Source organism: Pogoniulus pusillus, chromosome 33, assembly GCF_015220805.1.
Source record: "Pogoniulus pusillus isolate bPogPus1 chromosome 33, bPogPus1.pri, whole genome shotgun sequence".
NCBI classification, from domain to species: domain Eukaryota; kingdom Metazoa; phylum Chordata; class Aves; order Piciformes; family Lybiidae; genus Pogoniulus; species Pogoniulus pusillus.
Genome location: NC_087296.1, coordinates 9619362 through 9690940, shown reverse-complemented (window position 1 = coordinate 9690940; position 71579 = coordinate 9619362). Strand labels below are relative to the sequence as shown.

The 71579-nt window shown below is 46.8% G+C and overlaps 1 protein-coding gene across 6 annotated transcripts; it reads right to left on the bottom strand.

Moving 5' to 3' along the window:
• Positions 1-11212: 11212 nt before the first annotated feature.
• PKIB (cAMP-dependent protein kinase inhibitor beta) lies at positions 11213-70859 on the bottom strand. Of its 6 annotated transcripts, none has more exons than XM_064170264.1 (4): positions 70765-70859; positions 16922-17094; positions 12208-12294; positions 11213-12042 (listed from the first exon to the last, which is right to left on the bottom strand). In XM_064170264.1, exons 2-4 carry the CDS (start codon positions 17067-17069, stop codon positions 11960-11962), a joined length of 318 nt encoding a protein of 105 aa, XP_064026334.1. In that variant the 5' UTR covers positions 17070-17094; positions 70765-70859; the 3' UTR covers positions 11213-11959. The 6 variants fall into 6 exon arrangements, with proteins under 6 accessions (XP_064026334.1, XP_064026336.1, XP_064026332.1 ...); XM_064170266.1 differs by lacking the exon at positions 70765-70859 and adding an exon at positions 70609-70695; XM_064170262.1 differs by lacking the exon at positions 70765-70859 and adding an exon at positions 70317-70454.
• Positions 70860-71579: the final 720 nt, after the last annotated feature.

Below are 71579 nucleotides of genomic sequence, written 5' to 3'. Positions count from 1 at the left end.
AATCTTGATAAGTGATTTCATTAAGTTATCAATTTATGTGCCTGTTGTTGATGAAAAAGAATGCCTGACACAGATCAAGCAGAGGTGCTTTTGAAATGAAGTCTCCTGCTGAGTGACCCAGATAGAACTACACGTCCACCTGGATTCAGTCAAGACTGCATCTATGCCCCTGCTTTATTTACTAGGTTGTGAGCAAGCATTGAGTCATATCTGAGCTTTCCTGAGTCTGAATATGTAAACTTCCTGGAACATACAATTCTAGAGCAACCTGAAGCATTGCAGGGTTAAGATAGCTTATTGGTGGCTTTGAACAGGGACCAGTACCAAGACAAACCTGAGGAGAACCTCAGTGATCCCAGAAAAGCAGCAATAAGAGTGGGCTCTTCAGTCTGGAATACAGAACTTCACTCACTGGAAGCTGAGAAGAAGGAAGCCTTAAGAAATTTCTATTAAACTAAAGGCTTGAGAGAAATTCATATTAAAAATTAATTAAGAAGACCTCTCGACCAACTTTCAAACCCCCTTGCTAGACTTCTCTACCTTGCAAGTTGAGTACTATGCTAACAACCACAGCTATTAGACATGATGCATGAAGCAGTTCAGAGGCATCTCATATGCTGGATTATGCAAGAAATCACATGAGGTGGTCACAATGAGCACCTCTAAACCAGGAAACTTAAAAACACATCCCACTTGCCAAGTGTGGGTTCCTACTTTGCCAAATCCTGAGTCTACTATTGGAAAGGATACAGATATGGACAGAAAAGAATGCGTGGAGTCTGGGCATGGAATCCTTGCCAGGACAGTCACAGGACTCTCTCAGGACTGTACTGCAGCAGGTTCCTGTGGGGGAGCTCAGATACATCCACTGTTCCATTCATGGATCTATAGATCCATGCAGGCATGTCCCAGATGATTTGCCTCTTAGTGTGGTGGTGGTAAACACAACTCAGGCCCTCTGGTTATCACAAAATCCTTAACTACTCATGTAATAGTTAAACAAGGCTTCTAATAGCATCTTCCTCAGACCTTTGAAACTTTCTTAAGCTGCTGATCAGTGCTGCAGGCAGAGCTCAGAACATCCAGAGTCCAGAGCCAGTGGAGGGTGCAGGCTGACTTGCTCACACCACGACTGGCATGAGCCTGCCTGCTAAAGCTGCAGCCTGCTAAAAGAAGGGTTACAGAGAGGAAGCATGGCACAACATAAAACCCCTTAACCCCATCTCAATGTCCTTTGTATCTCCTACCCTTAAATAGATGATGCTCAGAGGGCTGGAGCACCTCTCCTATGAGGACAGACTGAAAGAGTTGGGGCTATTCGGTCTGGAGAAGAGGAGGCTCCCAGGTGACCTTCTTGTGGCCTTCCAGTATCTGAAGTGGGCTACAAAAGAGCTGGGGAGGGACTTTTTAGGCTGCCAGGGAGTGACAGGATGGGGGCAGTGGAGCAAAGCTGGAGGTGGGGAGATTGGGCCTGGATGTGAGGAGGAAGTTGTTGAGCATGAGAGTGGTGAGAGGCTGGAATGGGTTGCCCAGGGAGGTGGTTGAGGCCCCATGGCTGGAGGTGTTTAAGACCAGGCTGGATGAGGCTCTGTCCAGCCTGATCTAGGGTAGGGGGATTGGCACTAAATGATCCTTGTGGTCCCTTCCAACCCTAACTGATTCTATGATTCTATTCTATGATTCTATGCTCCTTACATGTCAGCATTTGATTTTGTCATTCACAAATGTACTTCAAAGTTTCCACTCACAACAGTCCCCATTAAAAACAGAAAAGAAAGATGCCAAGTCAAGAGTTCAAAGGCTGTCTGAAATAACATACCTTAAAGAAACTTATTTCAGCACTTTGTGATATTGCAACACCATCCCTATTTGCATAATCACATGCCTTTTTTTTTCTCCTAGGGAAGATTTACTTCTCTCAATGCTCACAACAAAGACTTTTCAGGCACTGGCTCAAGGCTCTTTAAAGGGACTGCCTGATATAGAAGATCTGTACCCAGTACTTGTTGGGAGGAATAGTAATGAGTTGTCTTTCTGCCATCTCATTTTGCCAAGTGTGGAGGCAAACCCCCAGTTTAGTTTCTTATATTGGATGTTTGAAGCAGTAACAATTCATACTGGGCATAAGGAGGTATAAGTAAGTAAAGCAAGGGGTGAGCACTGAAGAAAGAAGTAAATAGATGGATGTGAGCTTTGAATGGAGTTAGGTGAAAAATGCAGACAGATAGAAGGAATGGGGTGGGACTGGTGAGTAGTTAAAGTAGAAGATGGGCCTTGAGCAACCTGGCCTAGTTGAGAGGAGCCCCCACCATGGCAGTGAGGTTAGATTAAATGATATCTAAGGTTTCTCCCAGCCTAAGCTGTTCTGTGGTTCTATGATTCTGTGAAGATGGACATAAAACTAGTGGGAGGAACAAGCAGGTTGAAAACCTGCAGCTCTCCCATGAATGTCTGTGTGGTGATCTTTCTGATTGTCACTTGAAGGGTGCTTTTTTTTCCCCACGGTGCATGGAAATTGCTCAGCCCCTGCTGTTTGCTGCAAGCTAGAGTTGACTGCCAGGGAAAGCCTGGCTCCCTGACGTGCTGGGCAGCTGTGTGTGGGTGACTACTGCAGAATGATGGGGGGCATGCAGAAGTGACAGCTATGTTGAAGAGCAACATGTAACATTCTTGTGAATAAAGTGCATAGCTTACTGACCAGGTGGGTACTGGTGTAGTCTATGTAGAAGGTGCCTCTGGGGGGGGGAGATCACTGGTCCTCCACTGGCTGCTGCAGCTCAGCCCAAGAGGGTGTGCTGAAGGGAAGAGGCAGCACATTTCAAGCCTACTTACACCACCCTTTTGAAGACACAGGGACCTCTGTCACCAACAAGTTGTTTGGAGTAGGAGCCGTCGGGACAGCTCAAGCGGCAGCAGCAGAACAGGAGTGCTGATGTGCCTGAGGTAAGGAAGGCACTGCAGAGGGACCGGGATGGGCTGGATCGATGAGCTGAGGCCAGCTGTACGAGGTTCAAGGACGTCAAGTGTCAGGTTCTGCACTGGGGTCACAGCAACCCCATGAATGTGCTTGAGGCAGGGGGTGTGTGGAAGTCTGCCCAGCAGAGAAAACCCTAGGGGCATTGGTAGACAGCTGGCTGGATATGAGCCAGCCTGTGGCCAGGTAGCCAAGAAGGCAGTCAGCATCTTGGCCTGGATCGCTGTGACCACCTGGACCAGGGAAATGATTGTCCCCCTCTACTAATGAGAGCACATCTCAAACACTGTGCTCAGTTTTGGGGCCCCCACTCCAAGGAAGACACTGAGCTGCTGGAGCACAAAGCTGGTGAAGGGTCTGGAGAACAGGACTGGTGAGAAGCAGCTGAGGGACCTGTGGGTGTTTAGCCTGGAGAAGAGGATGCTGAAGGGAGACCTTCTGGCTCTCGGCAGCTCCCTGAAGAGGTGCTTGCATCGAGGTGGAAGTCAGTCTTTTCTCCCTATCATCTCCTGTCAGGACAAGAGGAAACTGCCACAAGTTGCACCAGGGGAGGTTTAGGTTGGATACTAGAAGACAACTCACTGAAAGGGCTCTCAACCAGTGGCACAGGCTGCCCAGGAGGTGGCTGAATCCCCATCCCTGGAGGTGTTTGAAAGCCGCAAGATGTGGTTCAGCACCAGCCCAGCAGAGTTGGAGGATGCTTGGATCTCAGAGTTCTTTTCCAGCCCGGACTGTTCTCGGGCTCCGAGTCCGTGCCAGCCGCAGCGCTGAGCCCGAGGCGTGCCCAGGGACAGAGCGCCCTCTGCTGGCCCCGCCTGGAGTGCCCGGGGAGCGGGAGCTCCGTCCCCCGTCCCATCGGAGCCGGGAGGCCGGGGCGTTGCTACAGCTCCCGCTGCTCTTTTTCACGTTATCATTTATACCGTTATCATTTATGCCCCCCAAACCCAGCCGTTTCCGAGGCGCAGCAAGCCGGGGTGCAGAGAAGGGCGAGGCTGGGAACCGGGCTCGGGCTCAGCCGTGTGCCTGGCACGGGCTCTGGCGCCACCTTGTGGCCGCCGAGAGGAAGCTGCCTGGTTGCCGCCTGCTGCCGGCCCGCTCGGGAGCAACCCTGCCCTGTCCGTCAGCCTGGAGGATGCGGAGCCCTCCGCTAAAGCTGCCCCTGCCCCTTTGCGTAATAGGTGCGCTATTAAAATACTGCTGGGGCTAACAGCAGTGTCCATACTGCTGCTTTTTGTCTTACTGATGTGCAATTCACAAACACTCCCAAGGGTTCTGGAAAAAAAACCAACAGAGAAGCTGAAGCCACACAGAGTAGGTTTTCCATACGTTGTATGACAAGCACTGGATTTACAGCATCAGTCACTGCACAGCAGTGTCCCGGGAACAAACCACTGTCTAAACCCTCCCATCAGGGCCGTTTTTGCGTGGCAGGCAAATGCAGAATATGTGTTTAACCCAGAAAAGCCCATGGTGCCCAGGCTTTGTATCAACAGTGAAAACCAAACCCCCACGTTTTCCTTTAGACATAAGTCTTGCGTTAACATCTGGAGATCTGGCACTAGAACGTGGCACTGGACAGGGTGGAGCGGCAGCCTTCAATCCTCCTGTTGCTCCTGACCATCTGGGAATATAAATGATCCCCCCTGGGTTGAACAGGAAAATAAACTAAAAATAATAAATAAAATCTCCCAGCATTTATTGCTAATTCATATCCAAAGCAGAAAAGCTTCAGGTGGGGAAGATGAAACTAAGTTCTGCCTAAGAAAGTTCAAATCCAGTCATGTCTGGTGGTATCGGCACCATAGCCTGAGTTGCAGGCTGCAGGTCAGAGCCAGTCACCTGTCTGATGGCAGTCAGATGGCTAGAAATTCTTCTGGCTACTTCATCCCTCAGTGACCAAGTCCATCATCATTCCTTTGCCCAGTGTAAGTAAGTTTCCACTAAGAGGTCAGAGGTGATGTGCTCCTGCTGAGGGGAAAAGGAAGCAGAGCCCCTTGGAGGGGCAGAGGGAAAAAGCACCACACGTCTGAGTGGCAGCCCACTCGGGTGGGGAATCTATCTTCAGCTGCCAGTCTTTGCCCAAGTCATGGGAGCCACTGGAGTTTTAAGCAATGCAAGACATCCTATTTGTGATCACCCAACTTTCTGAATACACAGAGGCACCAAGGTACTGGACTCTTTGCAGAACCCTTGAAGTGCACATCTCAGATTAGCTGCAGACAACCTACATCTTCCTAAAACAGCTCACACCCTCTTTGCACTTTCCTCTCAAGCAGCTCCCTCCCAGCTCTTTTAGAATCATGGAATCAGTCAGGGTTGGAAGGGATCATCTAGTTCCAATCCTCTGCCATGGGCAGGGACACCTCACACTAGATCTGGATGTTTGGAGCCTCATCCAATCTGGCCTTAAACACCTCCAGGGATGGGGCTTCCACCACCTCCCTGGCCAACCTGTTCCAGGCTCTCACCACTCTCACGGTAAAGAACTCCTTCCTAACATCCAGTCTGAATCTCTCCATTTCTAGCTTTGTTCCATTCCCCCCAGTCCTGTCACTACCTGACATCCTAAAAAAATCCCTCCCCATCTTTCTTGTAGGTCCCCTTAAGATACTGAAAGGCCACAATAAGGTCACCTGGGAGCCTCTTCTTCTGCAGACTGAACAGCCCCAACTCTATCAGCCTCCTCTCATAGCAGAGCACCTCCAGCCCTCTGATCATCCTGGTGGCCCTTCTCTGGACAGCTTTCAGCACATCCATATCCCTCTTGTTATAGGGAGGCCTCTTAAACTGTCTCACTCTATGTATTTGCACAACCTACCTGGGCAGTTTAAGCCTTTGCTATTTTTACCCAAACCATTTCAAAGCAAGTGTCCTGGAACCCCAATGGGATCAATCCCACTGGCCTGTGTCACACAGACACTGGAGAACCCACACACATCACAATAGGTTAGGGGCTTATGCTTGCTGAGAGCAGCAAACATAGCCTGTGCCAAACCAGTGGAGAAATCCATGCAGAAATCTCTGTTCAATCCCTTTTCATGGCATACACAGAGCAGACAAGATGAGAGAAACACAAATCAGTCCTAAGTAACTTGCTAAATTTTGAAGTATTCCTCATTATATGTAATGCATGAAGGATATTTGGCATGCTGATGGCAAAGTGCAGTTTAAATGTCTTCCAGCCACTGCTCTGTTGTCATCTTTAACTAATGCAAGTGCAGTTATTTTGTCATGAGCGCTGTTGTATGAAAGCTGCACAGCAGAGACACAGCCACGTTGTCAGATCATAGGTCCATACAGTTAGCTACAACATCTTGGACAGTGCAAACATACATGATGTTTCACTGACTACCCTCCTTGTCCCCAAGCATTTGTCTTCATGGACTAATGCAAGTGCAGTTACTTTGTCATGAGCGCTGTTGCATGAAAGCTGCACAGCAGAGACACAGCCACGTTGTCAGATCATAGGTCCATACAGTTAGCTACAACATCTTGGACAGTGCAAACATACATGATGTTTCCACTGACTACCCTCCTTGCCCCCAAGCATTTGTCTTCATGGACTTTCTGAACTGGGAGGAATGTTCTGTATAAGAAGTCATGACTTAAAACTAAACTTAGGCATAATTCACCCTGTTACTGGTATAAAGCCAGTCTTTGTCTTCAATGACAACTAGATGTGGCCTGCACATTGCTTTACTCTCAATGGTTTGGAAATTCATTTGAAATTACACCACTTGGTGAACTGCTTTGCCACTTGGTTCACCCATCCAAGCTTAGCCTATGCAGTGTTATCCCAGAATGATGGTAGTTGGCACAGGTGGAGAGTAAGGGATCAGCAAAAAAGAAAGCTTAATTACTTCTCTTAATCTCTTTAAATGAGAACATTCTAATAATCAGACCCCTACCTCCAAACCTATTTAGTCCTTTATTGCCTTCCAAGCAACAAATTGAACTTTCCTGGTTTATTGCAACAAAAGCTGTGCCTCAGCATGTTCACCCAGCTTTTACATAAAGCTTCTGATGAAGGGCTGACCCAAAGAAAATTACCTTGTTAATGACATCTGCAAAAGACTGAGGCCAATTTTCAGTGTGTTAAGGGTACCTAAATTGTTTTACATGTGGACAATGAAGTTACAAGGGTATTTCCTGCTCGCCTCTTTTCTTTTCCTTTTAAGTACACCAAGTGGCTGAAAATGAATAATTGCTTCATTAAGTTCTAAAATTTGAAGACAACACAGTTACCTCTTTTTTTTTTTTGCTTGGCACTAAACCTCATTTTTTTGCTCTGTAAAAGCCCAGCACAAGCCCTATGAGGAGAGGCTGAGAGAGCTGGGATTGTTTAGCCTGGAGAAGAGGAGGCTCAGGGGAGACCTTATTGCTGTCTACAACTACCTGAGGGGTGGCTGTGGCCAGGAGGTTGCTCTCTTCTCTCAGGTGGCCAGTGCCAGAACGAGAGGACACAGCCTCAGGCTGTGCCAGGGGAGATTTAGGCTGGAGGTGAGGAGAAAGTTCTTCCCTGAGAGAGTCATTGGACACTGGAATGGGCTGCCCGGGGAGGTGGTGGAGTCGCCGTCCCTGGAGCTGTTCAAGGCAGGATTGGACGTGGCACTTGGTGCCATGGTCTGGCCTTGAGCTCTGTGGTAAAGGGTTGGACTTGATGATCTGTGAGGTCTCTTCCAACCCTGATGATACTGTGTGATACTGTGATAGTGCTGTAAACTGGTGAAAAAGATGTTATTACCTGTGCCACACTTGCTGGAATGGAAACTGGGAAGAAAGCATTGTAATATCAGATTAGCCTTAATAAAGTTTATCACCACAATTCATCAAGGTAATTAAGTATGTACCTAATTTTAGGCATGAAGCAGTACTATTGACTTCTGTGAGGCTAGTCTGCATTTATAGTTAGGCATGGTTTGAAGTAATCTGCTAATTCAGGACCATAACTGCTACCCTGTGGATGAAGAGAATGCAGCCACCAGTTACTCATTAGCTGAGCTAGTGGGAGGGTGGCGTAGCCTGGATAATCATAGAATCAACCAGGTTGGAAGAGACCTCTAAGATCATCCAGTCCAACCTAGCACCCAGCCCTGTCCAATCAACCAGACCATGGCACTAAGTGCCTCATGCAGGCTTTTCACAGGATCACAGCATATTAGGGGTTGGAAGGGACCCAAGGAGACCATTGTGTCCAACCCTCCCTGTGACTCCACGTTTGAAACTTGGTGAGAAACCTATTAGAAGCACTTAATTTGTTCTTTACAGACCAGCCAAAGTTTAGTAGGACTATTGCCAACCTTCAAGATCCCAACAAGAAATGAACCAGAGCTTTTCCAGCTGCCCAGGAGTTGTAGAATCTCCCTCTCTGGAGGTATTCAAAACCCACCTGGATACGTTCCTATGTGATCTGGTTCCTGTGTGACTCTGCTCTGGCAGAGGGGTTGGACTGGATGAGCTTTTGAGGTCCCTTCCAGCCCCTGACGTGTTGTGATTCTGTGATTTAGCTGTGCTTAAGCTAGCAACCCTGCCTAAACCCCAAACTACTGACAGCATGGCACAGAGACCCCCAGGGTGTGTCTAAAGAGGCTGAGTCAAGCACAACACACAACTAATGAATCCTCCTGGACCAAAGTCACTACAGCACAATGTCTGCCACACCAGCCAGTGTTCGTGGTTCTGTTTGTACTGGTGAGAAATATGCAGCTGGCTCAGAACTGGAAAGGTTTATTTGTGAACATTCAGGACATAATATATGAACTAAGAGCTCTCCCCACAGCCTAGGCTAATAATTGTTTAGACACAAGCATGTGCCAAAGTATTTCTGCATCTGTAACTTGGTTAATCTGCAGCTAGGTAATACAAGGGCAAATGAAGCCTGATTGACCCAGAAATTATGGATCAAAAGCCTTCCCCTTGCCTTCAGTTGAGTTGCATTTTAAGCCTTTGCTGCTTAGGCAGGTTTCTTTCTAGCTTTATGTTGAAATTCATCTTTCTATGCAGTGTTTTCCCAGTGCCAGGTTCAAACAGCTCAAGCACAAAGTAAGCACTGATTTTCCAGTGCTGAGCACTTTGCTTCTAAACTCTATGTCTGTGAGCAGTTAACTCCACCTATGTATGTAGCTGTGGAATGGGTTTTGTGTAGAGTTCAGCACATGAAAAAATTGGCTAAATTCAGGTGGTTCACAATTGGTGCTTTAATAGTGAAAAAACCCTTCAGGCACAATACTTACTTTATGTATCTGCTCCTGTAACCTCAATTTCAGTGTCTGTAACCTGTAAGAGAAGCTAAATATATCCAGTGCTGCAACTGTGAAAGGAATTCAGTATAGGCTATGACCCAGAAGAGCACTTCAGCACATGCTCTACTTAAAACATGCAAGGAATTCTGTTTCAGCAATACTTAGCTACTTGATCTCCAGGGGATCATTTTAACTTTTTCAAATGGAGCACTTCTGTAAAGGAGGCTGCTGTATGAGAATGGGACTGCAACCCAGCAGCTGAGCCTGCACCACAAATACAGTTAGCCCAGGATCTCTCTCCACTGCATTTTCCAACTCTGGCCCTCCAGCACAAGCTAGTCCAGCCTCTCAGACTTTCTTAAGTCACCTGTTTTGCCCCAGTGCTAAATTATTTTGTCTTTCCCAAGCTGAAAGTAATTCTGGGATGCTGCATTCCATTTTGGAACGGGCTGCCCGGGGAGATGGTGGAGTCGCCGTCCCTGGGGCTGTTCAAGGCAGGATTGGACGTGGCACTTGGTGCCATGGTCTGGCCTTGAGCTCTGTGGTAAAGGGTTGGACTTGATGATCTGTGAGGTCTCTTCCAACCCTGATGATACTGTGATACTGTGATTAAAGGAATACAGGTAGAGGGAACTGCCAGTTCAGTTGGATGAAATGGAATCCTTTACTGAATGGTCCCCAAAAGACAGTGTGTGAGAAAATGCACAGTAGGAATGGTAGGTGTGCAGAGAGGCCTCTTACAAGCTCTCTGCCAGCTAGTAAATACACAAGTATTTTCCAGATGAATACCAACCAAACGTGGAATGGACCTATCAGAGGTGCTTCCTTCATCTGGCTACAGTCCAGCAGACACTGCATAGGCAAGCAGAAAGATTTGAATGCCCATGTTGGTCTAGGTTTCACAAAGTATCTAACTGGCAGCTGCCCTAGGCTGCAGTAAAGGTGCACATCTGTACCTGAATCTTAGGTCTCCTTCAATGAGGGAATGAATGCTAAGTATTTTCAAGTGCATGACCTCCATAGCAAAATTCCTTTCAGCAGGGAAAAAAATTTAGCTTGGAAAGATCTCAATGAGAAGACATCTTAGAATCATAGAATCAGTCAGGGTTGGAAGGGACCACAAGGATCATCTAGTTCCAGCCCCCCTGCCATGGACAGGGACACCCTACCCTAGAGCAGGCTGCCAACAGCTTCACCCAGCCTGGCCTTAAACACTTCCAGGGACAGGGCTTCAACCACCTCCCTGAGCAACCCATTCCAGCCTCTCACCACTCTCATGCTCAACAACTTCCTCCTCACAGCCAGGCTGAACCTCCCCACCTCCAGCTTTGCTCCATTCCCCCCAGTCCTGTCACTCCCTGACAGCCTGAAAGTCCCTCCCCAGCTTTTTTGTAGGCCCCTTCAGATACTGAACAGGCACAAAAAGGCCACCTGGGAGCCTCCTCTTCTCCACACTGCACAACCCCAACTCTTTCAGTCTGTGCTCACAGCAGAGCTGCTGCAGCCCTCTAAGCATCCTCCTGGCCCTTCTCTGGACATGCTCCAGCATCTCCACATCCTTCTTGTCCCAGGGGCTCCAGAACTGGATGCAGTACTCCAGGTGGGGTCTCAGCAGAGCACAGCAGAGGGAGAATCACCTCCCTGGCCCTGCTGGCCACACTTCTCTTGATGCAACCCAGGCTCTGGTTGGCTTTCTGGGCTGCAAGTGCACACTGCTGGCTCCTGTTGAGCTTCTCCTCCACCAGCACCCCCAAGTCCCTCTCCTCAGGGCTGCTCTCCAGCCACTCACTGCCCAGCCTGGATTTGTGTTTGGCATTGCCTCGACCCAGCTGCAGAACCTTGCACTTGCTTTTGTTGAACCTCATAGTCATTTTCATTGTCAGCAAACAATACAGCAAAAAACAGATGAAATAAAATATGCATCGTGGGGTTGTAAATCTTGGTCTACAGGAAAAGCATCAAGGAATCAACAGAAGGCAGAAAAAGATGACAGCTATTTAGTTATCACAGTGACCTTAAACGACTTTAATCACTTACAAACATGGCTACTTTATTTTAGATACACAAGAACAGCTACAATGTTCAGCCTGGAAATGACAGAAGTGGCAAGAGTGGGAGAAGGGAGATGATCTGCCATAAGCAAACAGCATTTAAACAGAGTCTGAAAACAAACATAGGGGGTTTGGTAGTTTGCAAAGCCTTTTGGAGACAGGAGGAGAGAAAAAAAAAGAGAAAGGTTTCTTTCTCTCACACACATCAGCATATGCCTAACAAGAACAAAAATCTCAGGAGCTAAATTACTGACCATGTCTGCAAGCTGATATTTACTTAACATCACCTTCAGGTGGGGAGAGAGACTACAGCTCTGTGTCAGCAAGAAAGAAGCTGAATTGGGAAATTAAGAAACAGGGATTTTATTTTGAAGCTCTCATGAGCTGATGGTACATCTGCTAGGTTTATTGATTGAAACTGTCAAAAGAGATTAGTCAGGGTGAATACTCAGAACTACAACAAAACCCAAACCAAGAGATAAATTCTTTAGAGCTCTTCCCATTTGGATGTGTAGAACATTGAAGTATGGCAGTGGGAAAAAAAAACCCAGTAGTTGTGTGTCATCTAGGTACAAATGTGCTGCAGAATCTTGTCTGTGCTGCTAAAGTTGCTACCAACACTTCAGAAGGGGCGACACAAGGAAACTGGAAAGTCTGACGATGGGTTTCATTAATCCAGCAGTCCTCAGGTGTTAGGAGTCACTGCTTTTCCCTTCTGTCTCTTTGCTTTCCAGTAAGGCTTGGGATGATGGCACTTCACCCTCTGCTCCTTCATCTAAAAAGAGACAGAATGAAACACTTATGTGACACACGTTCTCAGGGCTTTTTAAAGCAGCCAAAGAGTTGGCGTCACTGATCGTCGCCGTTTGGGTTGGCTCCCCATTACCACACCCCTGGCTGCCTCATGGACAGAGATTAACTCAAAAGATCAAGAACTTACAAAGCAAGTTGCAACTTGCAGTGTCCCCAAAGGAATTGCTTATTGATGCTGATTTTCCTGCTCCTTGTGCCTGCTGATCAATGTCAGCTGTAAGAAACAGATTGGAAGCAACTTTTTATTATTGTTAGTCTATTTTTCTGAGTCATTTCCAAAGTCAGGTTTCATGGAATCATGGAATCAGCCAGGTTGGAAGAGACCTCCAAGATCCAACCTATCAACCAGCCCTAGCCAATCAACCAGACCATGGCACTAAGTGCCTCAGCCAGGCTTTTCCTGAACACCTCCAGAGACAGCGACTTCAGCACCTCCCTGGGCAGCCCATTCCAATGCCAATCACTTTCTCTGCCAACAACCTCCTCCTAACATCCAGCCTAGACCTTCCCTGGCACAACTTGAGACTGTGTCCCCTTGTTCTGTTGCTGCTTGCCTGGCAGAAGAGTCCAACCCCACCTGGCTACAGCCTCCCCTTCAGGTAGCTGCAGACAGCAATGAGCTCTGCCCTGAGCCTCCTCTGCTGCAGGCTGCACACCCCCAGCTCCCTCAGCCTCTCCTCACAGGGCTGTGCTCCAGGCCCCTCACAGCTTTGTCGCCCTCCTGTGGACATCTTCCAGTACTGCAACCTCTCTCTTGAATTGAGGAGCCCAGAACTGGACACAGCACTCAAAGTGTGACCTGAGCAGTGCTGAGCACAGGGGCAGAATAACCTCCCTTGTCCTGCTGGCCACACTGTTCCTGATGCAGGCCAGGATGCCATTGGCTCTCCTGCCCACCTGGGCACACTGCTGCTTCATCTTCAGCTACTATCTACCAGCACCCTCAGGTCCCTCTCTGCCTGGCTGCTCTCAGCCACTCTGTCCCCAGCTGGTAGCACTGCTTGGGGTTGTTGTAGCTGAAGTGTAGAACCCTGCACTTGGCCTTGTTAAATCTCATCCCACTGGTCTCTGCCCAACCATCCAGCCTGGCCAGGTCCCTTTGCAGGACTCTCCTACCCTTCAACAGATCCACACCTGCCCCAAGCTTGGTGTCATCTGCAAACTTGCTGATGCTGGACTCAGTCCTCTGGTCCAGATCATCAGTAATGATATTGAACAGGACTGGGCCCAGCACTGATCCCTGGGGCACACCACTAGTGCCAGCTGCCAGCTGGATGTGGCACCATTCACCACCACTCCCTGGGCCCAGCCCCACAGCCAGTTTTTGACCCATTTCAGAGTGAATCTGTCCAAACCACAAGCTGCCAGCTTTGCCAGGAGCTTGTTGTGGCAGATGGTATCAAAGGCTTTGCTCAAGTCCAGGTAGACTACATCCACAGCCTGCCCCATGTTCACCAGGCAGGTAACCTGATTGTAAAAGGAGATGAGGTTGGGCAGGCAGGACCTGCCCTTCCTAAACCCGTGCTGGCTGGGCCTGATCTCATGGTGATCCTGTAGGTGCTGTGTGATTGCACTCAAGATGACCTGTTCCATAACCTTGCCTGGCACTGAGGTCAGGCTGACAGGTCTGGAATTTCCCAGTCCCTCCTTCTGGCTCTTCTTGTGCATGGCATCACATTGGCAGCTTCCAGTCATTTGAATATCACATTCCTCTGAGCATTGCTTGGTTTCAGGTAGGTAACACTACAGTTCATGAGCATGTCAGTTACCTGGCTTGACCCTCTTTGCCAAGGAGAATTCCTCCACAAGCTGAGGGGATTTTTTTGTCACTCTGATGTGGAAATTCACTCTTCCTTAGGCTAGAGCTGAATGCTTGCATGACTAATACAGGTAAAAGCTTCCCAGTGTGTGTGAGTATTAGATGAAGGCTTCCACACAGAAAGGCAAATGTGGGAGACCAATACAGCCTCTTTGGTCTCAAACTTCTCTTTAATCTTAACATCACCAATGACTCCAATCAACAGATTAACATGGTTCCAGGATGGCCTCTCACCTGATCACCTGTGGAAAAGTCTCAACCTTCCAAAACTTAGGCAGCACCAGAGCATGATCAGACAGGAGAGAAGAGAGATGGTCTTCATTTGAGAGCTGGGCTCTGAGACAAATAGCTGGTGCCAAAATCTCTCCTATCCATCTCCTGAGAACAGGAATTTGGTGCAGCTTGTGGCGTACATGGACATTTGTATTGCACAGCTATGATCCTTGTATATCCATAAAGCAATTTCTCTTGCAAGTCAGACAAAAGGTATTAGCACATCCTGCTCCTGACCTGTCACTGTGGCAGCAGGTGACAGCATTTTAGAAAGAGAGGAAATGATCCAAGGAGCATCAGTTAAACCTGAAGCAAGGCAGAGAGAGTCTTCCTCACCTTTCCCCATAATTTTCACTAAGCCTTTCAGAGTAAAAAAAGAAAAAGAAGACATATTTTATATAGCCACATGTTCTATCTTCTCCACTTTTCTCCTTTATCCACCTTCTTTGCTCTGAGCTGGGAATGGCTTACTGTTAAATCCAGAAACAGGAGAAAAGAGATGCCTGTTGGAGCCCCAAACTGTTTTCCTGCCATAGCATTTGAATTTCCAAGCTTCCTTTCCATTTTGATGGATTCTCCTTGGTCTGCTTGCTCTCTCTTCATGAGCTTAACCTACAACAGGTTATAACTCAGTGAGGCTGTCATTCCCATCTGGTACTTGTGGAGCTCCCAATCCTAAGAAGCATCCAAGCAGTTAGAATGGACCTAACTGAATCCTGTGTTCATGTCCTATTACTGCTGCTGCAAACTGCTGATAACAGAAACTGCTCCTTCCAGGCATGCTCTGGCACAGCTCTGTGTCAGTGACAAAAGCAAAGGGTAATTCCATGCTCTTAATTGTTCTTCAAGTCCTGACAGTGCTGCTCCTTGTCTTTGCAAGGAAGCAGCAGTACATTTTGCTAGAACTGATGTAGTGTTTCATTTCTTCTTGCTCATACATTGGAGGGGCACTAGGAGAGGAGGATTATTCTCTCTGGAGGGCCAAATACTTATTTCATGCTGTGCTGCAACATTTCACTTTCATTCTTTCATTTTTATTTTTATGCAGATGAAAGAAAAAAAAGACAAAAGAAAAAAGATTGAAGAGAAAACTGTGGCATACTTCAGAAAGTGTTTTCACTTTCCAGAGGCCACGGTGAAACAAACAGGAGGAACTTACCTATAGCTGCTGTATGCCTCTGTGCTGTTTAACCTGGGAGCTGGGGTTGTTTAGCCTGGAGAACAGGAGGCTCACAGGTGACCACATTGCTGCCTACAACTACCTGAAGGGAGGCTGAAGCCAGGTGGGGGTTGGTCTCTTCTCCCAGGCAACCAGCAACAGAAGAAGGGGACACAGTCTCAAGTTGTGCCAGGGAAAGTATAGGCTGGATGTTAGGAGGAAGTTCTTCACAGAGAGAGTGATTGGCATTGGAATGGGCTGCCCAGGGAGGTGGTGGAGGCACCGTCCCCGGAGGTGTTCAAGAAAAGACTGGATGAGGCACTTAGTGCCATGGTCTGATTGCGTGGCTATTGCTGGGTGCTAGGTTGGACTGGCTGAGCTTGGAGGTCTCTTCCAACCTGGCTGATTCTATGATTCTCAAGGTTCACTGCTCTAAACAATACAAATGCAAGACACACAGAACGTGTGGGTTAGGCTGACCACTTCACTTCCACAGCTCCTGACATTAACAAAAACATAAATTCCCATCTACCTCCTCCTGGAAATGTTCTTTCTACCTGCCCAGAATCCCTTCAGTGAGCACACATTTGGTTTAGGCTACAGAACTCTGGATGCAAACCTATAAATTAAACCACCAAAGCCAGAACAGCTTGCAGTCAAACCCTGACCCTGCCTTTGTGGTGCTTTAGCAGGCTGTAAGAACACACTGTAGCTGCTCTGAGCAATGCACAAGCAATAAATGCATCCTTTGAGCCTGGGAATTCTCCTATAATCTACTTCAGATTCATGGACCCTCCACTGCCTCCTGCTCTGCTGCACCCAGACCATCCTTGCTCCTCGATGCCATCAGCTCTGGTGGCATTTGTCACAGCAGTAACAGTGATGGTCACAGGAAGAAAAAAGTTACTTCCAAATCAGAGGCTAAGAATGTAGGAGCAACCCATGCCCAGGGCTAAACTGTGATTCTCACTTCCCAGGAATTAGAAACCAGATCTTCTTGAACCTGAGAATCCTCCTGAAAGTAAAAAGAAGTGAAATGCAAAACTGGTGTTGTGCTAAATCAACAGAGCACCCTAGCAAATCAAAGGATGTGGCAAAACATGACACTACTCTGAGACAGCAATGTCAAAAGCCTACTAGCAGGAGTAAATCACTGTAAACCCTACTCAGCATATATGCCTGAGTCAGGACAGCTGTAATTTGATCAATAGCACAGCTTGCTGCCTTGTGCTAAGTTATCTCAGTGCAGCAGCAGGCCCTAAGTCAGAGCTGGAGTGATGGCTTTGCAAGCTTTCCAAGCTTCCCCAGGAAACTCTGCTTGCTTTCCTCAGGGGGAAGTGGAATTCAGTTCACAGCACCTTGCCACAGACTGCTGCACACTTAACCTATGGGCAGCTATGGCAGACTTAGTCTGGGTTAAAACTGACTTGTCTCTGGGGAGGTGAAACTTCTTTGGAAGGGTAAACGTACTCCTAAATGAAGAGAGAAATATTAGTATTGACACCAGCAGTGTACAATAGCACAAGCTCTAAGGGGAAAGCAAAGGGCCACTGCATAGAAATGTCCATCTCTTGAAAGTGCAGCTGTTACCTTCTGAAAGAGAGAGCTCAGCCAGTTTGTGTGGCAGGTCTGAAGTCCCAGCTCCAGCAGGAGAACCCAGGATGTCTGGTAAGGCGTTCCGGCGGCCTGACCGTCCCGACGCGGCGAAATCTGTCACCACAGGCTCCACATCAGTCATTGCTGACTGCTCCTCATAGCAACATCTGCTCGTGGAACAAACAGAAGAAGGAAACAGCTATAGCTGGGATGGATGCTAATCACCTCCTCAACAGTACAATAGCCAAAGCCTTTGTCCAGTGGGTCCTTTGCTATTAAAAGCCAAGTATTTCCATACCGTGTGCTTAAGCTTCAGTGATGCTCCAGAAGAAGGTAAGAGAATCTCTGAGTTGTTTGCTTAGGTTGCCATTTGCACATCAGGCCAGCAAAATTAACAGCTCTGCCCCTACAAGAAGCCTGTGAACAGGGTCAGCAACAGCCCTTTCTGCCAGCCACTTGTATGTCTCTATATAACCTGGTCCCTCTTTTTAAGTAGTCCTGTCACACAAGAGCTCAGAAGGGAACTGAAACTCTGTTTGGTCATCCTGTCTGTGTGAAGTAAAGCATGTCTGCCTTCATACTGAATCTTGGTTTGATTCTTAGAACAGGATAGAATCAGCCAGGCTGGAAGAGATCTCCAGGATCCAACCTATCAACTAGCCCTAGCCAATCAACCAGACCATGGCACTAAGTGCCTCATTTTCTTGAACACCTCCAGGCACAGTGACTCCACCACCTCCCTGGGCAGCCCATTCCAATGCCAATCACTCTCTCTGCCAACAACTTCCTCCTAACATCCAGCCTAGACCTGCCCTGGCACAACTTGAGACTGTGTCCCCTTGTTCTATTGTTCATTGCATGGGAGAAGAGACCAACCCCACCTGGCTACAGCCTCCCTTCAGGTAGTTGCAGACAGCAATGAGCTTTGCCCTGAGCCTCCTCTTCTGCAGGCTGCACACCCCCAGCTCCCTCAGCCTCTCCTCACAGGGCTGTGCTCCAGGCCCCTCACCAGCTTTGTCGCCCTCCTGTGGACACATTCCAGTACTGCAACCTCTCTCTTGAATTGAGGAGCCCAGAACTGGACACAGCACTTATGGTGTGGCCTGAGCAGTGCTGAGTACAGGGGCAGAATAACCTCCCTTGTCCTGCTGGCTACACTGCTCCTGATCCAGGCCAGGATGCCATTGGCTCTCCTGGCCACCTGGGCACACTGCTGGCTCATGTTCAGCTACTTCTAGTAGGTTTTGAATATCTCCAGAGAGGGAGACTCCACAACCTCCCTGGGCAGCCTGTTCCAGTGTTCTGTCACCCTCAAAGTGAAAAAATTCTTCCTCAGGTTCACATGGAACCTCCTATGACTTGACTTCCACCCATTGCCCCTTGTCCTGTCACTGCCCATCACCAAGAATGATGCTCCATCCTCCTGGCACTCATCCCTTACATATTTATAAACATTAATGAGGTCATAAATAAACAAATAACTGAACCCTGGAAATAAGAGAACCAACAATGCTCTGCTCCCTCTATCCCTATCTCAAAACTTAATGAACTGAATGGGAAAACTCCTGCTGGCCAAAATGGACTTTGGATCAGGCACAGAGGTGTTTGCAGGATCACAACTCAAAACACCAGCCCTAGTGAGACCACCTGGAGCAGAAGTAGGAGGTGATGCTGGGTTGCAAGTAGCACGCTGGGACAGGGTGTTCCAGCTGCCATGAGCAGCTGTGTTACTATACAAAAGGCTACTGTATCACAACTGTCTGCAGTAACTCTTGATAGTAAACAGTTAAGTTGAATAATTAGGCATTAATTGTTCAATTAACAATATTGACTTGCTTCATATGAATGCAGTCCTGTGTGCCATGAGGGAAGAGGAATGCTGTCTCTCAGCACGTATGGTCAGTGCTTCGTGTGGCACAGGACACAGACAGGGCTGGAGACCACTCCGATGGAAGCCTGTCAGCTTCCAGTTGACAACTGGCTGTATTGAGAACAAGGATCAGCTGAGGAAAGCCTCAGCTGTGCTGGTGGTGTGCATAGAAGGAGCCAAGCATCTCCATCTCTTCCCTAGAAGTCTGCTAAGGCTGGGAAGCAGCAGTGCTCTCATTTCACGGGTGGAAAAGCCACGGCACGCAGAAATCAAACGTGACTTGCTCTGATGTGCAGGAAAGGAGGGGCAGGAATTCAATTACTGATGCTGACCTGGGCTTTCCACCACACAGAACATGCACCTTTTCTCCCTCAAAGTGCCTTTCAGCTGTGTTACTCCAACAAGAGGAATAAATATTCTGAGTTTCTTTGTATCTCTAAATACTTTGCAATAAAAGAAATGAATCCTTCTTGGGGAGGCACAAAGCCATGAGTAAAACCTGCAAGTCTGAAAGATGACTTGAACATGCAGGTAAAGGGGTTACTTTCCTTAGCTGAAGGAGTAACTCTTGAGTTTCAACTCAGAGATTTAGCAGAAGGTTCCTGTCTTGTGGTAAAGCAGTCAAGGACAAAGGAGCCTTTTCCTTAGGCAGCAAAAATAGAAACTATAGATGGACATTGAAGAATGCAGCTTGGAGAAAATATGTGCAACTGTACATGTATCTACATTCTTGGTTAGACACAGCATTTCATTCTGTGCCCCTTACAATGGGTGAGGCCAGCACAGGAGAAGAAATATCAAAATAAGGTTGAATCCATATCACAGGCTCACAGGATGTCAGGGGTTGGAAGGGACCCAAGAAGATCATGGAGTCCAACTCCCCTGCCACAGCAGGACCATACAATCTAGCCCAGGACACACAGGAACACATCCAGACAGGCCTTGAGAGCCTTCATAGAAGGAGACCCCACAGCCTCTTTGGGGAGCCTGTGCCAGTGCTCTGTGACCCTTACAGTAAAGAAATTTCCCCTTGTGTTGAGCTGGAACCTCCTATGCTGCAGCTTCCATCCATTGCTCCTTGTCCTATCCCAGGGAGCAGTGAGCAGAGCCTGTCCCCCCCTCCTGACCCCCAGCCCTCAGATAGTTATAAACGTTTATTAAATCCCCTCTCAGTCTTCTTCAGGCTAAGCAGCCCCAGGTCCCTCAGCGTCTCCTCATCAGGCAGTGTTCCAGTCCCCTAATCATCTTCATAGCCCTCCCTTGGATGCTGAAGCAGATCCCTGTCCCTCTTAAACTGGGGCATTTACATAGATCATACCCTGAGGATATTTACATATTTACAGACACAGTCTCCTGGCTGTTCACAACTGCCTCCTGTGAGCTGACCACTGCTCATTTAAAGATCTGCAGAATGACATCAACATTAAAACACACCAAAGTCTACATCAAAACACACCCAAGCCTTTCTCAAACCTCTCTCACAGGCTTGTTTTGCTTGTGTCTCTTTTCTCTCCAGCATGGATGTTTTGGTCCCTAAATGGTTACGTTTCAAATGGAGGACTTCTTCTCTGTGACTCATGCTATACAAAACTAATCTCTTTCTGCAGCACAACTTCCTCTTATCCATCTTGTGCACTTGTTTCAAATCTCTTCCCTTCTCTCCAGCCCTCTCTTTTCTCCCCTGATGTAATCTCTCTTCACTGCATACTAGCAGACAGCCCAGGAAGATGATGAAGGACACAGCCTGACACGCTTCCATGTACATGAATTTTGATGTATGGCTTTGATTAAAATGTGTGCAGAGACACATCTAGAACATCTATCAGAGAGAAAACCAGATCATCATTATCCATCAGTCTGGTGGCCATGACTGAAATGTAGCTATCTAAAAATAACAAAAGTACATCATCTCATATATATTTTCCCCCCCCTTTTTTTGTTTTCCCTTTTGTTTTTTTTCTCTACTACACTTAAGGTATTAGAGGTTGAGAAAACTGAGCTTCAAAGCTAAAGGTAAGCCATTGCCCTAGCATGGGATGTTCTCCAAGTCTATTTGAAAGAAAAGGGGATACCTCAGCAGGCTTAGAACTAACATTACCTCCAAGCATGTGACAGACCATCCCCCAAAGTTTGGTGCTGCTCATTAAATAGCATTTCTTCTTTAATCTTCCAAGGAATTTCTTCTGTTTCTTTCTGCTGCTCTCTTATAACAGTACCTTCTAAGGCCTCCTGCCAAGTATGGATGTAGAGTTTCTCTTTCATCTGATCTCTCTTCATCTGTTTCTACCTTTAATTTTCTTACACAGGAAATAACTATCTTTTTGGGCATCTTTTTGCATCTGTTACATGTAGTGTTTGTCATGCTTCCTCACTCACAGAGTAAATAATAATGACAGTGTGCACAGCAGCTAGCTTCCCAGTTCCTCCTCCCGCTGGCAACATCTCCTTCAGCTTCACTGCACTCATTTTGCTGTAACCTTATCCAAGCTAAAGATACATCTTGCCAATGCCTGCATGCAGTTGCTTCTCTCAGCTTCTGTTGTCATTTTTCTCCCATGTCATTGCTCACCAGACTAATGGTGTGCAGCTGTAAAAGAATAGTGACAGATTTCCAGAACAGAAGGTTCTGTACTTCCCTGGCTCTTTTTTTTCCATAGCAAAAAACCAGGACACCCAAAAGCAGAAGGAGACTAGGTGGAAAACAGAGTTGAGCAGGGATGAAGGCTGTTTGAAAAGAGTCAACAGCAGCAAGGCAGGTAGACCTCCCAGAAAAGCTCACCTACTAAAAGGTTTGGAGTAGCATCCCATCTAGGACCTTGCAGAACTCCATGGCACTATACCACATGGGGCCTGGATCACAGTCCTGTGGGGAGAGGCTGAGTGAGCTGGGGGAGGGCAGCCTGCAGAAGAGGAGGCTCAGGGCAGAGCTCATTGCCGTCTACAACTACCTGAAGGGAGGCTGTAGCCAGGTGGGGTTGGTCTCTTCTCCCAGGTAACCAGCAACAGAACAAGGGGACACAGTCTCAAGTTGTGCCAGGGGAGATCTAGGCTGGATTTTAGGAGGAAGTTGTTGGCAGAGAGAGTGATTGGCATTGGAATGGGCTGCCCAGGGAGGTGGTGGAGTCTCTGTGTCTGGAGGTGTTGAAGCAAAGCCTGGATGGGGCACTCAGTGCCATGGTCTGGTTGACTGGCTAGGGCTGGGTGCTAGGTTGGACTGGATGATCTTGGAGGTCTCTTCCAACCTGATGGATTCTATGATTCTAAATTCAGCACATTACTGACCATAACTGGGCACTAAGGGGTTTTGTGGAGTACTAGGTTAATCTTCCCATATATACCTCTGAAATCCCAAGAAGACCACCTAAAATGCAAACCAGACCACTTGGGTGTGCAATGTGGAAAGGAAATCCTCTATTTGTGAAAACCAGCTACAACCAAAAGTGATACTCAGCTCCTGCATCCTTTGAGTGTCCTCAGACAAAACAACATCAGATGAACTACCAGTGGGATTTTCTCTAAGCAAGACAGTTAGTTTGTTCCTCTTTGAATCTTCTTCTGGTGGCAGCATAGCCCAGCCTCTTGGGGGCAAATGAGTCAGGGAAGCCAGTGAGAATTCATTTAAATAAATGACCAAGGAAAAGAACAATAAGTCTCCTGAAACAATCTGTGTTCATGGTGTCCAGCTGGAGCAGGTGCAACAGTCTACATTAAATGTCAGCCCCATCTCCTCCTCTCCCTGCCCGTTAGGAAGTAGATAAATCACCACCAAAAGTATTTGTGAAAGCTCTTTTGTCTTCTGATCTCTTTGCTGTCTTACAACAGAGACAAAATATGGGGTTTGTTCTGCTTGGAAGGACAAACTAGTCCCCAGGAAATGTCAGAAGGTTCTTGACAATGGTATTGTGGCAACTCCACACAGCAGACAAAGACCAAACACATCACTCCTCACTACTCAGCCCCTCCTGTCCTCTCACAAGCTTCTCTCTTAGATCTTATGAATAATCTGCCTGCACTACCTGAAAAACTACACTACCTAAACACCTTCCCTTAGTAGGAACAAACTGGAAAGCATCAAATCCTCTCACAAACACTTGAGAAAGGCAATAACCAAGCAGGAGTTTTAGGGCTGATTTTGTGTCTTGATGGTCTCTTACTGCAAGATGTATTTCAGCATCTTACTTTCTTCAGCCCTTTTGAAGGTGCTTAGCTGTGTGTTAGTTACCTGCAAGCCAGGATTGTACTCCAAGCACCTTTTCCTCTTTCAAAAGCCTGCACGTTCAGAAGTTTCTAAGTAACGAGAACAGAAAAGTCATTGAATGAAGTGCTTCCCTCTTTGCAGCTGAGCTGGAAACCACATCTCCTTGCTATGCTGTTGCCATGCTTTCACATCCTCTTCTGCTTTATATTTAAGGAGTAAAAAATAAAGTTAAAAAGGCTCTGACCCACCACCAAACCAAACCGATGGAAACTGAAGTGAAACTTGATGAGTAATTGCTGCTTTCTCACAGAGGGCTGCACATGGCACTTAAAGCAAAGTCACCTTAACCTTCAGCTCCTTCCTGAGCAATCAAGGTACTAACACAGCACTAAAAGCTAGTTTTCTTTTCCTTAAAACAGCAAGCTGTGATTGAAGCCTGCTTGTCTTTGTCACCAATGAGCTTGGAAATCTAACACACCAAGCTCCTGATTAGCTGCCTTCAGCACCAGCCTGAAAGGTAAAGCAGCTGACAACCTCAGCTGGCTCACCAGTGCTTATTGTTGATGCAAGCATCTCTTCCACCCTGTTGCTAAAGAGCAAATACCACCCTGAGAGCTGCTAAGATACTTTGTAGACATCATTCCAACCTGGTTCTTGGGGTCTCAGCGTTCTTTGCTTTCATCACCAAGCACAACTAATTCCCCCACAGTTAAGTTATTCAGCTGCTGCTTCTGCTCCACGACTAACCTGGGTTCCCTAAACTATTCTTCTGGCTCATTCATTAACTCTTCTGACCATTCAACCCAAAATACTTTATTTGGCATTCTCCACTGGATGGGATGTTGGAAAGAAAATTGTGTTTGCTCAACTCAATAAATGTTTAGTTAGTTACTAAAATATTGCTGTATTAACTCAGCTCAAGGGGAGTAAAAGGTCTTTTATTTTGCAGCTACAAGAGAACTATTGTAGGGTAATTCTATACAGCCAACTTGGCTAGAATGAGAGCTGGTCTACCCAAGAGGGTTTTTATTTCCAGTGACATTTTTCTAACTAACAGAAGTCATTTTTTACCTCCCTAGAATCTTTGTCTCCACCATGTCCTTAAACAGCCACAGGCACTGGAAAGTTCTACAAAACCATTTTGTAAAGAGCACTGTGCCCTCCATGCTCATCTGCTGACTCGAGGGGAGCCCCAGAAAGCAGCCATTTGGCTCAGGAAGTCTAAAGCCAACAAATTGGAGCTAACTCCTGAGCTGCAGGTCACCCTGGTGCACTGAAGGGGCCCTTTAATGAGTCACTGAAGTTTCCTCCTGCTGTGCTCACCATCTCGGTGGCTTTGACATTCATAAAGATGAGAAATCAATAGGACATGCAGCTACGTTTTGGGCAGTTGTGTCAGAGGGCTTTTCTGTACTGCCTTCTGAAATTGCATTTTAACTTTGGAGCCTCAGCTCCCTGCTGTGCATATCTTCAGGTATTGTATTTATGTATTACATTTCGGATTAATATATGTTTATTTTACATTTCTATTGTAGTCCAGCTGCAGCCTCAGTTCCTTGCAGATATATTTGCTTATGTTATTAGAAGAGTGTGTCCAGATCAAAGGAGGTTCTCCTTTCCCTCTACTCTGCCCTGCTGAGGCCTCACCTTGAGTACTGCATTTGGTTTTGGGCTCCCCAGTTTAAGAGGGACATGGATCTGCTGGAGAGGGTCCAATGGAGGCCCACAAGGATGATTGGAGCACTGCCTGATGAGGAGAGTCCAAGGGACCTGGGGCTGCTTAGCCTGGAGAAAAGAAGACTGAGAGGGGATTTAATAAATGTTTATAAATATCTGAGGGCTGGGGGTCAGGAGGGGGGGGACAGGCTCTGCTCACTGCTCCCTGGGATAGGACAAGGAGCAATGGGTGTAAGTTGCAGCACAGGAGGTTCCAGCTCAACACAAGGGGGAACTTCTTTACTGTAAGGGTCACAAAGCACTGGCACAGGCTGCCCAGAGAGGTTGAGGAGTCTCCTTCTCTGGAGCCTTTCAAGGCCTGTCTGGATGTGTTCCTGTGTGATCTGTGTAGATTGTGTGGTCCTGCTCTGGCAGGGGGATTGGACTCGATGATCTCTTTAAGTGCCTTCTAACCCTAACATCCTGTGATCTGTGATCTTGTGATATGATATTTAATATGAATGCATTTTTATTTTTTACATCTATATTTTACACAAGCTGGATCCTCAGTTCCTTACAGATATATTTGCATATGTTATATTGAAAAAAGGAGCATAGAATTGACCAGGTTGGAAGAGACTTCCAAGATCATCCAGTCCAAGCTGTCACCCAGCTCTATCCAGTCAACTAGACCATGTCACTATGTGCCCCAGCCAGGCTTGGCTTCAACACCTCCAGAGATGGCAACTCCAGCACCTCCCTGGGCAGCCCATTCCAATGCCAATCACTTTCTCTGCCAACAACTTCCTCCTAACATCCAGCCTAGACCTTCCCTGGCACAACTTGAGACTGTGTCTCCTTGTTCTGTTGCTGGCTGCCTGGCAGAAGAGACCAACCCCACCTGGCTACAATCTCCATGAATGTATTTTTATTTTGCACTTATGTTTTACACAAGCTGGACCTTCAGTTCCTTGCAGCAGGTATATTTGTGTATGTTATATATGATCACAGAATCAGCCAGGTTGGAAGAGACCTCCAAGCTCATCCAGTCCAACCTAGCACCCAGCCCTGTCAAATGAACCAGACCATGGCACTAAGTGCCCCATCCAGGCTTTGCTTCAACACCTCCAGGGATGGCAACTCCACCACCTCCCTGGGCAGCCCATTCCAATGCCAATCACTCTCTCTGCCAACAACTTCCTCCTCACATCTAGCCTAGACCTGCTCTGGCACAACTTGAGACTGTGTCCCCTTGTTCTGTTGCTGCTTGCCTGGCTTTAACACCTTTCTTTTATCTTGCTTCAGATACACTGTTTCTTCAATATGAAATGAATATATTTTCATTTTAATTTCATTCTCCAACATACATCAGGCTTATTCTAATACAATTCCACCCAAGCCATATCCTCTAGAGCATACCTGATGAATCTTGGTAGCAGCCCTGTTTACTGATTTCAATTAAATTAGAGGTAGAAAAAAATCTGCCCCATCTCATGATGACTCACCATGAAAACAGAGAGAGGTTGGACAAGTTGTCAACCTTTCAGCTTATAATTCAAGTTAAATAATGACCTTGATTCACAAGGATTCCCAGATATATTTGTTAGACATTGCCTTTCAAATAAGAAAAGAAAAATCAATCCCTTTTCAATTCACTGAAACATGTCCTGATAGTTCAGGTTTACAGTTTGATCTGCACATGCTTAACTTTATTTGCAAGGCTTCTGTTGCATCCATTGAAATCTGATCACACAGACAGCAGGCAGCACTGGCAAAGTGCTCTTTTAACCTCCAGGAGCAGATCACTGGGGCAGATTTGTCCCACTCAGATGTGGAATTATGTCCAGTGGATCAGACAATTGCTGCTACAGTCCCTGGTTATTTGTCTGCACTGAAAGGTCGGCACTTGGTGCCATGGTCTAGCCTTGAGCTCTGTAGTAAAGGGTTGGACTTGATGATCTGTGAGGTCTCTTCCAACCCTGATGATACTGTGATACTGTGTGTGATACTGTCTGTAACTGCACTTTGGTAGTCAGAGGCTGCAAAGTATTCATATGTTTGTGGAAGTCTGGAGCTGAGCTTTTTAAAACAGAAACCTGGAAATGACAGTGACTGCTGAGTACAGATCTTTGGCAGGGTTATGCTGCTCTTGCTGTAGAACTCAAAACAGGTGGTGTTGGTTGTATGCACTGGCATTTCCTACTGCACTAAGACCTGTATAGAATGGTTTAGGTTGGAAGGGACCTCAAAGATCATCTGCTTCCAACCCCTGGCCATAGGCAGGGACACCTCCCACTGGAACAAGTCACTCAAGGCCTCATCTAACCTGGCCTTGAACAGTTCCAGGGAGGGAGCAGCCACAACTTCCCTGGGCAACCTGTTCCAGCGTAAAGAACTTCTTCCTAACATCTAATTTATATCTCCCCTCTTTCAGTTTAAAAAGGTATCTTCAAAAGGTGAAAACCAAGAAGGATGCTTGCCATGCTTTCCTGATGAACATACACCCTTAGAGGTGGTGGATTCCCACCTCAACATGAGGACAGACTTCTTTACTGTGAGTGTGACAGGGCACTGGAACAGGCTGCTCAGATAGGTTGTAGAGTCTCCTTTTCTGGAGACTTTCAAACCCCACCTGGATGTGCTCCTGTGTGAGCTGTCTGAGGGGATCCTGCTTTGTCAGGGAGATTGGACTGGATGATCTCTGGATGTCCCTTCCAACACTTAATGTTCTGCAATTAGGCACTGGCACAGGCTGCCCAGGGAGGTGGTGGAGTCACCATCCCTGGAGGTGTTTAAAAGGAGAGTAGATGTGGTGCTTGAGGCTATGGTCTGGTGATGAAGGATGCTGGGATGAAGGTTAGACTGGATGCTCCTGGTGGTCCTTTCCAACCATAGTGGTTCACAGTGATTAGATGTTGTGCTGAGGGATTTGGTTTAGTCAAGGACTTGTCAGTGTGAAACTAATGATAGGACTCGAAGATCTTGAAGGTCTTTTCCAATCTAAGAAATTCTGTGACTCTGTGAAGCACACAGACAGAAGGGAGCAGAACAAGACAAGTCTCAAATTTACTCCTCTGCCAGGAAATGTTGAGACTTGGGCAAAACCACCAAACTTTTCCACAGAACAGGGAATATGAGGGCACAAATATTTGAGAGCATCTTGTCCTCCAATTTTCCAGGAATAAGCCAGTTCCATCCTGTTCCACTGAATAGCCCCAATGAAGCAGAATCTCAAACAAATGAAGAAAGATGAGGCACTTAGTGCCATGGTCTAGTTGACTGGTTAGGGCTGGGTGCTAGGTTGGACTGGATGATCTTGGAGGTCTCTTCCAACCTGGCTGATTCTGTGATTCTGTGATTCTAAGAAGGAAAAAATGTGACTCTGAACCCAATCTCTGGAGCCCTAAAGATGGGAACAAACAGGCTATATGATTAGCTACAGTACACACTGACAACTTTTCCTTTGCAACTTACTTTGGATTAATTTTACACTTCAGGTGAAGGGTTTATCTGCAGCACTAGACTTGCTCTTGCCTTCCTATTTTTAGATGGCTCCATTTGTTTCCTCTGTGTCTCTGCTGAAAGGATACCATCGATCACAGCAATTTATAAACCTCCCTGACTTCCATGCTATTTCAGAGTGTCTCACTTTGTCCTATGAGAATAGGTCTAATAGGTGAAATTCATAGTAATTACAAGCCTAAACAAGTCAGTAGAATTACACCTGGGATTCATTTGGTTCCATTTCTTTAGCCTTTCAATATACTTCTATTTTATGAAAGTATGAATCATCTCTATTACCTTCCAGTGCCCTTAGCCTGGGACATTAAAACAACTTTCCTGTCTTAGTGCTTCATGGTTACAGACTAGTTTAGTGAAACAGACACATTTTGATCAAAATTCTAGTAAAATACAGTAAGGAAATTATTTGATGTTCTCCCTGAGCTTACTTGGCAATGGAGGAAAGATATCACTTCAAAAAAGGGAAGCCTTAAAATCAAATGCCTGCCTCCAAATACTGTAGCCTATCCCTTGCCCAGGTGCAACCACCAAACAATCGATTCCAAGGCATGGACTGGGCTGGCAGTGAGAGGAGATAACTTCCACATAGCTGCATTAATGCATTTAAAGTAAATTCAGTCTAAATTCTCTCTGATTAAGGCAGATGGCTTTCAAAGAATCTCTCCCTCTTTGCTAAATGCCCCTTCAGTAAACATGCCCCTCTACCAAAACAGCTAGATAAAGATGATGATGATGATGATTATAGCCTGACACCTAGCACTGAAAGTGAACCCCTTGTTTTTTTCCTCCCATGCAAGTTCTTCATAAGTGGATTTGTTTCCATTTTGTCTTATTAAGCACAGAAATGGAAAGAAGGACAAAAACACAGGCTCTATCAGAGAATCACAGACTAGATCTGCTCGGAAGAGATCTCAAAGATCAGCCAGTCCAACCTTTAACCCAGCCCTGAGGGGTCAATACTAAACCACGTCCCTAAGCGCCAGGTCCAGAGGCTGCTTGAACACCTCCAGGGATGGTGACTCCAGCACTGCCCTGGGCAGACCATTCCAAGGTCTGAGAACCCTTCCAGTGATCAAATATTTCCTAACATCCAGCCTAAACCTCCCCCAGTGCAGCTCGAAACCATTTCCTCTAATCCTGTTGCTTGACACCAAGGAGAGAGCCTGCCCCCTCTTCACTCCAACCTGCCTTCAGGTTTCTATCAAGGAGTGACAATGGAAGGTCTTTCACTGCTGGTGAATTCACTGACCAGCTCAGGCAGAGCTTGTCACGTTCTGCCATAGGCTCTGCTATAAAAACTATGGCTACAGAGATGAAAGAGATAAAGAATGACATCAAAGATAGCATTAAGGATGGTATTAAAGATAGCATGAGAGAAGTGAAGGAGGATCTTAAAACCTCCATTTCCAATCTGGTACAGGATACCATCCCTGCATCACCTGAATGGGTGCACATTTCTGCCATCAGGAACAGAATCATAGAATCATAGAATCAAGCAGGTTGGAAGAGACCTCCAAGATCATCCAGTCCAACCTAGCACCCAGCCCTAGCCAGACAACTAGACCATGGCACTAAGTGCCTCATCCACTCTTTTCTTGAACACCTCCAGGGACGGTGCCTCCACCACCTCCCTGGGCAAATGATGCCCACCTCCTGCAAGGCGATTTGGATTCTTGTTCTACACCTCTCAGCAAGCCTATGAGTGAAGTAGACATCATCACTGTTTCTCTTTCACAGCCTGTGATCTAATCCTTCTCACCAAAACGCTCCAGCTAGGCTCAAACTAGCACAGCTGTAGAGAGCAATGAGGTCTCCCCTCAGCCTCCTTTTCTCATCAGTGAATTTCTTTACAAACTGATGCTTCTGCTTCTAGACAAACTGCAAACAACAGCAAGTCCCTTTGGATGACCCCTTCTGCACAGACACATCTTTCCCAGAAGCACACAGCTCCAGGTGTATTGTTCAGTGGAAGCAGCACAAGAGTTTTGTTTTTGGAAGTCTGGAGTTGAGCTTTTCAAAAGAAGAACCTGGAAGTGATACTGACTGACAAGCACAGATCTTTGCTGGGGTGGGGGTTGTGCTGCTCTTGTGGGAGTCAAAACTTCCTGGCATTTACTGCTGCATTAAGACCTAAAGGTGAAAAATAAGGATGCTTGCCATGCTTCCCTGATGGGCACACATCCTTATAGATGGTGGATTCCCTCTTTCTAAACTCCACTTGGCACTAGAGATGAGCAGAGCAGAGCAGAGTCACCATCTCCTCCCTAGAGTGGAGAACTGCAGATGGTGTGATTTCAGGGGACTCTCCTGTCTGCTGATGACTTCTTGCTCTTTAAGAGCGACAGAAGACTGCAGGCACCATGGGAAACCTTGTTCTCTGGTCTCCTCTGCTACATTTTTATGGCTTTTCCTTTAAAACAAGCAGCTGAAAGGTTTGTTTTATTTAGATTTTGCTCTTGACTCAAAAAAAAAAAGCAGAAGTAATTCAGAATTTTCTTGACTGCAGCTGAAGAGGCACAACCTTTTGCCAACCAGACCATGCTATATTCACTCAGAATCTGTACAGGTTGTATTCTGATCACACAGGCTCACAGGATGTCAGGGGTTGGAAAGGACCCAAGGAGATCATCGAGTCCAACCCCCCTGCCAGAGCAGGACAATCCTATCTAACACAGATCACAGAGGAACACATCCAGACAGGCCTTGAAAGTCTCCAGAGAAGGAGACTCCACAATCTCTCTGGGCAGCCTGTACCAGTGCTCTGGGACCCTTACAGCAAAGAAGTTCCCCCTTGTGTTGAGGTGGAGCCTCTTCTGCTGCAACTTACACCCATTGCTCCTTGTCCTATCCCAGGGAGCAGTGAGCAGAGTCTGTCCCCCCCTCCTGACCCCCAGCCTTCAGATGTTTATAAACATTTCCTTCTCAACAAAACCACCACAGATTTGTCCAATGAAACAGAGGTTTAGGAGAGAGCTGACAGAAAATAAACCTCTGCAGACATCCCTCCATAAAATCCCTGCTCATTTATGCTGACAGGAAGGGGCAAAAGAGCGAGCAAGATTCGTTCAAAGGGCAAGGTTTGTCCTGTCTTAGAAGTTGTGGCACTACTCCCTAGAGAGTGCCTCAAATTTGTGGGGACTATGTGAAGGTCACGTCCAAGCACAAGCAGCCACCTGTGCTCATTTCAGAGCTGTTCACCTGTGCTCGTTTCAGAGCTGTTCATGTCCAGCACTCCATCTCAGACTCTTTCTGCTCACAGCTTCAGAAACCTCCCTGTGATACAGACTGACCTGAGCAGCTGAGGGAGTTATTCAGCCTGGAGAAGAGGAGGCTCAGGGGAGGTGCTATCTACAACTACCTGAAAGGAGGTTGTAGCCAGGTGGGGTTGGTCTCTTCTCCCAGGCACCCAGTGACAGAAGAAGAGGACACAATCTCAAGCTGCACCAGGGCAGCTTTAGGCTGGATGTTAGGAAGAAATTCTTCACAGAAAGAGTGATTGCCATTGGAATGGGCTGCCTGGGGAGGTGATGGAGTTGCCATCCCTGCAGGGGTTTAGAAAGAGGCTGGATGAGGCATTTAGTGCCACAGTTTAGTTAATTAGAAGGTCTTAGGTGATAGGTTGGACAGATGATCTGAAAGGTCTTTGCCAAGCTGGTTAATTCTGTGATTCTGTGACAATCTGTGTTCGGAGTGCCACAGGAATGGTTTTACCTGCTGAATCCCTCTTCCCCTCTGAAGAAGGAAAAGAGAGACCCACAGAGAAGCTAAACCACTTCTTTACTTCTCAGCACAGGGAACTCCCTAAAGCACTGACAGTTGCTGACAAAGAACATAATTTGAACACAATCTACAGTCACAGAAGCACAGAATGTTAGGGGCTGGAAGGGACCTCAAAAGATGGTCCAGTCCAACCCCCTGCCAGAGCAAGATCTTCTAGAGCAGGTCACGCAGGAACACAGCCAGGTGGGTTTTGAACGTCTCCAGAGGAGTCTCCACAGCCTTTCTGGGCAGCCTGTTCCAGAGCTCTGTCCCCCTCACACTGAAGAAGTGTTTCTGTATGTTCACATGGAAAGTCCTCTGCTCCAGCTTGCACCTGTTGCCCCTTGTCCTATCACTGCATATCGCTGAGCAGAGCCTGGCTCTGTCCTCCCTACACTCACCCTTCACATCTTTATAAACATGAATAATTGCTGCTTTCTCACAGAGGGCTGCACATGGCACTTAAAGCAAAGTCACCTTAACCTTCAGCTCCTTCCAGAGCAATCAAGGTACTAACACAGCACTAAAAGCTAGTTTTCTTTTCCTTAAAACAGCAAGCTGTGATTGAAGCCTGCTGATCTTTGTCACCAATGAGCCTGGAAATCTAACACACCAAGTTCCTGACTAGCTGCCTTCACCACCAGCCTGAAAGCTAAAGCAGCTGACAACCTCAGCTGGCTCACCAGTGCTTATTGTTGATGCAAGCATCTCTTCCACCCTCTTGCTAAAGAGCAAATACCACCCTGAGAGCTGCTAAGATAACTTTGTAGACATCATTCCAACCTGCTCCAGCTTGCACCTGTTGCCCCTTGCCCTATCACTGCACATCGCTGAGCAGAGCCTGGCTCTGTCCTCCCTACACTCACCCTTCACATCTTTATAAACATGAATGAGGTCAGCCCTCGGTCTCCTATTCTCCAAGCCAAAGAGCCCCAGCTCCCTCAGCCTGTCCCCAGCAATGAGGTGTTCCACTCCCCTCAACACCTTCGTGGGGCTTTTTGGGTTTTAATGTAACCACCCTTACTACACCAAACAAGATGCCTACCCCAGTGTTTCAGAGGAGAGCCTGGAAAGACAAAGACAACTACCAGAGTGTAAAGCCCAGCAAGCAAGAGAACACCAGCCAGGTTACAAACGTTTAAGCAAAGGGGAGCTTCTCTGGTAGCTCAATCTGCTCAAGGCAGCACAGAGACAAAGCACAGCTCTTTAACCAAAGCTCATTAGGAAGGGGAGATGCCTGTGAAACCCTGTTAAAATACTTTTAACAGCCTAAACGAGGGAGAGAACACAAACGGCTGAATGCAGCAAATGAGGAGGTAAGGAAAGAGCTACTTACAGGACAGCAGAAAGGGGCTGACCAATACCAGAGACACCCAGAAACAACTGGGAACATGATCTCAGTGTCTGGCTTTCAGCTGGCAACCACAAAACGCCAGGGGAAAGCTGAACTGTGGCAAAGAGGGAAACAAAACCTGAATGCATTTCAAATAAGCAAAGAGGCTGCAAACTGACACACAGGAGCCTTACAGGTAAGGCTTCTGGACTTCAGCCTTTCCATTCAGGGCATTTCTGCTACAAAGTGAGTCCTTAACGATCATGTAATAGAACAACTTCTCCATCCTCCCATAAAGGAAAGTGAATCTCTGCACCAGCACTGCTGCTACACTCACCCCAAAACATATCTGGGCACCATGGGAGCCAGCAAGCCAAGGCTGTTCAATAGCATTCTGCTATCTGAAGTGCTAACATCTAACTATGGCATCACATCTGCTTTCAAAATGTCTGCAACAGTTAACATTTCAGTATCTACGGAGTTCCACACTGCACAAGAAAGCTACCTGGAAAATAATCATGCTGCTGACTTCTGTGATAGCTGATTTGCATGGAGAGCGGACCAGCCTGCAAGGCAAAAGGGTCACCCAGTATAGCTTCTTGGCACTATGCCCAGTTCTGGCCTCCTAAATGCTAAGTACATTATGGTTCAGGTATGCTTCCAGTTCTGCATCCAGTTCTAGAGTCCCCATTTCAAGAAGGATGTGGAGATGCTGGAGCATGTCCAGAGAAGGGCCACGAGGATGCTCAGAGGGCTGCAGCAGCTCTGCTGTGAGGACAGACTGAAAGAGTTGGAGCTGCGCAGTCTGCAGAAGAGGAGGCTCCTAGGTGACCTTCTTGTGGCCTTCCAGGATCTGAAGGGGGCTACAAAAAAGCTGGGGAGGGACTTTTAGGCCAGCAGGGAGTGACAGGACTGGGGGGAATGGAGCAAAGCTGGAGATGGGTAGGTTCAGACAGGAAGTGAGGAGGAAATAATTCAGCATGAGAGTGGTGAGAGGCTGGAATGGGTTGCCCAGAGAGGTGGTTGAGGCCCCATCCCTAGAGGTGTTTAAGGCCAGGCTGGATGAAGCTCTGGCCAGCCTGATCTAGGGTAGGGTGTCTTTGCCCATGGCAGGGGGATTGGAACTGGCTGATCCTTGTGGTCCCTTCCAACCCTGACTGACTCTATGATTCCAGCCCCACAGCATGGTTCTTCTTGAAGAGGAGGCTGGGAGTGAGCTGCAGAAGAAAGTCACTGCCCCAGTTGTGGGCAGTCAGAGAGAGGAAGGTGCCAGTAGCTCTGGCTTCCTCTGTCTCCTCAAAACTAGCCATCCATCACACATCTAGCAGAGAAGCAAACCGCCACTGCAGAAGCCTCTCTGCTTGTAAAGATCAGAAAGGCTGAAATCATTTGGAGCTACACAAATGAAAAAGAAGCTTCTTGTGTGCTGAGTACGTCAGCAAGGGCTGAAAAAAAAGGAAAGGAATGCTGAAGAAAAATTAACTTTTCAGCTGAGGAAATGACTCAATGTTTTGTACAGTCAGGATAGTCTCCACTTGACATTTCTCAAGGGTCAGTCACCTGTGGGTGTACACTGAGGCAACTGAGGTAGGGGTCTTACCACAAACTGTCCACATGAGCCAATTGTTTAGCTATTAAAGTGAAAATGGGGCATTTTTTCAGTGGGGATCATAAAGTCAGGCAGCAGAAACAGAAATTAATTTGCCTAGATACATATTCCCCTTTTGTACAGTGCCATCTTTGTTTCAAATGTTCAACCTAGACATAAAAAGAAGAGGAAAAAGGAAATTATTTGTTTAAATGACTTGTTTTATTAAATTAGTCTTCAAATGAGTTAGGTATTTATCTGGGGATAGTATGAAACCACACTGAAGTCTACACCAATCTAGTCAACAGTTCAGCACTTGCCAAGCACAACCTTTTCTTCCCCAGATTCTCCCTTGGATGAACATTATTCCCACTGCACTTTCAAACGCAGCAATAAAACTTCCTGACACCCAGTACACATTCTGCAAAGGGCACAGAGAACCACTGCTTGTTCCTCAGGACCCAGTTTTATATATATGTATAAAAGTGCTGCTTCAGAAAGTTACTAGGAAAATAACACAAAGCTCAGCATTTTGAAACAGCTGGGAGGTGGTCACGAAGAGATTACAGGATTCCGAGCTACGGCAAAGGCAAGCGTGCCGCTTCTCAGCCTCCTTGTCAACAATCCTGCAACAGCAGCTGATGAAATGAAGGCAGCATTCACTTACAGGGAAAACTGCAATCTCCCCTGAAGCTTTCAGCATCTGCAAAATTAGTTTTCTTCTTGTGCTTGTCGATTAAGCCTCTTTTATTGGCTTTGCTTAATTAACGCTATCCAGCAGCAACTTCAGTAACGTAACTATCCTCGGCCATTGGGTAGGAGATATGCTTCATTTCTTTTACAAGCATAGCTGGCAAGGCAAAGCAAGAATGGGTTTCTAATTAAGAACCAGGCTCTGGAGAGACTAGGATAAATAAAAGGAGACAGAAAATGTTGTCAGGGTCATGCCTACCCATGCTGCAGTAGCAAAAAGCAAGCATGTGGCTGCCACCGTGCCGGTGCACATACACAACCCACCTGGGGTAACGCTGGGTAAGGCTAGAACCCCATTAGCCCCTTCTCCAGCCTATTTTTCTTCTTTCTATCCCTCCTCCCTTCAATAAACAATGCCTGGTATCAGCAGGGAAGCATAAAATTGTGAATGTTAGCTCAGGTTAAAATGCTCTTGTTCCAAATCTGTTGCTCAGTTGAATACCAAGTACCATGCTTTTACTCCAGCTGATGTCTTGCTGGACAAAGTGCTGGTACAGGCAGTGCTCAGAACCACATCCCTAGCCCAAAATGCTTTCTTTCCTCACATGCCCTTTCAAACCTGACATTTGATGTGTTGGTTTTAGCTCTTTATAATTACCTATGTGCTGAGGAGAGGAAGAAAACACACACATGCAAAAGGTCTGTTGATGAGTTGTCTCTTTTCTATGTTGACGTTCAAAAGCATTTATACTATAGATCTTTGCAGTTCTCCAGGGCTTCTACCTACTAAAGGACAGAGTTTTCAGAACTGTTACTGCAGCCTCCAAAACTGTGTCTCAGCAACCATACTTTCACACTTGGAGAATCATAGAATCAGCCAGGTTGGAAGAGACTTCCAAGATCATCCAGTCCAACCTAGCACCCAGCCCTATCTAGTCAACCAGACCATGGCACTAAGTGCCTCATCCAGGCTTTGCTTCAACACCACCAGGGATGGTGACTCCACCACCTCCCTGGGCAGCCCATTACAATGCCAATCACTCTCTCTGGCAAGAATTTCCTCTTAACATCTAGCCTAGACCTCCACTGGCACAACTTGAGACTGTGTCTCCTTGTTCTGTTTGTTCTGTTTGAGGTCTGGTAAGTGGTGGATTTGGTACCAACACTGCTTAATATCTTCATAAGCCATATGGATCACAGGATCAGGTGCTCTCTGATGACTTTTGCTGGTGGTACAAGAGTGTAGTAATGGACACTTTGGAAGGCAGAGCCACCCTGCACAGAGACCTGGATAAGCTGGAAGAGTGTACTGCAGGGGGTTTGGACAAGATGACTTCTAGAGGTCCCTTTCAACTCAGTGCTTTGCCTGGTTCTGTGACCTTATGAAGTTCCACAAGGCCAAGTGTAAGGTCTTGCACCTGGGAAAACACAATCCAGGAGTACAGCACAGAATGGGTTCTGCCTGTCTGGAAAGCAGCTGTGTGGCAAGGGGCCAAGGGTTGTGGTGGACAACAAGGCACTTCTCTTCAGCCAAGAGCATGTTTATGTATAAAACAGGTGCCACAATGCTTTTGCTAGACCCTGCAAAACAGAAAGAAGTCAAACTACAAACCTAGATACCAAAGTTTCCTCTACCAAGTTAGATGCTTCAGAAAACTACTTGAACCTACATACATGAACCTTTCATATATGAAAGGAGAGCCACCTGGAACTAACCAACAGCTAATACCTAGGAGAAGGTGGTGCCTAAGGACCCTGCCCATCACTGGCTTAGCTTTGCTCTGGGGTGCCAGGAAGCACTTGCATCTACTACTCACTGCTCACTTCAGCTGATGGAGCAATCACCACCTCTGTAGTGATTCCTTCAAATCACCAGGCAGGGTTCCTTCCCCCTTTTGAAAACATGCCCAGAGAACACCTAGTGATTTGAAGGAAAAGTGCCTTGAGCTTCTGTCTCCCATGTGAATGCTTTGATCTTTGGGGAAGAGATTCAGCTGAGCAATAAAACATTTTTCAGGGTGCAGAAATACTTTAGCTGAAAGTCTGCTCTTTTATGTCAATGTAAGTTGTGCTCTGGTCTTTACAATTGAACCTGTAATACAATGCTTGCTTTGAGGGAGGAAAAAAGGTATCTTACAGAAGTTGAGAGCCAGGGAGCTGGTCTAAGTCAGGCCACCACTTGAAACACACAGGAAAACACACTTGATATCTAAAAATCACTTCTGTAATCTCATAGTGACTATTTCCTAGACAAGAAACAGACCTAGGAGTCAATCCAACATTCACAACTTCCACCTTTCCAGCTGAGGACCTTAATGACTGTGCTTATTTTATCCCCCACAAATCATGAATTCTTACCCGTCCTTTAATTAACTCTCAACTCACTGCAGAAAAAGTGGCTGCAGCACTGAGCTGCTAGAAAGGAGTTAAACCAAACATGGGCAAACCCAAGCTGAAATAGAACCAGAACACTGCATGTTTATTTAAGTAAGACCACGCTGCAAGGAACTGCTGAGTGCTTCTCTCAAAGAATGTTTGCTTTCCACTGCCAGGATCACATAGCAAAATACTTCATAAAGAAATGACTAAAGAGGAGTGTGGCCAGCAGATTGAGGGAGGTTCTCCTCCCCCTCTCCTCTGCCCTGCTGAGACTTCATCTGGAATTCTGTGTTCAGTTTTGGGCTCCCTAGTTCAAGAGGAACAGAGATCTGCTGGAGAGGGTGCAGCAGAGGGCTAGGAACATGATGAAGGGGCTGGAGTGATGCTCTATGAGGAGAGGCTGATGGACCTGGGGCTTTTTGGCCTGCGGAACAGAAGACTTAGAGGGGATCTAATCAATGTTTATAAATATATGAGGGCTGGGGGTCAAGAGGGAGGGGACAAACTCTTCTCCGTTGTGCCCTGTGATAGAACAAGGAGTGATGGATATAAACCATAGCATAGGAAGTTCCACCTCCACAGGAAGAGGAACTTCTTCACTGTAAGGGTCATGGAGCACTGGAACAGGCTGCCCAGAGAGGTTGTGGAGTCTCCTTCTCTGGAGACTTTCAAGACACATCTGGATGCATTCCTGTGTGACCTGTACTAGACTATGGTCCTGCTCTGGCAAGGAGCTTGGACTGTGGAATCATAGAATCATAGAATCAGCCAGGTTGGAAGAGACCTCCAAAATCATCCAGCACAACCTAGCACCCAGCCATAGCCAATCAACCAGACCATGGCACTAAGTGCCTCATTTTCTTGAACACCCCCAGGGATGGTGACTCCACCACCTCCCTGGGCAGCCCATTCCAATGCCAATCACTCTCTCTGACAACAACTTCCTCCTAACATCCAGCCTAGACCTTCCCTGGCACAACTTGAGGCTGTGTCCCCTTGTTCTGTTGCTGCTTGCCTGGCAGAAGAGACCAACCCCACCTGGCTACAGCCTCCCTTCAGGTAGTTGCAGGCAGCAATGAGCTCTGCCCTGAGCCTCCTCTGCTGCAGGCTGCACACCCCCAGCTCCCTCAGCCTCTCCTCACAGGGCTGTGCTCCAGGCCCCTCCCCAGCTTTGTCGCCCTCCTGTGGACACCTTCCAGTACTGCAACCTCTCTCTTGAATTGAGGAGCCCAGAACTGGACACAGCACTCAAGGTGTGGCCTGAGCAGTGCTGAGCACAGGGGCAGAATAACCTCCCTTGAGGTCCCTTCCAACCCCTAGCACCCTGTGATCCTGTGAGGACCCCAGCAAGACATGTCTCTTGGAGACAACAGCTGCAAAAATCTCAGAACATTTACATGCTTCTTGTAAGTGAAAATGAGCTCAAGCAGAACTCACACCTGCTAACCTGATGATGGCACAGCTGGAATTGCTTCTGCTGCCACATGCCATGGTGACTCACTAACAGCTGACTCAGACTAACAGTTTGATTTTTCTTATCACCCTAGGGGAATGGTTCTTAGAATTTGCTCCTGCCAGTGAGGAGTGAGCACACCTACAAAGGAAGCAATAGGATTAGAGGGAAGTTGGAGGGTAAGGTGGTCACAGTCACCAGAGTTTTTCAGGTTGAGCCAACAAGTGTGCAAAAAACAGGGAACTGTCAGGCTGATCTAGCAGAACTTTGTAGTCTGAGAGCTTCCATCTTTTGGCAACTGGGTGTGGGTGACAGCTAGCCAGTTTGGCTGAGCAAAGCATGTGGCACTCCACATCAGGCATCAAAAATCACAGAATCACAGAATTCTAGAATCACAGAGTGGCTTAGCCTGCAAGAGACCTTAGAGATCATTTAGTCCAACCTCCCTGTCATGGGCAGGGACACCTCTCAACTAGATCAAGTTATTCAAGGCCATATCCAACCTGGCCTTGAACATCTCTGGGGTGGGAGCATCCACAAACCTCTGGACAATACATTTCAGAGTCTTGTCACCCTCATAGTGAAAGATATCTTCCTAAGATCCAATCTAAACCTAATATTTTCCAATTTAAATCCATTCCCCCTTGTCCTATCAGTGGGTATTCCTGTAAAAAGTTCCTCTCCAGCCTTCCTGCAGGTTCCCTCCAGGTATTAGAAGGCAGTCATGAAATCCCCTTGGAGTCTTCTCTTCTCCAGGCTGAACAATCCCAGCCTATCCTCATAGGTATTCAGAGGTGTTCCAGCCCCTGGAACATCTTTGTGGCCCTCCTCTGGATGAGTTCCAACAGATCTATGGCACTCTTATGATGGGGGCAGTAGAACTGGACACAATATTCAAGGTGAGGGTCTCAGAAGAGCAGGGTAAAGGGGAAGAATCACCTCACTTGATCTGCTGGCCACACTCCTCCTGATGCAACTCAGCACACAAAAGGGAGAGGGGAAAGAAATCTCCCCCCAACATCCATATGCAAGCTGAAGTGGCTTGCAGTCACAAGGCCAGCAAATTTACACAGACAGACCTAGGTCTGAGTGAGGTTACAGCTGATTTCTGTGCAGGTTATCATGCTGTGCAGAGGGTTTTTTAAGCACAATTACAGTCTCTGACATCCTACCTAAAAGAGTGGTCTCCATAGTAACACCTGAGTCACATGGCACTGCACCCCTGATACCAATCAATCTTGAAAACATCTTTTTAAAGCAATAGACTCCCAGGAAACTGCAGATGGAGGTTTCTTGTTGGAACTAAGACTGTGTCCTCTTTAAAGAAAAATGGGAGTTTTACCTTGGAATCTTCTCATTTAACTCTCCCTCCATGCCATCCACTCTCTGTCAGCTCATAAAAGTAGTACAAAATGGAGACAGGACAATGGATTTGTGCTAAAAAGAGTGACAAACAATGAAGTACTGCTGGGATGTAAATATGTTTTGTGTGTGTCCCCCCCAGATGTCCCCTGAAATGTTAGACCCCAGAAACTTCATCAGCTTCTTTCTGCCTTGTTGCTTTCTCAGTCTGCAGTTCAATCAGAGCTGTGTTTCTCTCTGTGAGTAGAAGAGGAGCACATTTAAGGGACTGATGTTTGCATTTAGCTTGGCATTGTGGCTTTCTGAAATGCATTCTGCCACCAGCCCTCCAAACACATCCAGCAGCCAAAAAGCTGATAAAGTTGTCAATTTCTCCGGGGGTTTTGGTGGGTTGTTGCTTTTCCTTTGGGTCTCACCTCCACCCTAGCAGCCTTTGGGTTATCTGTGCAGTGCCTGTGCTTCTACCTATTTCAACAGCCTGCTGCCTTTTGTTATCCCAACAAGGACACTGCTACAGGTTGTGCTAGTTTGAGCCTAGCTAGAGTGTTTTGGTGAGAAGAATTAGATGATAGGCTGTGAAAAGGAAACAGTGGTGATGGCTACTGCACTCAGAGGCTTGCTGAGATGTATAACATAGATAACAGAGTCTGTCTCTCTGGGGCTGAACTTCTCTCTCTGACCTAACCTGCCATCTGTGTGACTAATCCATCTGCGTGACTTAATCCATCTGCTTCCTAACCCCCCTTGAACAAGGTCTTGGGTAAGGTAAGGAGGTGGGAGGAAGGTGGAAGGGTGGTTGGGAACCCCTCCTGGGGACTCAGGTTTCTGGGAGGGCTGCTGTGTTTCTGTATTACCTTTAACTTGTCTATTTCTGTCTATGGCTGTAAATACTGTAAACATCTGCTTCTATATTGTGCTATGCTGTAAATATAAAGCTTCATTCCATAACTTCCATCTGGCTGAGTCTAGTCTGGGAGATGTCATAAGAGTGGGGATTTGGCTGACTCCCAAACCATCACACCACTTCAAAATAAAGCTGTAACTACTGCTGCTCAAGAAGAGTGCTACCAAGATTTTGTTGTAGTAAATGAAGTGCAATAATTAGTTGGCTACAAGGCAATCTGCATGCATCACAATGTGAAATGTCAATGTGTACTTGCTTTGCTTAGCTAGGAAAAGATTCTAGTTGCCTCTAATTTTAGTGTAGTATTGGTCTCTACCCTCCAGGTGTGTTTCATGTGCAAAGTAAGGAGCAGGTAGATGTGTGGCAGCCAGAAAAAACAATGGGCTTGCTGATATGTAAACATTTGTGGCAGTGGTTTTCTGCACTCAATATGCTGTCATGCAGTACTGATACCTCTGAGCAGCTGTACCAGGTATCTGTACTGTATGTGATGCTTTAGAAGTCAGCACCAGCAGTCATGGACTCTTGTTACATACAATGAAGTCAGACTTTGAATCTCCTTTCATAGTGTGGAAGTGACATTTATCTAGGGCCACAAGGCTGGGGCACCTCTGCTATGAGAGACTGAGGGAGTTTGGGCTGTTCAGTCAGGAGAGGAGAAGGCTCCAAGGTGACCTTATTGTGGCCTTTCAGTATTTGAAGGGGGCCTACAAGAAAGCTGGGGAGGGACCTTTTAGGATGTCAGGTAGTGATAGGACTGGGGGGAATGGAACCAAGCTAGAAATGGGTAGATTCAGACTGGATGTTAGAAAGAAGTTTTTCACCATGGAAGGTGGTGAGAACCTGGAACAGGTTGCCCAGGGAAGTGGTGGAAGCCTCATCCCTGGAGGTGTTTAAGGCCAGGCTGGATGAGGCTCTGGACAGCCTGATCTAGTGTGAGGTTGAAACTGGATGATCCTTGGGGTCCCTTCCAACCCTGACTGATTCTATAACTCCATGGTTTAGATGTGGTTCTGACATGTGTCTCTCAGTAAATGCCATCACTGTTTGTCAGGACAACAGACCCCAACAATAGAAATGTAATGTTCCAGAATCAAAATATAGACATCTGTGACAGCTCAACAAGTTTCAAGCTATGCCAGAGCCCAGCTATGTTTTTCAAACAGCATAGGAATCGATAGCAGAAGAGATGCACTGATTTTGGCAGGGATCAGAGATTGTATTTCAACTATGTCCAGTATCTCTTACAAAGGTAAGTGGCAAGGGAAGAGCAGCAAAGCACAAGTGAGCTGTTAGAGCCGTTGAGGAAGCTGCCTCTGCTTTATCACAGCCTGAAAGAAAGAACTCAACCCCCCTCTTCCCAAACCCTTAAAGGCAATCCATGCAGTGAAACAAACCCAAAGCACCCTCACCCTGAAAGGGTTTTGTTGGTGAACAATGAATTAAGCATGCAGGTCAGCCTGGAAGGCATTAGGACACAGGCACCCAGGAAAATCCCAGGTAAGGAACAGAGTATCCTCACCATCAGAAAATGATGATCCATTTGTTTTCCATATCCATTTTTAAACTAAAGATCATCATAAAATAGTAATAATAATAATAACCCAGTAGTGTGGGTCAAATGCTTCACAACTATTTTCATTACCTTCTTTATCAGGTCTTCATATGCTGGCAGCAAGATCACAAATCTTTCACCCTTGTGCAGCCTACTCAGCAGTGTCACAGAAGCTGCCAGTGCTGCATGTTTAGAATGTATGATAGAACTTTGGGCCAAACCAAGCAAACAAAAGAGCAGAACTAGCAGGCAAATTTAAGCTGTTCAGATTCAAGCATACAGCCCTGGCCCCCATGGTGAGTATTTTTTACCCTAGTCCAGTTATATTTTCTAAGTCTCAGTACTATTACTTAGAAACATTTAACAGCTCTTTTCCCCTCCTCTTTCTTTGTCTCAGAGAAGAGCAAAGCAAAGATAAAGCCTGGGTTGTCAGACAGGGTTTGTCTTCACACTGTGACTGATGAGGCTGATACACTGAATTTAAACCTGAAAATGTCAAAACCAACATCACCTCTCTGAAGCAGTGAGGAAGAAGAGCACCAGTTCAGCCCAGTGCTGTAGGTAGCACAGCCTGAAGTTGCTTGAATAGGCTGAAAACCATCTGAAGACAGATCCTTGTCTCCTGAGAAAGGATTTATGGTATTCATTTACCTGGAGTTTAGACTGAAGGACCATTAGTTTCTAGCTGTGAAACGTGAAAGGAATTGGTACCTGCTGCAGCTCAGCTCTCTTCTCCTCCAGCTACATCAGGAAAGGATTTAAGCCACATGTCCCTGGCAAGAGCCACTTTGCACAGTGAACAGAATAGGAGCAAGTCACAGCAGAGTACACACCCTGCCAACCCACAACCAAAGCTCCATTTGTCCCCTGGGAGTCCAGCTAAGAGGCCTGACCCTCATGTTGATCTCCATCTGTGAAACACATCTGCAGGAGCACTGGGCAGAAGCCTCTAGCTATCTGGATGGTGAAACAAGGGGGATGTCCAACTCACCCTGGAGTGGAAACATCCCACGTTATAGAGTCTTTTGATCTTCAGTGCACACCGTTTAGAGTCCAACTCTCCAACTCATCTTCACTTCTGTGTTCAAATAATTTGACCTGTTTAGAGTAAAATGAAAATTTTGGAGGATTGAGGCACTTAGTGCCCTGGTCTAGTTGACTGGATAGGGCTGGGTGCTAGATTGGACTGGATGACCTTGGAGGTATCTTCAAACCTAGTTGATTCTATGATTCTATTTCACAGTATCACAGTATCATCAAGGTTGAAAGAGACTTCATGGATCATCAAGTCCAACCCTTTACCACAGAGCTCAAGGCTAGACCATGGCACCAAGTGCCACGTCCAATCCTGCCTTGAATTTGAATCTGTTAGGAGCAGCCTCCAAAGGGCTGACCTCTACTGAAGGACATTTTACAGCAGGCTTACTGGCTGAGCACAGCTCTGCTGCAGGGCAGGTACCAGAATTCTGCCTACTGACAAACTATCCTCCTTAGGCTTCCTTTCTATGCCTACCACTGCAATTACAGATTGCCCTGGCTATAAAGAGGCCAACCTGATCACTCTTCTGAAATACATAAACATGGCATCAGATTAAACTAAGCAGTAATTTCTATGACATCTGACATGCATGCAGAGTAGCTTTAGGAACTTCCAAGTCCTTTTTTTTGTGAGATGTTTAGAGATGGTGTCTCCAGTGAAAAAATCCCAATACCTCCCAGTACAGCTCTATTGGCCTGGGTGACTTGTTTCACACTCCAGTGTGATGCCTATATAGTCCTTGGAGGCTTTGGAGCAAAACCAAGGTGTTTATACTAAAGAAATAAAGATGTGAAGTCAACATGGGTAAAATAGTTGATCTAACTAATACTGAAGTCAGAGAGGCATTTCCAGGATCTTAGATGCAGGGCAGGGCTCAAAGAGGAAGGGTTTGTATAGGCTTGGGCTACAAGTGGGGAATTCTGCCTTCTGTGAAGCATCTTTGAACCTGAGAGGATGCACAATGATTTAATCCCCCTCATATAACCTATGCTGAACAGGAAGGATATTGGCAAAGATGATTTCCACATTGCAAATTCAAATTTGAGGGCTTTATCTCCCCAAAATGGATGGAGCTTATCAGTTTGCATGTTTCCACCAATTCCAGACACAGAGACATGTGGGCTCTGTATCTGAACAGATAATGGAGGTCAATTTAATTTCTGATCCCACGTAGTAAACTATTAAGCTACACAACTCATGTCATGAGCATTATCTGCAGTGAAATATGCCACAAAATGACATTTCATAAGTTCATCAAGTTAACAAAAATGTCTGCAGCTGATCACAGCAGGCCAACTTATGCTTTACTCTATGAGCAGCTTGGATAAGCAAGGACATTCTACAGCTTCCAAAAGAAACTTGACAGATGCAAAGTACCTTTTCCATATCCAGTGTTTTTATTACTTACTGATAAGCATTTCAAACAGCATCTGTTCTAAACACTCAGGAATGAGCACCTCAAACAAGCTTGTTTTCAGCAACAGAAAAATAACTTTTCATAACCAAGTCTGTCTATATTAATGAGGTCTGATTAAGCATCTCTCTTTGAGCAGTCACAGAATCATAGAATCAACCAGGTTGGTAGAGGTCTCCAAGATCATCCAGTCCAACCTAGCACCCAGCCCTAGCCAAACAACTGGACTATGGTACTAAGTGCCTCAGCCAGGCTTTGCTTGAATACCTCCAGGGACAGCAACTCCACCACCTCCCTGGGCAGCCCATTCCAATGCCAATCACTCTCTCTGACAACAACTTCCTCCTAACATTCAGCCTAGACCTCCCCTAGCACAGTTTGAGACTGTGTCCCCTCATTCTGTTGCTGGTTGCCTGGCAGAAGAGACCAACCCCACCTGGCTACAACCTCCCTTTGGGTAGTTGCAGACAGCAATGAGCTCTGCCCTGAGCCTCCTCTTCTGCAGGCTGCACACCCCCAGCTCCCTCAGCCTCTCCTCACAAGGCTGTGCTCCAGGCCCCTCATCAGCTTCGTTGCCCTTCTCTGGGCAAGTTCCAGTATCTCAACATCTCTCTTGAATTGAGGAGCCCAGAACTGGACACAACAATCAAGATGTGGCCTGAGCAGTGTTGTCCTACCTGCTGACTTTCTAATTTGCAATGCTGCTGAATACCTGCACTTCTCACACGGGATCTCCAAGAACTTCAGTTAAATGCTACAGTGTGAAAGAGTTCTACTGTAATGAGGCTTTAGCTTCAATTAGGCAAGTTCAGATGTGTTGACAGCACATATTTCTTCAGAATTTCAAACACAACATTAAGGAGCTCTGCTCTACTTCTCAGCAGGACCTTAAACATCCCCAGGACTGCTTCCATATTTTCCAGAGTTGTGACTAGTTCCTGTTGCATGCTTTTCTGGGACAACTCAGCCAAAGAGCAGGTAGATGATCTGAAAGGTGTTCACTGCACAGAACATCTTTTTTCACCTCACTATTTCTTTGTGTGCTGAGAAGTTCACGAGCAGTGCTTCTGCCTTCAGAACTGCTTATCCTGCAAAGCACTCTACCTCAAGTGGACAAGAAAACAATGGCTACAGCTGGGGTAGGGACAAGGAGGCAATGAAGAGGCAGCAGTGACACTCAAAAGAAAGATGAGTCATGGCAGCAGTGAGTGAGGCTTGCCTCTCAGAAGAAAGTGACTTTTGTTCTGGATAGTGCATCCCTCAGTCAGGACCTCTGCCAGAAACCAACACCCTGCAAACTCCCACACCTCCACAGATGTATGGTTTGCTTCCTACTCACACCATCTTAACATTTCAAACATGCACCAAATCGACAGGCAACAACTCTCAGCTGTTTCCAAAACAAACCTTGCTTGATGTCGTGCAGGTGCTAAACCTATCCTGGATCCTGGATCTAAAAGCCAGGTTCAAGCTAAAGAGATATTTGAGAGGTCAAGGGGGTAAATAATCATGTTGAGAAGGTTTTATCAATGTATACAAATGTACACAAATCTTATCAATGTATACAAATATCTGAGGGGCAGGTGTCAAGTGGCTTGGGCCAATCTCTTTTCAGTGGTCAGCAGCAATAAGACAAGGAACAACAGCTACAAACTGGAACAAAGAAGGTTTCACCACAACAACCCCAAGTAGCACTACAGGCTGGGGACAGAGTGGCTGAGAGCATCCAGGCAGAAAGGGGCCTGGGGTTGCTGGTAGATAGTAGCTGAACATGAGCCAGCAGTGTGCCCAGGTGGCCAAGAGAGCCAATGGCATCCTGGCCTGGATCAGGAACAGTGTAGCCAGCAGGACAAGGGAGGTTATTCTGCCCCTGTGCTCAGAACTGCTCAGGCCACACCATGAGTGCTGTGTCCAGTTCTGGGCTCCTCAATTCAAGAGAGAGGTTGCAGTACTGGAATGTGTCCACAGGAGGGCGCTGAAGCTGGTGAGTGGCCTGGAGCACAGCCCTGTGAGGAGAGGCTGAGGGAGCTGGGGGTGTGCAGCCTGCAGCAGAGGAGGATCAGGGCAGAGCTCACTGCTGCCTGCAACTACCTGAAGGGAGGCTATAGCCAGGTGGGGTTGGTCTCTTCTGCCAGGCAACCAGCAACAGAACAAGGGGACACAGCCTCAAGGTGTGCCAGGGCAGGTCTAGGCTGGATGTTAGGAGGAAGTTGTTGGCAGAGAGAGTGATTGGCATTGGAATGGGCTGCCCAGGGAGGTGGTGGAGTTGCTGTCCCTGGAGGTATTCAAGCAAAGCCTGGCTGAGGCACTTAGTACCATAGTCCAGTTGTTTGGCTAGGGCTGGGTGCTAGGTTGGACTGGATGATCTTGGAGATCTCTTCCAACCTGGTTGATTCTATGATTCTATGAACATCAGGAGAAACTTCTTTATAGTGAGGGTGACAGAGCACTGCAACAGGCTGCCCAGAGTCTGCAGACTTTCAAAACCCATCTGGATGCATTCCTGTGTGAACTACCTTGGGTCATCCTGCCTTGGCAGGGGGGTTGGACTCAATGATCTCTGGAGATCCCTTCCAACCTCTAAAGTTTTGTGATTCTGTGACTTAAAAGAAATTAAGAAAGCAGAATCTATCAACAGCTACAAACCACAAAGATACTGCATTTGTCTGAAGTTACTCATGAGCACTGGACACATGGAGAACATACAGAATCACAGAATCACAGTGTGCTAGGTTGGAAGGGACCTCAGAGATCATCTGGTCCAACCTTTCTAGGTAACTGTCTAGCTGAAATGAGCTGGCCCAGCGGCCTCTCAAGCTGAGCCTTAAAACTGTCCAATGTAGGGGAATCCACTGCTTCCCTTGGAAGATGATCCCAGTGTCTAACTGTTCTCACAGTGAAACATTTTCTTCAGTGAGAATCACCCCAGCAGTAACTTGTCCCCATCACCCCTCATCATTTCTGTGGGACTCCTTGTAAGAAGAGAGGCTCCATCCTCTTGGTAGCCACCCTTTGTACACTGGTGCATGGTGATAAGGTCTCCCCTAAGGCTGAACAAACCCAGTTCTCTCAGCCTGCCTTTATGTGGACTCCTCCAGTCCTCTGAGCATTCTGTCAGCCCTTCTCTGAACACTTTGCAGCCTGTCCTCATCTGTTTTTCCTATAACTGGGACCAAAACTACATGCAGTGCACCAAAGAAACACCAAGTCTTACAGAGGCATGTACTTTCACGTGTCCTTAGTTTTGACTTCTCTCAGCAGCAAGACACTACACACTACACGCACTAGACAGCTTTTTTATCTGAATCTGTTCAACTGTTCTCATGCTCTGGAGGAAAACAGAAAAGTAAGAATGCTCCCCTACAAGTGAAATCCCCATTACAGCACTTCAAAGTGAATGGAAAGCTTCCCTCCTCTTCCACACCACAGAACAGCCTAAGTCATTTAGGCAACACTGATTTAAGCAAACTCATTCCTTGATGGACACCAAAGCAGGGGAAAAGCACAACACACTGAGGTTTTTAGTCCAGCATTTTCTGCCTGATGCTGTGGCAAAGCAGGACATCAAATTTCTAATGAAGAGAAGATCATGGAAAAAAAAAATGTGCAGTGTTGATTTCCATCCCACTCCTCCAGAAGCTGATGTGTGAGACCATGTCCAATTAGCTCCACAGCACTCCCCTGTAGAAGGGAAGGACCAGCCTCTCCTATGGCACAGAGAAGTCAAATGTGCCTGCTGATTTTGGAGATGTAGAAAGCAGAATCTGAGAGTGGAAAATTACAAGAGTATTTTGGGCTAATAAGGCATTACAGCCTTTTGATGAAAATAGGAAAGGATGCTGTTAACTCTTCATTCAGTTTAGGCTTTTGATTTCAAAGAAGCATTAGACAATGAAAAAGCACTCAAAAGATTGAAAAAGCTCAATCAGAAAAGAACATAAAGTTATCAATTTTGTCTTCTTATTGATTCTCTGTGACCCCTCCGCTTGTCTGGAACTCTGCTTGAACAGTTAAATGGGAAGTTTCACAGAGCAAGATGAACACACAGCTTTTTCCACACTGACCATCCCTGAAGACCAGCAACTCTCCACTGGTGGCTAAAGAGGCAGCCCTGAAGTGCTGCAGGGTGTCCTTCTGAAAGGGCAGCAAGAGGAGAAATCAGTCCCTGAAGCAGTGCTTTCGAAAGCAAGGTGATGAAGAGGAAATTTAAAAGTCAAATACCCCAAATGCTCTCTTGTCTACCACGACATGCCTGACCTTGGGCAGTCAGATGATGACAATTTATGTGCTGTATCTCCTGCAAATAAAGGCATCAGCATAGATGTGAGAGCTGAAATCAGCAGTTTCAAAACTAAATCCCTCTTTAAAACTCGTGATTAGAAAGAAAAGAGTGACAGAAAACCAGGCACACCCTAGCTGCTGCTTGTGGCCTCTTCACAGGATCACAGGATGCCAGGGGTTGGAAAGGGCACAAGGAGATCATTGAGCACAATCCCCCTGCCAGAGGAGAACAACACTCTCTAACACAGATCACAGAGGAACACATCCAGACAGGCCTTGAAAGCCTCCAGAGAAGGAGACTCCACAGCCTCTCTGGGCAGCCTGTGCCAGTGCTCTGGGACCCTTACAGCAAAGAAGTTCCCCATTGTGTTGAGGCAGAACCTCTTTTGCTGCAACTTACACCCATTGCTCCTTGTCCTATCCCAGGGAGCAGTGAGCAGAACCTGTCCCCCACTCCTGACCCCCAGCCCTCAGATATTGATGAACATTTGTCAAATCCCCTCTAAGTCATCTCTTTTCCAGACTAAAAAGCCCCAAGTCTCTCAGCCTCTCCTCATAAGCCATCCCCTCCAGTCCCCTAATCATCCTCTTGTTGATGTTCAGCTGAAGCAATCTGCAGGCCTGCCAAAGGCTGAATGGCTTCCGGAGCTGAGGGCAAGACAGTCCCAGGCAATAGATTATATCTGATACCTAAAGGTGTGGACAGGAAAAGCAAAGTGGGGAAAAGGTTTTCTTCAGTCTTTGCTCTTGCACTATTCAGCCCAAGGAGTTCTCTGAAGGTTTAGGACTGTACCTCTTAGCTCTCCCTTGAGCAACAGCATCTCTGCAAGCAGCAGGAGAGGGAAAGCAGGAATCACTGAACCTCAACCCTAACCTCTGCATACTCCTTATAGCTTTGCCCATCAAACAGGATTGCTACAGGTGCTTTGCAGTCCTCCCTGCAAAACTCCTTGGTGCTATCAGTAGGGGAATGCAGTTTTACACATTATAAAAACACAGTATTTGTATTTGCACGTAGTCAAGCACAAACAACAACTGATCTCAGTGGCAGAAGTGTAATGTGCCTGACGAGAAGCAAGAGTGTTTGAAAACTACTGCCCTGTGTCCAGACTCTGCTGAATCCACCACTTCTTTCCTCCTCCTCGATTTCATGTCACGTTATTATTGCATCTTCTCCTCCCTCCCCCCACCCCAAACAAAAGCTGAATGCACAAGGGTCTGTGTCATGCAGGCTCTACACTCACATTTGCTAATACTTCCTAGGCTCATAGGATGTTCTTTAAAGCTAGCAGGCTGTGACTGCCCACAGGTGATTCCACACCTGGTTCCTCTGAGATCAGACCTGAAATGAAACGAAGGATGGAAGCCTTGGCACGCTGTGTATCCAAGGACATCACATTGATAGCAACTAAAGGGCACCTCCAGACTGAGTGTGCTGTGAAACCAAACCTCAGGCAATCTGGTGGTGTTCCTGCTCTTCTCTCTGCTCTGTATACCACCGAAATTATGGGGGACTACTTATACAGCTTTTAGCTGCCCACAAGCGAATGCAATTCTGATGTTAATTCACCAGGCATTATTCCTGGTCCATCTCTCTCTCAGTTATGCTCCTTTCATTCCAGGAATTAAATATTCCCTTTAGCCACACTAAGGAAAAGGACAAATGCACTGGCTTATTCTGGCCACAGCTCACGTCAGTGCTCTCCACAAGGGTATGTTCAGGCCACACATCAATCAGCCACACAGCTTTACAGCAAGGAGCAGATTTTTTAGTTGCCCTTGGTATGGAGGACATCACCAAAGAAAAAGCAGAGCCAGCATGCCACTGGGCTGCAGAGATCCAGCTGAGAGGCTGATGTAGCCAGGCACAATCTAGACCAGAGATTCTGAACTGTATAAGAAGCCAGATTCACCCTCAGGCTCAACAAGGCAGAAAAGCATCACTACAAGACTCTGCCATTCATGTCCTGGGTGGTCCATTCCTTTGGCTTTGATGAGCTGCAAGACTAAGCTGCCTCAAAGCACCTCCTGAGGGAGGAAGCTGGTATTAAAAGAGCTGCTGCAGAGTTCTTCTAAAGATACACTGCATCCAAAGAAATACATCAAACCCCAGTGGAAACAGGCTAGGGTACACCTCACAGAAATGAAGAGACACATGGGATAGGCACCAACATTTCATGCATTCAGCCAAACTCCTTCCAGGGTTTTACTCAACATCAAAAATACTCTCACAGCAATTCAAACATGTCCCTCCCCACCAAAGGGTGTCCAGGCTCTACAGCAAATCTCTCCTACAACACTCTTGAGTTTCCTCTCACTATTTGTCCTTAGTAATTTTTCGCTTCTCCAGAGAATCTTCAGGGCAGCACAAAGGAGGGGAGACAGCAAGTGTGCAAGTAGTCTCAGCTCTGTTCAAAGCAAAAAGCCTACCCTGCCACGAATTGGTGAGACTCTTCCTACCATGCATTCTTCTTAAGGTATGTTGGTCAGCCAGTCCTATTGTGTGCTCTCAGTCTTCCTGCCTTCTCAGCAAGTCTGCAGATGACATCAAGCTGTGTGGCACAGTCAGCTTGCTAGAAAGCAGAGGATGCCATCCAGAGGGATCTGGACAGGCTGGAGAGGTGGGCTCAGGCCAGCCTCATGAAATTCAACAAGGCCAAGTGTAAGGTCCTGCACCTGGGTCAGCACAATCCCAATCACAACTCCAGGCTGGGTGGGGAATGGCTGCGACCAGCCCTGAGGAACAGGCCCTGAGGGTGTGGGGTGATGAAAAGCTCAACAGGAGCCTGCAGTGTGAGTGCAGCCCAGACAGCAACCCTGTGCTGGGCTGCAGCAAGAGCAGTGTGGGCAGCAGGGCAAGGGAGGGGATTCTGCCCCTTGGCTCTGCTTTCCTCAGACCTCAGACTGTGTGCAGTTCTGGAGGCTCCAACACAAGAAGGACATGGAAGTGTTGGAGCCAGTCCAGAGGAGGCCACGAAGACGCTGAGAGTGCTGCAGCAGCTCTGCTATGAGGACAGGCTGAGAGAGTTGAGGCACTGCAGCCTGGAGAAGGCTTTGAGGAGACCTTATAGTGACCTTCCAGTATCTGAAGGGTGCTACAGGAAGTCTGGGGAGGGACTGTTGATAAGGTCTTGTAATGACATGACAAGGGGTAATGGGTTTAAATTGGCAGAGGGGAGATTCAAACTGGATGTTAGGAAAGGGTTCTTTACAGTAAGGGTGGTGAGACACTGGCACAGGTTGCCCAGGGAGGTTGTGGAGCACAGAAGCACAGAATGTGATCTTTGATCACATTCTGTGCTTCTGTGCTCCACAACCTCCCTGGAGGTGTTCAAGGCCAGGTTGGAAGAGGCCTTGATCGACCTGTTCTAGCAGGAGGTGTCCTGCCTATGGCAGGGGGGTGGAACTGGATGATCTCTGAGGTCCCTTCCAACCTAACCCATTCTATGATTCCTGCTCACTGAATTTCATGAGCTTATCTTTGATTCTGAAAGCGATGTGCATTCCAACATGCCTGGCAACTGTCAAACATGTACCTGAAAATTACATCTGGATGAAGAAAAAGGGAGGAACATCTACAAACAAACTACTGTCCAACCATTTTGGTCTTTCAGCTACAGAATTTGAGGCTGAAAAATGGATACTGGGTACAAAAAAATGACCTGATAGCAAACTACTTACTGAAAGGAGAAGGAGCTCAAAGGTCACAGCAAGTCCTTCACCAACTGCAAGTTGAAATTTCCTTTGAAACTGTACACGACTACAAAAGCCAAAGTCAGGATACTCCAATACCCTTCCTAAGATTTCATGCAGCAAGAAAATATGCTGAACATACACATCCAGGAAAGCTGGATTAAGTAGAGTGTTTTTTTTTTTTTTTTTCAGGTTGCTTATGAAGTGACCTGAAATAGTTCAGCAGAGCTGGACAATTTCAGTGGCTGTAGAGAAAAATAAATTGAGTGAAACAACATTGGCCAGTTGGTGCAGTAGCAGAACATTTGCGTTGTGCAGCAGGTTTTACATGCCAGGAAGTGTTTCTGGCATCATAAACTCTTTCACAGGCAATTAATTTCCATTATCAACCACTTGGCCCAACTTAACCCAGAGTGTATCATTTGTTTGCATTACTAGAAGAGCATACACTCCTGGGTCTTTCCAGGCACTTCCCTGGTGACACAGTTGCCTGTTCTGCATCTTGCAGGCTTCTCCTCAAACCTCATTTTATTGTTGGAGGTGTCACGGATTAGAGGACAAGCCAACATCTCTTGTGAGCACAACCATGCTCTACAGACATTGTGAATGCTGCCAGTGCTCCTTCTTGAGCCTCAAACCAGTACTCCTGGGCTCTGTGCTCCCCTCCAGCATCAAAAAAGAAAGGGAAGGGGGAGGATAAAAGTAGTTTAAGTCAAACAGGTGAATGTGAGTCTACATTTAGCCCATATTTGTGGTTAAACTGTAGGGGTTGTTCTATCACCCAGTGACCCCTCCCCAGAAAAGAAGGGGGACTGGGAATAGGAGAGAATCATACAGTGGCTTAGCTTGGAAGGAACCTTATGTATCACAGAATCATAGAATCAGTCAGGGTTGGAAGGGACCACAAGGATCAGCCAGTTCCAACCCCCCTGCCATGCCCAGGGACACCCTACTCTAGAGCAGGCTGGTCACAGCCTCATCCAGCCTGGCCTTAAACACCACAAGGCATGGGGCCTCAACCACCTCCCTGGGCAACCCTTTCCAGCCTCTCACCACTCTCATGCTCAACAACTTCCTCCTCACCTCCAGCCTGAATCTCCCCACCTGCAGCTTTGCTCCATTCTCCCCAGTCCTGTCACTCCCTGAGAGCCTAAAAAGTCCCTCCCCAGCTTTTTTGTAGGCTCCCTTCAGATACTGGAAGGCCACAAGAAGGTCACCTGGGAGTCTCATCTTCTCCAGACTGAACAGCCCCCAAGCTACAGATCCCCTACTCCAACCTCCCTGCCATGGGCAGGGGCATCTCTCAACTAGGCTTGGCTGCTCAGGGCCTCATCCAACCTGGCCTTAAACATCCTCAGGAATGAAGCATCCATAACCTCCCTGTGCAGCCTGTTCCAGGGTCTTACCACCCTCATACAGAAGAGGAGACCCCTGAGTTGAGATTAATAGCTTAATGAAGAGATTTAATGAAGCAGCAAAGCTAACATCAACAGTGGCAACATAAAGTATGCAAAATTATACTCAGCCCAGCAAGCGTACAGCAGTCACACTGAGTGGGAAAGCAGCTCTCAGGAGCAGAATGGTGAGAGCCTCCAGAGATGAAAACTCTCAAGAGCCAGAAGACCCCTGATAAACCTCTGTCCTTGGCAAACTTCCCACTTTATAATAAGTGTGATTTTTATGGTATGGCATATACCTGTGAGCCAGCCTGGATCAGCTTTTGTTCTTCTCAGCTTAAGCTCCTGTCTGACTTCAAGCTGCAGTGCAGATCTCCAGATAAGAGAGATTCATGAGAAAACCCACTCCTGCTTCACTGGCCCCAGCCACAAGGGAATGCCCCATAACCAACTGGTGGAAGCCTCATCACCAAACCACAGCACAAAGGGATCACAGAATCACAGGTTGGAATCTGAGATCACTGAGTCCAGTCTATCACCTAAACCTTCTAGTTAACTAAACCATGGCACTAAGTGCCTCATCCAGCCTCCTTTTAAACACCTCCAGGGATGGTGATTCCACCACTTCCCTGGACAGCCCATTCCAATGCCAATCACTCTTTCTATGAAGAACTTCTTCCTAACATCCAGCCTAAACCTGCCCTGGTGCAGTTTGAGACTGCATCCTCTTGTTCTGTCACTGGATGCCTGGGAGAAGAGACCAACCACATAAATAAAGATATTAAGGAGATCTGTGGGGTATCACAGCCTAAACCCTGGCATGGATCTGCTACAGCAGCCAGATGTGGCTGGAGAAAATGCCAAAGAATGGTGCTGGAGGAAGACCTGTGCCACAAATGGCCAGGATACCACTAAGCTGAGGTGGAGGCATAAGGCTGAAGCCTGAAGTGTGAATGCTCAACAGATGCAACATGACAAGGAGAAGACAAATAGTTGCATGTGCCATAATCTTGGATGTGGAGGAGGTACTTGCTACACTCCTAAGAGGTACTACTATGTCACACATCAACATCTGGGCTTTACTGAGGCTCATCTGGATTAACTGGAGAGCTGCTCTCACTACTCAGTCCCAGAGAAACAAAGACAAAGGAAAAAAATGAGGGTTGCATGGAAAAAAATGCTTTTCCACAATTGAGTTGTAAGAGATATAAAGATAGGTTTAAATGAATTTCTGAATTAGAAATTATCAATCTGGAGGTGTAATAGAAATACTCTTTTGTTCTGTTTGGTGTTTTGTTTTGGTTTGTTTTTCATTTGGTTGTGGTTTCTTTTTAATCTGAACCATCTAAAGCTCTCTGCAATTCCTACATTATCTGAACAGGCATTGGTGATTGAAGGCAAGGATTAGTAACAAATCTGTGCTACACCACAACCATTAAACTGCAAGTCAGTAGATGGGAAAAGGGCAGTTCATTTGATAAGTAAATTGACCTTTCCTACAGATTTCCATGTTTGATTACCAGTACTTTTCCAGTTACTCAGATCCACTGGCACACTGTAACATCAGAGCTCTTCCTGAGCTGTGGAGACAGGAATAAAATGATCCTTGTCACCAACACAGGAGAAGCCTCATACAGTGCAATTGAGTGCTGCATACACAGTGCAAACCCACCAATAATATTTTCTCCTTCTGAACAGTGAAGATCTCAGGATCCCAGGATCCCAGGATGTCAGGGGTTGGAAGGGACCCATGATGATCATCGAATCCAACCCTGCAGGACAATCCTATCTAACACAGATCACAGAGGAACACATCCAGACAGGCCTTGAAAGTCTCCAGAGAAGGAGACTCCACAGCCTCTCTGAGCAGCCTGTGCCAGTGTTCTGGGACCCTTACAGTAAAGAAATTCCCCCTTGTGTTGAGGCAGAACCTCTTTTGCTGCAACTTACACCCATTGCTCCTTGTCCTATCCCAGGGAGCAGTGAGCAGAGCCTGTCCTCCCACTCCTGGCAGCCCTCAGATATCGATAAACACTTGTCAAATCCCCTCTAAGTCATCTCTTTTCCAGACTAAAAAGTCCCAAGTCTCTCAGCCTCTCCTCATAAGACATGCCCCCCAGTCCCCTAAGATCCCTTAATAAACTCTGTTAAACCCAAGCATCAAGACCAGTCCCAGCATTAAACTGTTGCATAAGAAGCAGTCTTTTTGTGGGCAATCTATGAACAAAGAACATGTTCTAGCTTTGGTATATTTACAGTATCCATTCAGTTCTTAATGAAGGAGAGGGAAATTCAAGATTTCAAAGGCTCAGTGTCCTCCACCTTGAAGAAGGGAAGCAGCCTGCAGTGGGGTATCTGCCACAGCTCCTGAAACATAGGATGGTAAATGAGTACCACTGCTGTCTCCTAGATACATTCATTCAGCCACTGCTCTCCTCAAGAGACTAGGAGAGTACTCACAAGGTCTCATTAGATCAGTCCTGCCTGCTGTGGTTATAAACCCAAACCACGCCAGCCTTTTATCTCACTCCTCTGCCCAGTATCATTGACACTCATTGTCAAAGGCAAGGTGCACAGCCCCGAGGTCAGATAGCACAGCAAGGAGTCCTCAAGCCCTTCCCACACACCACAGACCTTGGTTCTGAGGCACCCACCCCAGCTCTGCTCCCTCTCACAGGTGTCTGCCTTCCTTCCCCAAGGTGGTCAAGTGAGCATTCCACAAACAGAGCATCCAGAGGCAAGCAGAGGCAGTTCAGGAGCTATTTTCCAGCATTTTGCTACCAAATGCAGCATGGTCCAAGGGGAAAAATAAAATAATTACTTCCCTCCCCAACTCTAATTTAGAAAATGAGGATGCAGAACGCAGATGCCACAGAATCAGTGGTGGAGTTCTCCTGGCATTTTGTTCACAGTTTAAACATTCAAGTTGGAGTTTCAGTGAGTGTTTGTTGAATGCTCAGCACAGCTAAGCTCTATTTTCATGGAGAGAAGCATCATTTCAGATGTTACAGCTCACCAGTGAATTAGGAGCACTGTGTTCGTGCAGGGTAGCATCCCTCCTAGGATCTACAACTCCAGAGCTCTTACTGGGAAGGTCTTTCTCTCCCCACTGGCAGCTTTTCCATTGAAACATAATTAACAATGCAATACAGAACTGCAGCTCCTCTGCAGCTTCCACTGGCAAACAAGTTGCTGCTCCTCTCTCTGTAAGATCCCAGCACTCCTCTCTCCTCAGCTTCCCTTTCTCCTTACCCTCCCTCCCTAAATTCACTCACACAAGTCTACAGGAAAAGGTGTGAAGATGCCTTCTGAAGAGATGCAGCATGGAGAAGAGAGTCTCTGCTCTGCTCCTCACTCAAAACAAGCCCATGTGCCTTTCAAACTGGCCATATGCTTATTTGCTTAACAATCTTTTCAAACTCCCATACTGATGCCAGACGAGAGCATGTCATCATACTCCCTTCTCGGCTTCAGGTTTCACCCCCTACCGGAGGATGCACTCCTCTGAACAAACCCAGAACAGCTCCAGCCGCTCCCAAGTTAGGCACTGGCTGTGCTGGCACTGTGCAGGCACAGCTCCACCACCACCAAGCTGTTTTTAGCTCCCATGCTGCCTGAGGCTGAGCATCTTCCCCCTCACCACATCCCATTTAGTGATGAGCCATCTATCCTTCATGCTTTTGATGCCTCTATTCTCTCTTAGGAGATCAAGCCTTAAAAATGCCTCCATCAAAACACCACATCTCTGTATGATCCAATCAAAGCCTTTATCCCAAACCATATGGGAGGTCGACATGAACAGGAGAAAATCAGAGCTAGGTTTTATCCTGCATCTATTTTATTCAGCTGCCTAGACTGGCCAGTTGCCTGACAGAACAGTTCAGATTGGCACAAGAGGAGGGAAGCCAGATCCTCCTGCCAGCTCCTGGTAATGGATATCCCCATTTTGGGAGAAACTTAATTTCATATAGTAATTATGCTCCCCCTTTGATGGGCTCCTGCTTTTCTAAGTCTAAAAGCGCTGGACTGGCTCCCTTGTCACAGACACAACTACCCAACCCCCTGGCATTGATAGACCCAATGTGGCTCTCATCAGATGGCAGCTTGGGCTATCAGCCCCACTTTTCTTTCTCTCTGAAATACTGACATTGGAAAGTCTTAACTGGGAAACTGAGATGAAGGGAAATGTCCTTTGCTCCAGAGACAGCAGTGCTGGCTGTTATCTCTGCTCACCAGCTCTCGATCAGGAACAGTGCAGCAACACAGGCATTCATTCCCACCCTGAATTACAGAAAGGCATGGATTGGAAATCTGGAAATCCTAGCTTGTTTGGTAGCTTTAAGCAAATGGAATCAAGGAATAGCATCAAGATGGGGGGCATGGTGGTGGGGAAGCTCTGTGCCATCCAAGATTGGAACTGATCTCTTTGTGACCTGCTTTGATTTGCTTCCAGTCTTACACACTTCTAAGTTCTGAAAAGATAAAAGAGGCCAAGATAGAGACTTAAAGAAATTATTATTACCCTATCAAAATGTAGGCTTAAGGTAAAACACTTCAGGTAAGAGCTGATCAAGCCAGTTAATATGCTCTAAAAAAAGTTCTTGTTTTTAAAAAGCACATCTGTGAATCTCACCTTTTAGTTCTTCCAGAATATAAATCTTTACTTAATTTGAAGTCATAGAATTTCTGGTTCTAGGTTTTCCAGAAAGCTAAAGAAACAATCAACTTTGAATTTCATTGGGCTGTGAAGTTTTAATTGGCTTTTTTGCTTGTTTTGGTAGTAGTCAAAATCAAGGGGCAGATATCCCTCCACGTGGACTTGCAAAATAGGTCAGCTGGGTAAATTAGCTAAGCTTTCTTCTATGCTTTTTAGACACCTCATCAATTGTGATTCCTTCCTAAAGTGGCATCCAAATGTGTTTGTTCTCTCTCTACGTGACATAGTTTATCTTTCCACAAAGGACAGCTTGTTAGCCAGTCACTTAATTAACACAGAGGATAGACAACTGAATGTCTGATTATACTCGTTCAGGATAGCTAAGTTTCTGTAACAACATTCAGTTTCCATGGCAAGATTGTTCATAGAATGGCTTGAATTGAATGGAACCTTCAAGATCATCTAGCTCCAATTTCCCTGCCATGGGCAATGACAATTCCCACTACACCACGTTGCTTAAAGCCTTATCCAGCTTGGTCTTACAGGGATGAGGTGTCCACAACTTCTCTGGGCAACTCATTCCAGTGTCTCACCTCCCTCATAGTACTCAAACCAAGAAATTGTCTCTACTTCAATGTGCTTCTAAGAAGTAGGTTCCTAACTGGAATTAATAATCTGTGAAGGTAAATAAATAAATATCACAAGTTAATATGTATTTCTTTTACTTCCAAAACTTGCTGGAGCAGACTCTGTTAGGAAATCTGTTTGAGAAACTCATCATCCCATTTATTCTGTTTTACCCCAAAATGCTACTTCCAGCTACCTGTAATGAGAATCTGTAAGGAGAGAATCATAGAATCACAGAAGTGCTTTGGTTGGGAATGATCTGTAAAATTCTTGAGTCCAACCAGTATCTAACTACCATGTTCCTTAGTACCTCATCCCTGTATAGAATCATGGAATTATAGAATTGTCAGGGCTGCAAGGGACCACGAGGATCATCTAGCTCAAACTCCCCTGCCATGGGCAGGGACACCTCACACTAGATCAGATTGTTCAGAGCCACATCCAGCCTGGCCTTAAAAACATCCAGGGATGAGGCTTCCACCACCTCCCTGGGCAACCTGTTCCAGTGTCTCACCACACCCCATGGTGAAGAACTTCATCCTAACACCCAATCTGAATCTACCCACTTCTAGTTTTGCTCCATTCCCCTCAGTCCTATCACTACCTGACAGCCTAAAAAGTCCCTCCCCAGCTTTCTTGTAGGCCCCCTTCAGATACTGAAAGGCCACAATGAGGTCACTTTGGAGCATTCTCTTCTCCAGACTGAAGAGCCCCAACTCTCTCAACCTGTATCCGTAACAGTGGAGCTCCAGCCCTCTGATCATCCTCGTGGCCCATCTCTGAACACACTCTAGCATGTCCATATCCTTCTTCTAATAGTGGCTCCACAACTGGATGCAGTACTCCAGGTGGGGTATCACCAGAGTGGAGCAGAGGGAGAATCACCTCCCTCCACCTGCTGGCCACACTTCTATTGATGCAGCCCAGGATACAGTTGGCTCTCTGGGCTGCAAGTGCACACTGGTGGCTCCTGTTGAGCTTCTTGTCCACCAGCACCCCCAAGTCCCTCTAGGGAGGAACTATTTACAAGGTCTTGTAATGACAGGATGAGGGGTAATGAGTTTAAACTGGAAGAGGAAAGATTCAGACTAGATGTTAGGAGGAACTTCTTTACAGTGAGGGTGGTGAGACACTGGCACAGGTTGCCCAGGGAGGTTGTGGCTGCTCCCTCCCTGGAGGTGTTCAAGGCCAGGTTGGACGAGGCCTTGAGCAACCTGCTCTAGTAGGAGGTGTCCCTGCCTACAGTGCAGGGTTGGAGCTGGATGATCCTTGAGGTCCCTTCCAACCTAAACCATTCTATGATTCTAAGTCCTCCTAAAGGCATCGTGTACTAGCTCTTTGCTATGTGCCTTCCATGTTTAACTGGAGTGCTTCCACCCACACCAACAGGATGCTTCCATTAGTAACCAGCTGAGAACTGATTTTATTCAGCTCAGTATCAAAGACTTTACTAAAGTCCAGGTAGACAATGTTCACAGCATCATCCAGCTCCTTGCAGCAAGGATGGCACCAGCCACTTTCTTGTGTCCAGGCCTGGCTCTTCTATGGGCAGGACTACAGCTAAACTGGTGTCTCATCTCCCAGTTACAAGCTGGCTCTGTGAGACCATCCCATCCACGCTCTGGAAGTAGCAGCAACTGAAAGGCAGGCTTCTGCTCTGCTCCTCAGTTCCAAGGTGACTTCCCTTTTTGTTTTTTTTTGCACAAGAGTTTATAAAGCCAATCCCCTCAATTTTAATTCATACAGCAGCATCAAAGCTCCAGCATGCCCACTCTGCCCTGGATTTAAATTAAGAAGCAGCCCCACATGGCTGCTTACCGCTTTGTTAAATCGGCTGCCAAAGCTGACAATGCTATTCACAGCTGGCTAAGCCCTGGGAAATGTGCATGCTCCAGGCATCAGGCAAACTGCACACTTCTGCTTGGTACCACCAGGGAAATTCTGCCTACATTGGAAATACTCTTTTCAGAACTGATTGTCCACCTAGAGACAGAATTCCATCATCTTCCTATCTTCTGCTTCCTTTAAGCCTAACCAAACTCCATCCACAAAGAGATGTTTCAAGGTCTCCATATAAATACTTAATAGAATAAATCTATTCAACACTATTTAATGGAAACTCTCTTAATTAGGGACTGTTTAATCCACCTTTGTAGGTATGAACTGCTTATGAACAAAGCATAACAAGTATTGCCTGAGAATTAAAGCTGGTTTGGATGAGGCAGAGAGACAGCAGAGACTCACCTCAATGAAAGTCTCTTTGGCATCACACAGTGACATGTCACAAAGTACTTCCATTGGAGAAAAGGAGGCTGAGGGAAGACCTTTTGGCTTTCTACAATACCCTGAAAGCAGGTCAAAGCCAGGTGGTGGTTGGCCACTTCTCTCAAGGAAGAGGTGATAGAACCAGAGAAAACGGCCTCAAGTGGTGCCAGGTAAGGGTTAGATCAGACATGAGAAACAATTTCTTCCCCAGAAAAGTTGCTAAGACCTAGAAGAGGCTGCCCAGGGCAATGGTAGAGTCTCCATCCTTGGAGACATTTCAAAGCCAGGGAGATGTAGTGCTGAAGGACGTGGTTTAGTGGTGACCTGCCAGTGTTGGCTTAATGGTTGGACTCATTGAGCTTAATTAAAGGTCTGTGATTAGCTAGTAGGAAACATCTAACAGCCACCAAAGTGTCTGCTTCTGTCTGAACAAAACCAAGATACCTTGCAGGGTGAGAAGACTGTGTGTGCCCTGTTCCAGGGCCAGCTGTATTTCAGGAGGTGCTGCACCGCACACCTGTGTGCTGCAGGCTGGGCACTGTCCCTCCCGTGCCTGTACTGAGCAAGCCAAGGGGTCTGGCTGGGGGGATGCTTGCTGAGCAGTGGCCAGTTTAGAAGATTCTGTAAGGAGAGGTTGACTGCCCAGCTTCTTTTGTTGTTTTCTACCAATGGTCTTGGAAGCCTGCAAACAAAAGTATGATGCCTGCTTTGTGCTTTGTATATCTCTGGCTAGCCAAATAAAGGGAACTCACTTTGTTGTGATGTCAGATATTTTGGTTTCCCCCTTTAAAAATCCCAGTTGGACTACAGGTCAGAGAGAGCCCACCAGAGCACAAGTGACTAAAAGGCACTTCTATCCATAGTTTTTAAAGAAGGATTAAATTAACAATAGTCAAAACCTAGAAACACAAGAGCTGAAACAGATTGTCTGGAGGCACCTTCTTCACCCAGGGGTCTCTCTTCACCATTGCTGCCACAGGTGTCTTCAGGAGCTACTTTTGCTGTCTGGGACTTCTTCTGGCCCCACAGGTGGAAGAAAAGTCCTCTGTCAGGTCTTCTAGAGGGCTGGCTGGCCCTTTTGGCCCATCTGCTCCTGCTCCTCTGGGACAGTGGGTAAAGCAGGCAAAAGCTCTGTTGGAGATGAGAGGGCAGCAGCAGCTGCCTTCAGCCTCTCCCTCTCCTCAAGCCAGTCTCTGGTGGGCAGCAGGAACAGGATTGTCTTGGGCTGTTTGCTCTGCTGCCTCTCCCGATGCAGCATGGTGGTCAGCTGCAGACAACAGTGCTGCTCTGGTGATGCCACAGGGCACAATGAAGAGGCAGAGTCCTCCTCTAGTTCCTGGGATGGGTGAGCCCCAGAGCCACCTCTCAGCTCCTTTGATATCTGTGGTCACTCCAAGTGCCCTGGCAATGGCAAGCCCAGGCCCTTGTCACATCCCCAGCCTGGTTCTCCTCATGTTCATTTTATTTGGTTTCCATTCTTTTGAAGCCTATCACACAGCAACTGCTGTTTTGTATTCTCAACTAACTCAAACCACTGTGAAGAGTATCCTGGTTGCATTACCCTTCAACAAATCAGCCTGCTCCACCAGGAATAATAACCACAGAGACCTCACCCAGAGATCTGAAGGCATTTGGATTTGTCTTGTGAGAACAGCTTGTGTACTCCAGTGATGTTCATTTTAATACTTGTTTTTGTTGACCTGGTGGCTTCTCTTTACACAAACTGTGCTGCAGGATGTTGATCTGATCCAAGGTTGACTCCAGAGGAGGGATTTTCATTGCAGAGAAGGAAGCTGTACCTACTCAAGAGGTGTTGAATGCAGCATATGTTCCAAGGGCATTTCAACAACTCTGCAGCCGCACTACTGCACACAGGCACAGGGCACTGAGGAGCCTGTGGACAAACTGGTGCACTTCCCACAGGACTGTTGTCAAGGATAACTGGAAAAGGCTAAAATAAAAGGCTGCCCATTTGCCCATGAAGGCTGGGCAGCAGCATAGATTATTCCTGTTCTGCAGCAGCAGGTGTTTAGTTCTCCAAACACAAGGAGTACTGTGTACTATCAACCCTGAGCCTTCCTCTGCCAGATGGAATATGCAGACAGGATGGGGAAAGCCAAGAGAGAGGAAAAGTAATGGGCTCCTACCACTATGCATGCAGCAAATACTGCTTAATCTGGATTAAAGAAGAAAAAGGCAAGAAGTGCTCCCTGATCTGCAATTGCTTCTCTGGAATCTTCCTAAGGACACCAGAGAAAATGGAAAGGGTTTCATTAAGAGTTGCATCCTTGCAGCACTATCCCCACCTCTGGTGTCAGGAAGGAAAGATGTGTGCTAAGCACCAAAGTGAGTGCACACCAACGCAGACAAGCTTCTGCCATCTCCATTCAGCACTTCCTGTGCTCTGCCAAGCTAGCTGAACATCCAAACGTCTCAGCCTGGGTGCCCCTGACACAGCTCTCTACTCAAAGGCTGCTCAAGGCAAATGTCTTGCCATGTGCAGTGCCAGCCTGACCAGCTGGGAAAACTGTAACCTCCCTTCACTGGCGGTTTCTAGGCTGCAGTCAGATAACTGCCTTGGCTGCAGCTAAGCCATGTGGTAGGCTCCCACTCCTGACTCTGTGGGTCAAGTTAAACACTTCAGCTGGCAGGGTTTTAAGATGCCTTGGATCCATGTGAACTGAAACAGACTGGGTAGCACCTACACATGCTGCTACATCCCACACTTCTGAGAGCAAAGCAACTGCTGGTGAGGGGTGGGGTGTGAGAAACTGCTGTGGGAGTTGCCTCTCAAACCAGCTGGGAGGCATCTAGCCCGGCGTGCCCGCTGGCAACTCCCCAGAGCTCAGGGAGAGTCATGTGGGGCTGCAGGACAGGATATGTCCTTGCAGAAAGGAAGGAAGGATGCTTGACTCCACTGAAGAGCAAGCAGATGAGGCAGGGCAAGATGCTACATGCACATATGTGCTTGTTCCCAGAGAGAAAGATGTCCTTATGCACCTTGTTTTCACCTTGCTAAAATAAACTGAGAGAATAAAGTAAGACATAATCACTATACAAGCATGGCACTTTGCTTCAGTGAGGAATGCAGGCTTTAATAATAGACAAATGATTCCTAAAAGATGTAAAGGAGAGAGCTGGGCAACTTGAATGCAGACAAATATTTTAAAAGGAATCAAGATCAGCCACTAAGCATTCTACTAAATTAGTTTCACTTATTGGTACACTCATGATCAGAATGCAAGTCCAATTATGATTTCTACAAGAGGAAAAAACCTGGCAGATCAACTTACTATATTATTAATGCTTCCTGGAAAACACACAAACAAACAAAACCCCAGAACAGAACAAAAGAAAGCCCAAAGGGAGGTAATGAAAGAGAGATGGAGGACCAGTATTGTGATGGAAAGAGAAGGAAGGAGAAAATGAGCAATTACCCATAATTATTGCTCTTACCGTTAGTTATGCACAGAACAAATAAATCAGCACAATAATCACCACATAAAAGTCAACAAAAGCATCAGGTATTTATAAAGGTCTTGCTAAGCTCACAGTACCTTTTGGAGTTTCTCCTCCATTATCCTTCTCCCATCACAACACCAGGAGAGTGCTACAGCATCCTGCTGTGCAGAGAAAGCAGAAGAGGACATTCGGACACGGCCGTAACCAGATGAAACAGCAGTGGCAGTAAGCAACAAATTAAAGTCCAATTAAAAAAGCTGTCAGCAATTCAAAGAAACTGAAAGTGGGAGAGAGTAGGTTCTATGGTGACCACAGTAACTGTCTGCACCAAGTCAAGGTAACTAGGAGTATCTAAGAGCATTAAATTATGGACTAGGAAAGCAAGAGGTGAGTTTATGCAGTTGAGAAACGACAGCATTTATATGTAGCTCATTACCAGAAACAACTCAAACAAATAGACCTTATTTTGAGGAGGCTATGGAGGAGAAAAGGCATGATCAAAACTTCCAAGACTGCACTCCCAAGGAGGAGAAAAATTGAAAAGTTGTAATTGCCAATCTTTGAGTAGCTGTAGCGATGGAGCTCAGCATCCTAAGGAGCACACTCACATGAATTTTCTGATGTCTAACAAGCTGATTGCTTGCTACAGCTCTTCCCTCAGTGGGGGCATCAGCCTCATGTCTCTCATCTCTCTGGTCACCAGCAGTCTCGAGGTTTGTAAGAATTTTATCACTTTGAAATCTCCATTCTTCTGTTTATGTTGGTAGAAATTGATCCCCATGGGTAAAATGCTACTCCAGGGCAATGGCAGGAGCTATCAGTTTGACAGTATGACTATTATTTCAGCTTCATCTCCTTAGAAAATCATCTTAAAAAGAATATGGTCAGAACAGAAGGGAGGAAATAACAAACAGAAATCTCACACAGGAAAACTTCTAACCCCAGAATTATTAAGTCAAGCAGAGAAGCTATTCTTTCACGTGAGGAGAGCCAGATTTGGGAGCTTTTAACAAACAGATCACCACTCCTGACTTTCTAGGACTCCTGCTAAGCCATCTTCAGCTGCAATGAAAATCTGGATGATCCCCTTGTAAAAATGTAAATGCCAGAGTCTTAATCCATTCTAACACAGATGTTTTACTGTCCAAATACTCCTACCAGACAAGATAGCTAGGATTTACTTCTGTAATTCTCCCCTTTCAGTGCTGGTGGCAATTCCATGGGTCTGAGTAGCCAGCCTGGACACCAAAGAGCAGAACAAATCAAGTCATCAATCCAACACCCTGCATTGTGTCACTGCTTGCAAAACCGTTGTGAGAGAACAAGGAGCAGGCTAGAGAGATGTGGAGGCTCTTTGGCTATCAAGATTTGGAGAGAGAGCACAGCAATTTCCCTCACTTTTCCCCGACAGCCAGTCAAGTCAGCAAGGTCCTGAAGCACCTGCATCAGACAAAGAAATCAATGAAGTCCAGCAGAAAGCCCAGCAGGAGTCTGAGGAATGTGAGATCTTACCTGATGGAGAACGCCACACATACTACTCCTCACGGATTTTCATCTCTGGTTTTAGAAATCAAAGGAAGCAGATACCTTTGGAATGATTCATTAAAACCATTCATCCTTACAGCAACAGAAAATATTACTTGAACAGGACTGATCAATAAGTGGACACCAGGGAACAATTTTGCACCTCCAGACGGACGAACAACACAATCTAAGTTTCTCTCTCTCTGCATTTCATGATTTGCAGCAGTGTTTTTAGACAGTTGTCCTGATTTTGAAGCTCATGTACATTTTTAGAACACACTGGTGTATGCTGTGCTGTTTGGATGAAATGTGTTCCTCTCATGAGAAGTCTAAGGCAAAGTGGACAGCTCTCTGGTCCAACAGGGTGTATTTGACAACTAATCTACAGAACGAAACACTCAAAGTGATGGCTTTTAGAAGTTATTTGGGTATTTCTAGTGAAGCTTCAATTGACCTTATTTCCATCTAACTTAGGTTTTATCCACCCGGTGTATAACACTTCATGAACATCATTATGCAAGATGTCAAGTTCTTTACTTCAAAGAGAATATTACTAAAGAAATAAAATCACAACACCCCCCCAAAGAAATAAAACCAAAAGCAAAACCAATCCCAACTAGACCCTTCTCACCCCCATGACTTCTTCAGTGAGGAAAGATAAACAGTTATGGACTTGCCTTCAGCTGTTCTCAAGGTCTCTATTCTAATCAAATAGTTCATCCAAACTATTCTTTGAAGAGAATATTATTAAGAATCAAACCAAAGCATTTGATTCTTATATATATATATATATTCTTATAATATTAACATTCTAATCAAATAGTTCACCAAAACTGTTCTTTGAAGAGAATATTATTAAGAATCAAACCAAAGCATTTGATTCTTTTATATATATATATATATTTATAATATTAACATTCTAATCAAATAGTTCACCAAAACTGTTCTTTGAAGAGAATATTAAGAATCAAATCAAAGCATTTGATTCTTATATATATATATCTCCTTATATTCTTATAATATTAAGAATCTAACCAAAGAGTTCATCCAAACTGTTCTTCAAAGAGAATATTATTAAAGAAATAAAATCACAAAACAACAACACACACCCCCCCAACAAAGAAAGAAACAAAACCACTTCCAACCAGACCTTTCTCACCCCCATGACTCCTTCAGTGAGGAAAGATAACAGCCATGGACTTGCCTTCAGCTGTTCTCAAGGTTTCTATTCTAATCAAATAGTTCATGCAAACTGTTTTTTGGCCAGCTACAAAAGATGATGAAGTTATTACTGGGTAAGTGATGATGCCCTATATATTTCCATTCATTATTCCTGACCACAATGCCCCCACAAGCATCTAAGATTTTCCTGGAATGGCTCAAAATTCAAATCTTGAAGAACTGTGTACCTTGAGCAGAGTGTATCTGTACTAACAGCATGATGGAGATCATTTTATCTATGGCTTCTGGAATAGTTTGGATACCCTTTGACTTCATCCCTCGCTCTTCAGAGTCCACAAATAGCTTTTAACAAACACAGAAGGACATCAATCATAACTGCATTAGAGAAAAAAAAAACGATCTTACTGCCAACATTTTGTTGCAATCAGAAAGGAAAAATCCTGCCTTGTGAATAATCAAAACCAAGGATACTCCTTGCAGTCACTGCCAGTGATGCATATTCTAGGAACACCAAGAAACTTCACGTTACTTGCTCATTACCTTGTGCAGGCAACTTTAATTATCGCCTTCACACACAAGGGTTAATTTCCAGAAATGTATTTTAATATAAACCAAGCAATGGCATCGTGTAAATAAAGCTGGTGTTTTCACTCTCTTGATCAATTTGACCGTACAAACATAGTTTGACAAAGATGTGTCGATAAAAATTGCACCTGGAGCACTTGTGATTGCTTTTCTGCCGGAGAACAAGTCGCGTTAGTTCTCTTCCTGATGAGAGGCAGCCAATTTCTGCCACCTCCGATCAGTTCCCCCCGAGGACTTGCTAAAGGTTACCACCAACGTCAGCGAACACAAAAGCTGTCCGGTCCAAACCCAAGGAAGCACCCAGCGCAGGGAGGCACGGGCAGACTACCAGTGACTTCCCCACGATCACACAGGACACCTGGCACACGCTCGCACACCGCAGCTGGGCTCCCGAGGAGCGCCCTTAACAGCGCCTTCACCTCCCCTCTCCCCGAGCGTCCTCTCTTCTAACTTCTCCCCCGCCCCTCCCCGAGAGCCGCTCCAAGCGGTGCCGAAGCAAACGCGGCGGGGGGCTCTGAGGCTTCTGAACCGGGGGTGCCGCACCCGTTACCTGGACTCTGCGCTTCGGCGGGGCTAGCCCGGACCACTTCCTGGGGCTGAAGGGCCGGCGGAACGCTGCCCGGCTCCGCTCCCGCCCCGCCGCTCCTGGGGCTGAAGGGCCGGCGGAACGCTGCCCGGCTCCGCTCCCGCCCCGCCACTCCTGGGGCTGAAGGGCCGGCGGAATGCTGCCCGGCTCCGCTCCCGCCCCGCCACTCCTGGGGCTGCCCGGCTCCGCTCCCGCCCCGCCTCTCCTGGGGTTGAAGGGCCGGCGGAGCGCTGCCCTGCTCCGCTCCCGCACCGCTGCTCCCGGGGCTGAAGGGCCGGCGGAGCGCTGCCCTGCTCCGCTCCCGCACCGCTGCTCCCGGGGCTGAAGGGCCGGCGGAGCGCTGCCCTGCTCCGCTCCCGCGCCGCCCGCCCTCCGGCTTGGCCCCCGCCCTCTCGCCGCACTCACCCGCTGCCGGAGGTGCCGCTCCCGCGGCCGGCGGCTCCCTGGCCTCGGCCCACGCTGCTCTGGGAGCTGAGACCGTGGCGAGCGGCGGCGAGCCTGCCGTGCCCGCCCTGAACCGCACCTCCCGCCCCTGCCGGCGCGCCCGGCCCCGCTGCCCGGCCCGCCTGGCCCTTGCGATGCCGTGGGGCACCGCTCCCCAACATACCGAGCGTGGGGCGGCACTGCTTGACCCACCCCACCGTGCCCAGCTTGCCTCTGCAGCCTGGACAGAGCACCTGCCACCGACCCCTCTCACCTCCAACAAGCGTGGAGGAGCACCCGGGCCGGAGGGTCGGTGTCCCCCGTGTGCTTTCCAGAGGCACAGGCTGTCCCGCTGCAAACTGAAGGCACCAAGGAGAACAGATCCTGCAGCCCGGTCACCCCAAAACAACGGGCAAACGGCAGCTCTTACCTGGAGCCTTGCTCATTTTAAGTCTCGGTTCTTCGTGTTACACTTCCTTTTTTTTTTTTTTCCTTTTTGGCTGCAGTCCCTCCAACTGCACCAGCAGAATGACACAGGACATCCTCCAGCTCCTGCCCGACGCAAGCAGCTGGTGTCTGACAGATTCTTATGTGAAAACAATGCCGAAAGTTGGCACCTGGTTGAAGCCAGATGTGACCCTTTTTGGCCACAAGCTTTATTACACTGCACAAAGGCAGCTGCACAAAGTCTGTTCTCTGACCTCTGGGATGTGCCTTTGTGCAGGTGCTTGGAAATGTCCAACCTGAGCCTGAAATCAGCAGTCTTTGCATTTTTCCTCTTCAAATGTCACCCTGTGAAAATATTAGAAGGTCTGTCTTAGATACTGCATTTCATTGGAAACACAAAAGTTAACATCTGGTATCTTGGAGTACAGGGAGGCACCAGCACATTCCCTAAAGCTGGATGCATAGGACCATACTATTATCAACCTAGCTTTGAAAGCTTTTAAAAAGATCTAGACATTTTAACTACTGGGTTTTACAATTCCCCACCACCACCTTTCCTTTCCCTCCCTTTCCTAATTTTCCCCACTTGGTACCAAAAGGACTCTAGACAATATTATGAAATCCCTTTCAAGTGTTCCAAAAACCTCGCTCCAGCAAATCCATATGGAGCTGAGCCTTTATCTAGTCATTTCCCTAGATCCAGTCATAGACCCAGAGGAAGGGAAGAGGCTTTCCATTTGTACCTGGTATTCTGAGAGCTGGCCAGATTCAGCTAAAGATGGGTGGAAGGGAAGACAC

Excerpts from the sequence above, each read along its gene's own strand:
- PKIB (XM_064170264.1), bottom strand. The coding sequence starts at position 17,069 with ATGACTGATGTGGAGCCTGTGGTGACAGATTTCGCCGCGTCGGGACGG. Across the intron at positions 12,295-16,921 it reads TGAGCTCTCTCTTTCAGAAG|CTGACATTGATCAGCAGGCA; the intron begins GTAACAGCTGCA and ends TGTTTCTTACAG. Across the intron at positions 12,043-12,207 it reads TGCAAGTTGCAACTTGCTTT|ATGAAGGAGCAGAGGGTGAA; the intron begins GTAAGTTCTTGA and ends GTCTCTTTTTAG.